Source organism: Archocentrus centrarchus, chromosome 11, assembly GCF_007364275.1.
Source record: "Archocentrus centrarchus isolate MPI-CPG fArcCen1 chromosome 11, fArcCen1, whole genome shotgun sequence".
Classification (NCBI taxonomy): Eukaryota; Metazoa; Chordata; class Actinopteri; order Cichliformes; family Cichlidae; genus Archocentrus; species Archocentrus centrarchus.
The window spans coordinates 19,766,247-19,838,335 of NC_044356.1; the positions used below are offsets into that span (position 1 = coordinate 19,766,247).

The following is a 72,089-nucleotide window of genomic DNA, read 5'->3' on the forward strand; positions in this document are numbered from 1 at the left end:
GAAAGTGCTGATCTACTGGGATTTTCCCACACAGCCGTCTCTGGGGTTTACAGAGAATGGCACAAATGAGATAAAATATCCAGTGAGCGTCAGTTCTCTGGATGAAAACGTCTTGTTGATGCATGAGCTCAGAGGAGCATGGCCAGACTGCTTTGAGCTGATAGGAAGACAACAGTAACTCAAATAACCACCCATTACAACCAAGGTATGTGGAAGAGCATCTCTGAGCACAAAACACGCCAAACCAATAAAGATTGGACAATAGAAGATTGGAAAAATGTGGCCTGGTCTGCTGAGTCTCAGTTTCTGCTGTGACATCTGGATGGTATGCTTATAATCTGCTATAAACAGCATCAAAGCATGGATCCATCCAGCCTTTGATCAGTGGTTCAGGCTGCTGAGGGTGTAATGATGTTTGGGCCCCTTAGTCCCAACTGAGCATTGTTTAAATGCCACAGTCTACCTGAGTATTGTTGCTGACCATTTCCAACCCTTTATGACCACAGTGTACCCATCTTCTGATGGCTGCTTCCAGCAGGATAATACAGCATGTGTCAAAGCTCAGATAGTCTCAAACTGGTTTCTTGAACATGAGCAATGAGGTCACTGTTCTCAAATGGCCTCCACAGTCATCAGATTTCAATCCAATAGAACATCTTTGGGATGTGGTGGAACGGGAGATCCAAATCATGGATGTGCAGCTGACAAATCTGCAGCAACTGTGTGATGCCATCATGTCAACAACATGGACCAAAGTCTCTGAGGAATGTTTCCAGCACCGTGTTGAATCGACACCATGAAGAATGAAGTGATCTCTGGTGAGTGTATTTATGTCTATGTTTAGCTTAATTTGAGCTATACTCAAATGTTTTATTTTGCTCTGTACACTGAACATATTTAGCACAAGTTTTCTTGTCATATTTTACAGTATCTTAAAACATGATTTCAGTTTCTAAGTAGCAAGCAAGAAACATAAATGCATACTGAATGTTAAATATATAGTCATGTAATATGTGCCTATACCAACAGACAGTACATAAAAGCAGCTGTAAACAGAGTAACAAAGTACAGAGCTCATTTTCACAGACTAATAGTTTTATTTCAGATATCACAGTGAAATAAAAATGTGAGGTATTTCAGCATTTAAACAACTGTGTTCATTGAAAAGCTAAACTACAACCGGGTAAGCAATCAGGCAATACAAAACAACACAAGTCATATTTAATAGAACTAAACAATTTTGCCAAAGAAAGTATAAAAAGAAAATGTAAAGTTTACAGATGACATTGATTATAAGTCTACAGATGTAAGTGTAAACAGCAACTGATGAGTCCCATCCTGAATGATAATCACAAATATTTTCATTGGTGACTTATACAGATTCAGAATGCTTTATATGCATATACAAATATGCAACAATGGCAGAACATTTAGACTTTGCCATAAAAAAGTAGACACATCTCCCCACTGGAGAGAGCCAAAAGCTGAAATGTGTAATTAAATCAAATACAAAAGTTTTAACATCAAGTAGCACGAATAGTAGTTTTATTTCATATATATGTAAACCAGCTCATCGTGCCATGAATGCCGCCATAGAACAAAGCTGGGCGTCCTGTGATGTTTGATAAATAAATACTGAATAATTCCTCAGCATTCACAGTTTGGGAGTTTACAAACGGGGGGATGTGTTAAATAAGATGAAAAGAAGCCTCCATCTCTTTCTGACTCATAGCCGAAATAGCGACCTCAGTGCCCCCCCGGTGACATTCAGAATTCCAGGCACGCTGTTCCAATCAGCCCAGCAACAGTCGTGCTGTTGGGCAAACTGTATGCCTCGCCACACTTGGAAACTCGACTGGATTCTCAAGTTCCCCTTTGACCCTCTGGAGTACACGGTTTACAACATTGGCCTACTCCCCAGTTTTTGTTTTTTAAAGAGTATTCACAAAGATAAAGCACATATAGTCTTAAGACGCTCAAAGTGAGGAGAGAAAATCTTTCAAGCCCCCCTTGCTGCTGCCCTGGTTGTCCTCTCGCAGGAGAATCTTGCTGAGACGTTGGACAATCCAGTTTTTAGGTTTAGGAGACTTGGAGGAAGCTGAACCTGATCCTGAAGTGCTGGAAGAGGAGGAGGAGGATCTGGAGGGAAAGAGAGAGGAAGAAAAATTAAGAAGCAGTAACTTAAGATTTTGTTGGTTAGTAGGAAATGTTAAAAGCATGCTGTCTCCCGCCACATAGAACCAACACGTACTGCTCGTACATCTGCTCTTCCCTGAATGCTGACTTAATAGAAACTCAGTCATTCAAATCCTGACATGCCTGACACATCATGACTGCAACACCAACTAAGGTTAGTCAACTAAACTTTTAGCTCTGCAGACATTAGTAGCAGAAAACCAAAATAACTTACCTAGGTGTATGAGCAGGTGTCCTACCCTTGCCAGGAGTCTTGGGGGTATTCATGTTGGATTTGCTGGTTGACTGTGGGGTTTTGTGCTTGCCAGCACTCCCTGGTGTGCTGTGGGTCCTGGCGAATGTAGCTATAAAATCCCTGTTCATCCCCTTGTACCTGGATGTCTTACTGCAAGTATGGCAGGTGGCCATCTGGGATAAGGAGAAAGGAAAGGAACATATTCATTAATAATGCATGCGCTGTGTCTGCACTGCTCTCATACACAATGAGGTTTTGAGGTAAAGACATACATGCATCCCCACAGGAGTGCTTGGAAGGAAATTCCTTGAGACTACTTCTGTATAATTTCAACAACTAATGTAGAGAGGAAGGTGAAGCTTTTTGTCATTCTAGTTATTAGTTTTCATCAAACTCAGCATTTCCAGAGTTTTATGGCTTTCTCTGGGTCACACAACGGTTTGCTGCGGACTCGGGCACGACTAGCTGCAATAAAAAGCATTCACATGCCTCAGGTGACACAGGCCAGCCCAAGAGCCTCACAGATGTCAGGGACACGCACTAACATCTCACAGCTGAGGAAACGTTTACAATGAGGTACAGGAAGCACATTCATGACATGAGATTCACTGAACAGATGAGGCTATTCCCATTGGGCCATGCCAAAGATAATTTTACCTATGAACACAGAGATATGAAAATAGTTGGACTGGTCAAAGCAGGATAGGAAAACAATGTGTTTAGCCTATGAGATGGCAAGGTGGGGCTGTTGCCATGCAGTTTTGCCAATTCAGGGTAAAGTTTATGGTATTCAACAGATCATATGCCCACAGAACTTTGTGCTCAAGCAAAGCAAAACTATACTGATGATTAAACTAGATATATTATGCTTATATTCAGCTCCATATTTTTATTCTCGGACTCAAATAGCGTAAGTTTGCATGACACCCGGATGCCATCAGAGACACTGTTTAGTTCTTTATGGTTTAACTCTATAACATTTTTTACTCACAACTACTGTGATGCTTTAGCCGAGACTACCATTTCTGTAACTCAAATCATATATATTCAAATCAAATTTCTGACACATTGCATTCAAATAAAAAGTAAACTCCATGTAAGGAAAAACAAGCAGACACAGAGTTAAAAGGTGGGACTAAAGGTCAGGAGATCCTTGAAATTTAATACAATGTGCATCCTTAACTCCTGGCTTATCGCTCTGTGTTGCAGTAAAATGGCTCAGTGCATGAAACAACAGTCACAATAAATCAGTCAATCATCAGTGATTATTCAAATAAGTTAATGAACCACAATGTGACCGAGTCAAACTGACAAACAGATAAACAAAATAACTACCTGCTATGGTAAGTCACAATCACTCCATCTACAGTATTTAGCAGAATCTTTTTCTCAACTGCATCCCATTACAAGACAAAAAAATCTGATCATCCCAGCATCAGCTGCTCTAATTATGAGATATGCGTCTTTTTTTTTCTCCTGCTGTATTAACAAGCTTCAACTAACTCCAGCACAGAAAAATAAAGTTACACTTTTTTTTTCTCTGAAGGAAAACTTTAACTTTAATTAATGTTAAAAAAAAAACTCAACATTCCTCCAAAACCCAAGTTAAAAAAAAAATAAAATCCCAGCAGTCTCAGAAACTATCCAGAATTGCCACAAGGTTAGAAGTGGTTTGAACAAAGCACCACTGCAGAGGTCAGCAAGTCTGAGGCAAGCCTGTTGAGTCCTGAATGCTGATGAGATGGGAAAAACTCACCGACACAAACGTAGCCATTTCAGATTCTGACAGGTGTCTACTGCTGAGTGCTGGAGAGTTGGGTTTCAGTGAACCAGCGCTATTGACTTCCGAGTTCCTTTTCGTTTTTACCGAAGCCTTAGAGAAGTGTTTACTACAGGAGCCTGCATGTCCTGCTTTATAGAGACCAAGCCAAGCAACTGACCCACCCATCTGTGCAGAGGGGTGTGGCTCAAAAGAGGACTGACCAATGCTCTGTCAAGGAGATGGACTAAATAAACCAATACTCTCTTTAGAGAATATATCACAGTATTACTTCTACATGCAAAATATTTTGATAAAGTTTATCTGTTGATAAAAGGACCTAACTCAGGGTAGTTCAATTAACTGCATGTCAGTAAATACTCTTGAATTACTGATGACTTTTATGCTCTTTATTACAACATTTACTCTTACTCTAGATGTGGAACATTTCCAATGTTCAAAGGATCAAATACTCAGAACTTCGTGCTCAAGCAAAGAAAACTGTACCGATCATTCAATTGGATGTATTATGGTCACATTCAGCTCCATATTTTTATTCTTAGACTTAAAAGAAGCAGCTTTGCATGAACATACATAATAATCCTTGTTTATGTTTAAATAAGTGTTTGGTGCAGCCCCTCATTTCATCTGTCTGAAACATACCATTTATATTTATGTATTTATATTTCTTCTGATTGGCTGCCTCTTGCAAACAGAAAGTTTCAGCAGCAGGGATGCAACTCCTGTGCTCACAGAGAGCCAAAATGAGAGTCATCTGTCTGAACATGAGCGTTTAGAACAGTCTGAAGGCTCACAGGGATCACTCAGCTGTATGCTGACCCTATTATTTAAATGTTAGGCCATGTTTAATATGAGCATTCACCACTGTGACAGTACGTGTATGACAGAAAATAAGGAAAGGCAGAATTGGTGACCTTTCAAGAGAGAGAACATCCAGCACTAAAAATAGTTTCATCAAACTCAGTATCCTAAACTTGAAATAACTGATGCTCTTCTTATATTAGCAAAGTAGGCGCACAAAGTCTGCAGCAGCCACACGCAAAGAAATGCATTAAAATTAAAAAGGTTTGGGTGCATAAGGATGTTATACTGGAACTATTTTCTGGTCATATAGAGATATTTCAGACAAATGGATAAAGTGATGATGAACAATGTGACACTGAACATCAGTTAAGAATTTAAACAGTTAAAATATTTGCATGTCACAAAACCACTAATAACTTCATTTGGTTGGATTTCCACTAAAACAATACTTTCATGCAGTTCATAAACACTCCTTGCATGCAATTGCATCATTAGATGACAAAAAAAAAAAAAAATGATTTGAGCAAGAACAGACAGCAAGATGATTTCCATACTTTGAAAATCCAGTGAGAGCCAGCGATGCGCTTAAAAAGAAAATAAAAAGTGGTAAGCTTTGAGAAATTCTTGGCATTGATGTGCAGTAATGTGCTCGTATTGTGGTTGTGGGATGTGGAACCATCAAAGTTACATGCAGAGATTGAATGAAGCACATGCATCAATCCAATTTTAATCTGACTTCTCCCATCCACTTACATACAGTTACTTACACAGAGCGTTGCGATGACCAGTGTTTACTAGAGTTCATATTGTGCAGCAGCTTTATTGCAATTTTATTTAATCTTCCCATCACCACTTCCTGTTTTTCCCTGCTATGATCAAACAATTTATTCCCATAGATCATTAAATTTTAATCTAACCAAATCTTAACAGGATGCTGGCAGGGCATCATTAAACAAAAACTATTTGTTCTTCTGTTATAAACGGTATAGTCTTAACTGTAAGTGATAAGAGCTGTGGACACTTGACAACCTAGATTTTAGTATTTCAAATTCAGAAGACTGTCAAATGATTACCAAGGGGAGGGCAGGGGGCTTAGGAAAAAGGTGCACATGGTTAATGGTGGGCTGGATCAAACAGACAGACAGCTGGCTGCAGATGGATGTTTGCAGCCAGAATGACCTCATGCTGTTTATCCTCTTGTCCTTGCTATCATCAGGTAGCCTGAATGAAACACTGATATGGCAGGCCATAAGAAAAGAAATCTTTACTTAATAAAAAAGTGTTTGCATCTAAGTGCACAGTGGAGATGCTAATCAGCAGCTGGAAAGTGTTGAGGAAATGACCCTGCCCATTTCAAAACAACAAGGACAATAAGGCTGTTTAATAGTGATAAGAAATCATAATAACTTAAAATGCAGTCCCTCCAGTCACGTGCACTCAGTTAATTTACGGTAATCCTTCAATATGCAGCGTATGCACTTGGAGAGGCAACATGTGAGTCTGTGGCAGAGAGAGATCCGATTTCCTCATCTTGGGATTCTGGCAGCAGACAAACCAGCGCAGTGGCCGATCAAGCATAAGGCTAATGCGGATAAACAAGCACCTATATGCACCTCAAGGGATATTAAGGACAACTGTTTTGTTTTGTTTTTTTTTTTTTGCACAAAGTTGAATTCCTGTTCAGTTTCATGCCATGATTGTAGTACTTGCCAGCAGCATATAATTGCCTCTAAACTGAGCAGTCTAACAGCAGCTCTTTCTGCATATTGAAAATATCAAATGAGCTTCCAGCTTTCTTTCTCATACCATATATGTGCTTGTGTTTTCATTTAAACATGAAATACAGACTGCCACAGTAACAGATACACTTAACCTTGATCCCCTACACATTTATCACATCTGTTTAGCTCTGTCAGTCACGCACAGTGCATGGGCTGTCAGCACCTGCTGTTCATCCTTTAAATCATGAAAAAAAGACTGTGCATTTGTTTTAAATCATTTCAGATTGACAGCAGCACTAAATTTCCTTTCTATCATTATTACAAAGACTGAATAAAGCTCTGAATTTAGTGAAGAGTCATGCATTAATGCACAACTTCAGACAAAAGAACTCCAGGACTCCAAGTTATGCAAAGATATAATGGTATGAGCTTTAAATGAGTAAAGCTGAAATTTCTCAGTGAGAGGATTGTAGCTGAATCTCTGCCAAGTCGAATGTTGTGTGTAACCCAACACTGTGACAAATGAGAGCAGAGAGTTTAACACTCTTGGAGTCATAAACAAAAAACAGAACAAAATATTCTAACAGACCTTTCATTTTTGTTTCCAGAGCATCCGAACCTTTCTTCCAACATGCGACAAACATTCCTGCACTTTCCGACTGCTCGTTTTCATCAAGAAGCAGTCAAAATTGTTTGTGAAATAGCAAAATGACACACATACACACAGAGACCCACATAAATCAATTCTGCAGATGGACCTTTCCTGCTAATAATAGCCTCTGCTCCATAAATACCTCCCTTCCCATCTTTCTCTATGCTGCCAAAAGTCAGCTTGGGTTGATTAATTTGACCTTAGCAGTGCAATACTGCCCAAGAGGAGGAAGATGAGTAGAGTAACACAATGAGGGACAGAATTAGGTGCCTGTTAAGACTCCTAAAGTAGAAAATCAGTCCTGTAACTGTTTCTGAGTGCCAAATGTTGACTGTGTGATGAGATGTTCCTGGTTCTGTGAACGTCGAAGTATGAATATCCACATACGCTGCGTGTGAAAGTCATTCAAGACCACATCAATACAACACAATAAAGCTGAAAGCAGAAGAGCAGTTGGGGATCAATATGTGGCAAGCAGTATAAACTTTCCTCTCACCACAGCCTCGCACTGTGATTGGATGCCACTTAGTCACACTGTCTGGAGGCAGGCAGGCTGGTAAATACACAGAGACACCTGATCTGTATGCAGAACTGCTGCACACTGCCATTAAAAAAAATAAATATATAAAAAAAAAATATATATTATATATATATATATATATATATATATATATATATATATATATTCCTCTCTTTCTCTCTCTGTTGTCAGTGATAAAGGTCACAATTTATCCTGCATCACACTAGCGACTCAGCCTCAGAGCCAAAAACAGCAAAGGCTGGAGGACAGCTATAAAGATGTTAACTGATGACTTACCAACAGTCCTCAACAAATTGGAATTTCCAGTCAGCCAGATTAGATAAACAAATAAAAACATTGTGTTTCAAACTCATCTTAATTCTTAATAAGAAATCTCATGAGTTTTTAATGAACATCTGTAGCCTATGCTAATCTGATTGCCAATACTTCACAGTCATAAGTGTTTGAAAGCTATTTTAGATGTGGAAATAAAAAAATAAATAAATAAATATTTAGTGTTGTGCAAAAGTCTTGTATGTTTCGAATGTGTTGAATGTGGTTTAGAGCAATAGTTCTCCAGGCTTTTTGAAGGTCTTTCAAAGTTTTTCTTTGGCCATCAAAGCCGAATCATACGAATCATTCAAGCATAAAAAGATACCTAAATTCAAGGGATGAACCAGTGTTGTGCCTACATATAAAACACAGCAATGAATCAAGCTGCATGTTTTGTCACTAACAGCCTGTCAGAAAAAACACAATTTATTTCCATTTCTTTAGTTGAATCTATGAAAAATACCAAAGATAGCACAGTTTGACAGGCATAAAATACTATTTTTTAACTGAAAAAGTGATTTCCAAAGAGCTATTTGCCAAAAACTTGGCATGTCTTGGTCTGGTGTGCAGTGTGTTCTTAAAGAATTTGAGGAAACTAGAAAAGTGGAGGACAAAAGAAGTGGCAGGCCTAAAAACTATCTACAGCAGAGTAACAGTATCAACAAGTCATGTCCTTAAAATAGGAAAGAAATCCAGCAAAGACCTGACACAGGACCTGAGAGATCTGGCCCTTCAGTTGATCCAGCTACTCTTCACTGAAGCCTCATCACAAATAGTCTCAGTGGAAGGGTGGCTGTCAAGAAGCCATTATTAAAGAAGGGAAACGGGGAGAAAAGGCTGAGGTAGGCCAAATTACACAAGAACTGGACTGAAAATAAGTGGCAACAGGTCTGATGGAGTGATGAATCCAAATTTGAAATTTTTTATTCAAAATCATCATCATCATGTATGAAGGAGGTCCGTAGAGAGGTACAAGCGTGAGTGGCTGCAGCCATCTGTAAAACACAGTGGAGGCTCTGTCATGTTTTGGGCTACATTTCAGTCAGTGGTGTTGGGGATCTTATCAAAATTGATGGAATTATGAACACAGAAAAGTACCATCAGATTTTGATCCACCATACAATACCATCTGGAAGATTCAAAGATTCAAAATCTTTATTGTCATATGCACAGTGAAGAAACATTGTTTCCCTGTACAATGAAATTTGTACTTTGCTGCCCATACTGGATGTCTAAATACCAAAAATAGATAAAATTAAGCATGCAATAAAAATAAATATAACTCTCAAAGAATAACAAGTTATGTACATTGCGCATATATCCTATGTTGCAACAGTCCATGGTAAAAATGGTCTGAACATACATGTGCAGCTGTATGCAGACAAATAAACAGTGACAGTCAAGTGCAGTAATGTCTACGAGGGAGTTATCAGCGCAGCTGTTTGGGAGTCTAATGGCCGTGGGAAAGAAAGAGTTCTTTAGTCTGGTAGTCTGGAAAGCATGTGACTGGCAACAGCTTTATTTTTCAGCATCATAATGATACCAAACACACTGCCAATGCCAAAAATATACCTGGATAGAAAAAAAACCCACAGTCATGGACTAGCCTACCCAGAGCCTGGACTTCAACATTATTGAAGCAGTGCGGGATCATCTTGACAGAGAACAGAAGAAAAGGCAGCCAACATCCAAAGAAGAGCTTTGAATGTCCTTCAGGAAGCCTGGAGAACTATTCCTCAAGGCTACTTAAACAAAACGACAAGAAAGCTGCCAAAGAGAGTTCAGGCTGTGCTGTACTATAAAGGTGACAATACCAAATACTGACTTGCAAGGTTATTAGAACTGTACAAACTCTGTTTTTGCCTTAAATATGGTATTTCCATTTATGTTTGCATATGTTTTAATAAATCACTGCATCTATTTCCAATTTTCACCAGCAAAATATAAAGAAATGAGAGGTGGATCAAGACTTTTGCACAGTACTCTATAATAAAATCTGATTGAAATACTTCTCAAAGTCCCTCAGACATTGTCTGTTGAAGTTCATGCAAACCAGACACTACAGATTTATTAAAAGCATGCAGTTATTTTCAGAATACAACGGTGACATCTCTCTTCCTAACAGCCTACAGCAGTTTGTATTTTTAATATTACAAAAAAGGCTAAATAAAATGTTTCCACAGAGTAAAATTTACACAGTATCTGATTGAAGATATAACTGAGCAAGTCCAGCTGTTCTGAGCATAGGTGGGGTTTTGAAGCTGAGGAATAAACAAACGAGCCCAGAGACAGATCTGGATTTAGAACTCTTCCCTGATTATTATAGAGGTGACGAATGGCACGTACGTGGCTTTTCAGAAGATGTGCAGCGAATGCCATTAATGCACACACGTGCTGACAGATTCGATTTCAGAAGCCATATACTTCAAATGCTGGTGAGTGAGGATGAAAAAGCTGGACAGTGTTGGCTTCCTAACAATCTTACAGTTAAAGCTTCAAATGGAATTCCCAAGTTCCACACCAGACTTTTAATAGTGGTGTCAGGACAAAATTAGGTGAGGCTGAGAGGGTAATTGAGAGATGACATGATGTAATGGTACTGCTTTAGGTTCTCTATAAGGGTTTTGGCACATGATGACAGCGGGGAGAAGAAACTGTGGATGCATAAAAGCAGTAATAAAAATTTATACTGTGCATATTTTTTTTGTTTGTTTGTTTTGCAAGGATGTCAGTTTGCCATAACTGCTGCATGTACACGTTTCAAATGGTTTACTTAAATCCCCATAGACGTGGCACAAGAGTGAGCATTTCCACCTGCCAATGAGACTCCTCTATTTGTAAAACTCACTTTCATCTCTGCCCCCCCCCCCGCCCTCCCTCAGTGGAACTTTTTCTGCTCCCTGACAGCAAACAGGCAAAACACCAGCTAGACATCGCTGCCTCCTGTTTCTTATCATCTCCTCAAGTGGCACATTTTTCAGTAAAGAGAAGAGATGGCCAAGAAAGGAAGGAGACATGGAGAAAGACGAGGATAATGAGAGGTCAGATTGTGGTCAGGTACATGCGCTGAGGTAAAACTTAAGAGAGAAGTAACAAGGGAGACCAGAGTGTATAAGGAAAAAAAAAACCCCAAAAAACAGTGGAACAGGGGGTAAGAGGACGAGAGGCAGTCAGTGAGGTCCAGATAAAGTGGTGACTTAAACCACAGATTTCACTCACGTCAAAAAGAAATGGCTCTTCTGGGAAAAATGAAGACATTTAGAAAGCATAGAATGACAGAGAAAATACACATTCAGTAAATGTGCCTGTGCACCTGTCTTCGTAAAAGGACCAATAGGAAGATTTAAGTCCTAGGTATACACTAACCACCCAAAACAACATAAAAGCACAGAATACATTTTCCTTGTGACAAGCAACTCTGCTGGGAAGTATAAAACTAAACTCAAGGAGGAAGGAGAGAAGAATGCAGGAGGAGAATAGGCTATTCTTCGCTCCATTTAGGGTCTCTGCCTCCTTTGTGGGGCTGCATCCAACCTATTCCCAGATCCACTGCTGGATAACCTGCCCAGCATGCATAAACAAAGTGATTTATAATAGCACTAAGACACAACTTCACAGAGCTGAGGAAAGCCTATCATGCACTGACATCCAGCACAAGGGCAGCACATACACACACACATCCTAAAAGGCAATAGCAATATGGTGTGAAATAAAGAGGATTTAAACCCTGGAGTATAAACACTGCAAACCGCTTGTGTGCATATAAATTTGGATTTACTGGTCCAGTGTTCCTCCTCAAATTTTGCACACTTACATTTTAGCTAGAACAGGGACATTTACTGTAAAAAAAAAAAAAAAAAAAAAAAGGGAAATTTACTGTAAAAAAATGCAATCTTATAAAGCATGTGGATGGAAAATGGCACCTATGATAGCAGTGTGCAGCATGTATACAGCATGCATGTACAGGAGTATGCACACAAAGCGTTACACTGATAATTACTGCAAAGACTTACAATGAAATATGACCCGGAGCAACTACTTAAGAGGAATCCAAATTTGAGATTATAAAACTATCATAAAAATACTGACTTGCCAAAGTGTCTCACAAAAAACCCCCCAAAACATCCACACAAAGCTCTCCTAATTGTTTTGACACTTCCAAGAACAAATGAGAGCACAAGCGAAATGAGTCTCTGGAGCTGCAAATACTCATACCCTGTTTTAAATAAACACCTGTCTCCAGCTCCAAAAAAAAAAAAAAATACACACAAAAGTAAATTTACACATCAGTGTGTTGTATAATGCCTCCTTTTCTTCCTCTGTGTGTCCTGTGGCTGACCGTAAGAAGAGCCTGATATACTGTGTACACAGTCATAACACTGACATAAAACAATAAAATGATGAAGCAATAACAGGTGCCAAATTGATTGCTCACTGTGACACATCGTCTCATTCTGGTGGCGTTCAAAGACCTGTCGATAGTATTTTTTATGCATTTGAGAAATAATGAAATAATCATTGTCCTATTATGACTAAGCTGTTGTCTTTCAAAAGGACACCAGTCTTTTTATCCAAGCTCGTGCTGAGCCCCCTCTTCCTGTCAGAATTGCTGTGCTCTTTTCATCAGCATGGAGTCAGGGTGACAAACAAATGGAAGCTTTTCACATTCCCCCTTCTATCTTCACCATTCTATCAATCTGTATTTTAAGCAAGCTGAGCACAAGTGTATGATGACCCGTATATATAGCTTGACTTGCGGTCTCTTGAACCTCCAGTACACGGGCAGGATAGTGACCATGAAAACAAAGGTTAAAAATACCTTAGAGGACATTCTTGGAGGGTGTATTGGTTTACTAGGAAGTCATGTGACGGGCAAACATCGACACTGATGATTGTTGGCAAATGAGTGAATGGAGATGTGCATAATCACGACTCAATGTCTTTAAGAGTGGCCTTCAGTGAACAACACACAACATAGTTATGTTTGGCTATGGGTTTAACAGGAGAGCCACACACGCTTAAGGACAGAATGTCGAGGACTGGGTGCACTACAGGTGTTAGAGGTGTGATGCACACACTTAATTAGGCTTTTATTAGGCTTGCTAAGTTAGACCCCTTTTCACTTCTGAACTGCCTGAAGTCTTTGTGGGAAAGATTCGACAAGGTGCTGAAAACATTTTGGTCCACGCTGACATGATAGCATCTCACAGTTGCTGCAGATCTGTCAGCTGCACATCCATGATGTGAACCTCCCATTTCACCACATCCCAAAGGTGCTTTATTGGACTGAGATCTGGTGACTGTGGAGGCCATTTGAGTTGAGTGAACTCACTGTCATGTTCAAGAAACCAGTGTGAGATGATTTGAGCTTTGTGGCATGGTGGCAGAAGATGGGCACACTGTGGACACAGGGGGTCAGTAACAATACTCAGGTAGGCTGTGGGGTTTAAATGATACTCTGTTGGTATTAAAAGGCCCATAGTGTGCCAAGAAAATATCCCCCACACCATCATACCACAACCAGCCTTAACTATTGATACAAGTCAGGATGGATCAATGCTGTCATGTTGTTCACACCAAATTCTGGTCCTACCATCTGAAAATCACAGCAGAAATTGTGATTCTTAAGATCTGGCAATTTTTCTAGCATTCTATTGTCTAATTTTGGTGAAACTGTGTGAATTGCAGCCTCAGTTTCCTGTTCTTATCTGACAGAAGTGGCAGTGGGCTATAGCCCATCTGCTTCGAGGTGTAACATGTTGTGCATTCAGAGATGCTCTTCTTGGTTGTAATGAGTGGTTATTTGGGTTATGGTTTTCTTCCTATCAGCTCAAGACTGTCTGGCCATTCTCCGCTGACATCAACAAAGTATTTTTTACTAAGAGAACTGCTGCTCACTGGATATTTTCTCTTCTTTGGACCATTCTCTGCAAATCATGGAGATGGTTGTGGTGCTATTATTGTGTTATTTTAGCACTCTTATTGTAATCTCTCTAAACGGTTTATCAGTATAAAACATTCAGGGGGAATTTAGCCATTTTTGCAATATGACAAGATATCAGCTTCCTGTACTCCTTGCATTAGAGGGTTATGAGAATGTTGCTGTAGTCAACATTAACAACTACTCTGAACATGAACGCTGGGCTGCATGTGATTAATCAGTACAGGAGTCTCTGTCATGTTGACCCAAGCGAAACCTAAAACACTGTTCTTAGCCACATTGCTTCTGAAACCACTGAAAACCACAACATACATCCACAAAAATGTTAATATTTAATTAAAAATACTGTATTATACTGTAAAATTTACAGTAGCTTACTGTAAAAACAAAAATTCTTCCTCAAAGACTAAAGGTACAGGTTGAAGTAGTTGAACATTGTGCTTACATTCTTTCTTCATTTATTTAACAAGTACTTTTTCTTGAGAACTGCAATATAATTAATTTTATTATTTATTATTTATTACTGGACTTCCAGATTTTGACACCAGTACAAAGAATTATTAATAGATTTAGAGAAAAAACAAGTATGGAACTCCGAGGTGCAGTGCGTGTAGCTTGTTCATCATGCTATCATGTTGAGTTTGACCCAGGGTCTGATAACTCCCCTCATCAGACCCTGGAGCTCACCTTCACAACAGTCCATGAAAGTAGAAGTGCTGCATATGAAAATATATTACAAGGTCCCAACTCTTTTTGCAGTCCATCATTTGACTCCTTTCAGCTCATCTACCTGCCTTTCTCTCTCTTACCCCTTTTAATATTTCCAATTTCCTTCTGCAGTTATTCCTCTCACTATCTTTTTTTAAATTCATGCTCCCTCTCTCATTCTCTGTCTACCTTAGTCCTCAGAGTCAACAGATACAAAGTGGAGAGTAGCTTCAAAGTGCTTTGTGTGGTGAATACCTGCATAGCAAATGAAGCAGACCAGATTTTAATGATGTAGCAACATTTCCACTAAAGCTGCTCTTCATTAGGCTGATGTCAACTCACTAGAGGGGCTCTTCAATGCTATCATTGATGCTGGGCGAAATGACCCTATAGCTGCATGCTCCATCACTAGCTTCCTCATCTAAATGGGTTTATCAGTAGAGTGGGTGGGTGCTGGCCAAAATCAGTTTTTACATGTTATTCTTGCTCAGTGCCATCCACTGAGAGGACAGACAAAGGGGACCACTGTAACAATTTGGGGAAGGCTGTGGGATGAACAAAGTGAGTGTTGACAAAGCACTCTATAGCAACATTAGCTCTTACAGTTAAGCCTAATGGGAGCACTGTAAGGCTGGGGCAGTAAGTGGAGCACCATAATGATACCAGACACTTTCTGTGGAATGAATACTAATGACTTCATTGATCTAAATGGCAAAAACGGCTTGAAAAAATACATTAAGTGATAATGCAGGACTAGTTAAGTTGAATGATAAACTGATCTTTTTTTTGGGGTGGGTGGCGGGTCCACTAGTGTGAAGTTGGGCTGCACTATGGTGCGGTGGTTAGCACTGTCACAGCAAGAAGGTCCTGGGTTTGAATCCAGAAGTAGAGTTTGCAGGAACTCTGTGGCTTCCTCCCACAGTTCACATACATGCATGTTGGTGATTCTAAACTGGCTGTGACAGACTGGTGACCTGTCCAGGGTGTATCCAGTTGAGATAAGCTCTAGTCCCCTCTCTGCAACCCTGAATTGGATAAGTGATCTGAAGTCAACAACAGCTACAGGTGACTCAGAGGTTTGAGCAATCGGAAGGTCGAGTGTGAGTGTGTGTGCTAACGTTAGACAAGGTGCTTACATACAGAAAAAAGCCCTTGCGTGAATGTGTGTGTGATTAAGTGAATGAGGCTTGTAGTAAAAAGTGCTCTGAGCGCTCAGTTAGATTAGAAAAGCACTACATAAGTACCGGTTAATTTACCATTTATAGAATAATTGGTCAAGTCCATACTAAAGTTCAAATGATAACTGAGAGGGTAAAATCATTAGAATATTGTGGGTTGTCAGAAGCACCAGTGTTAGTAGCAATTTTCATTAAAAAAATGACATAATGCACAAATAAGTCAAATTGCAGCAGATATAACAAAATAACTACTGACCTTTAGTTTAACACCACTATAGCTGAGGACACCGTTCAGCCTCACAGCTGAGCTTATTTAGTTAACTGAAAACTCAACATAGTGAAGCATTTACCACATAACAGGAACAAACTCCCAGACATAACCAGGGGTGTGCTCTGCGCTTTCTGCGCAACGCGCTCGTTATTGACCATGGACCTCACGACAACGTGGGTCGTATCGAGACGTTTCCGAAAACGTATATATGAAGGTGGCTGGATTGGCGCATTATTGGAATTGTTAGAATTGTTCATTATTAGGCCCGAGCCTCACGAAGTGATCGGCGAGGAGCCTATTGTATTCGCTCGCGCGAGAAACGAAAAAGGGTCAATGACGAGCGCAACGAGCTTTTTAAGTTTTTGTCTCTCGCCGCAATTTTGTTTGTGCATTCTTTCGCACAATCTTTGGCCGATCAGCCTCAAAATTTAATAACTTGTTTACTGAACCGGCCTGAACCCACAATTAGGGAATCAAGTTTCTAGGTGCAATAGCGCCCCCTACAGAAGCAAACAAAAATTTGTATGGAGGTCCAGAATTTTAGTTTCACTGAAATGCATGAAAATTTGTGTCAACATTCTTGACGTCATCCTGATCGAAAAAGCCAATTACACCCATACTCTATTTTCTAACACGTTTCCATGGCGGAGCCCGAAATGCCCCATTTTATTCTAATGGGAAAAAACGAAAAATCCCCCATACTAAAGTTTCTGCTTAGTTTGCCCGAAATACATGAAATTTGGTACACAGATTGCAGATGTCAGCCTGATCAAAAAAGTCAATCACACCTATGTCATATTTTGGACGCTGTTCCCATGACGATGCCAAAACTGCCCCTTTTTATCCCTATGGGAAAAAATGAGAAATTTCTTCGATAGAAAAATGACCATATCTTTTTCAAAACTGCATAGAAATGCCTGAAATTTGGTACACACATTCTTCACATTACCCTGAACAAAAAACCTACAGGTGAAAAAGATGTAATATGTAAGACGTTGCCATGGCAAAGTCCGGAAAATGGCATCTTTTTCCTTGAGTTACACAATTCATCCATTTCAAAATTTCACATGTAGCGTGCCAAAAAAACGGCTAAAACTGGCACGGCCGGAAAAGCACGGTCCAAATCGGCACCAGCACTTGGGCGGCGGCCGGCGAGGGCCTATTATCGCTGCTTGCAGCTTTAATTCTTATTATTCTTTCTGAGTAAACGATCGCTAATTTGACCCCCTGAACATATACGAAAAGTCACCAATTTTTCCATGCAAGCCAGGTCTGGTGAAACATTTTGTTTTTTATTGGCGCCATTAAAAACCTCAAAAAAGTGGCGAAACAGCGCCCCCTAGAATTTTCAAATTTTGCATTCCTATGGGAGGGGCAAAAAAAAAGTTGGTCGTAGAACGACGAAATTCGCGTCACAAAAAAACCATATGAAGACCGACAAAAAATTACATTATGGAGTTGCCGCCTGACAAACAGGAAGTCGGCCATCTTGGACTGAACTTTGACCTTTGCCGATTCAGCATTTTTGCACACCTCGTACTTGAATTAACTTGTCCTAGGGCATTAAACTGACTGGCACCAAAATCGCTCAGGAACATCTTCACAAGTTGGGCATCAAAAGATGTGCGAGGTTTTATAGAATATTCAACGGTGTTGCCATGGCAACCGCGTGAATTTGGTCTTCGTTTTTGTCTCTCGCCGCAATATTGCTTCGCCATTCGTTCGCACAATCTTTGGCCGATCAGCCTCAAAATTTAATAACTTGTTTACTGAACCGGCCTGAACCAACAATTAGGGAATCAAGTTTATAGGTGCAATAGCGCCCCCTACAGAAGAAAACGAAAATTTGTATGGAGGTCCAGAATTTTACTTTGTCTGAAACGCATGAAAATTTGTGTCAACATTCATGATATCATCCTGATCAAAAAAGCCAATCACACCCATACTCTATTTTCTACCACGTTGCCATGGCGAAGCCAGAAATGCCCCATTTTATCCCTATGGGAAAAAGTGAAATTTCTCCAATACTAAAATTTCAGCTTACTTTGCCCAAAATACATGAAATTTGGCTCACCGATTCACGATGTCAGCCTGATCAAAAAAGTCAGTCACACCTATGTCATATTTTGGACGCTGTTGCCATGACGATGACAAAACTGTCCCATTTTATCCCTATGGGAAAAAATGTGCAATTTCTGCGATGGAAAAATGACCCTTGCTTTCTCAAAAATGCATACAAATGCCTGAAATTTGGTACACGCATTCTTCACATCTCCCTGGACAAAAAACCTACCGGTGAAATAGATGTAATATGTAAGACGTTGCCATGGCAAAGTCCGGAAAATGGCATCTTTTTCCTTGAGTTAGCCAATTCATCCATTTCAAAATTTCACATGTAGCAGCCAAAAAAACCGCTAAAACTGGCACGGCTGGAAAAGCACGGTTCCAATCGGCACCAGCGCTTGGGCGGCGAGGGCCTATTGTCGCCGCTTGCGGCTTTAATTTAACATTGTATTTATTCAAACGTGTTGGGGAGATTGAGCTGCTTTGATGAAGTCTGGGAAAAACTTTAATATGCCTGTGTGTTAATGTCAGTTTGGCAAAATGCAGTGATTGTGGGCTCAGATACTCTACGGTCAAAAAGCGGTGATTTCCCTGATAAAATCAGGGGCATGCAAATGAGATCAAATTAAAAATAGTCCGGTAAATGAGTGTTCGGCGGATCACTGTTTTGGTGAAGGTGTCACTGGAAAACCGCTTTTAATGCTGTATTATTCGTCTTAAATATTTATATTCTCCTATCCACGGGTTTCTGGAAGAGCGTACGTGGCTGCCATGACAGACTGCTACTTCCACTGTTCGATTTTATACTTCTGGTTACCCAAAGTTAGAGCCAGAGGTAATGACAAAATTCGGTTACTTTGTGCTGTAACAGGCGGCTTTATTAGTTGGAACATGAGCTCGGATTCAACTTGTGCTGTTAGTTGTCACTACATCAGTCTGTACATTTTTTCAAATTATTTTATTCTGTAAATTTGTTTTTGTTTTGTTTTTTTTGTTTTTGTTTTTTTCCCCCAAATTATACTACCCAGTTGCACATCCTATTACTGTATTTTTTCCTTATGTTTTAAGTTTTCCTTTAATGTACAGCCTCTTATTTTTTTACGTTATTTTATTTATAGTGTGACACTACAGTATACAGCCTACATAAAGCTTAAACAATGCCTGCCTTCATGTAAACACGTAGCAGTTAGCAAGATGACAGCTGCGTGTCTCCCCGATCACAGCCTTCAGCCAGGGCAGTGTTTGTTTCAGTGATATACCTTCCACAGAATAGCTGCAGCATCACTGCATGATTTCCCTAATCGCGATACAGGAACAGCTGACTGTCTCCACCACTCCTCTTTCCCTTTGCATGACCCATGCTAAGCGCTTAGCTTGGCCGATGCGCTGGCTCGGCTCTACAGCTGCTTTAAGGAAAACAATGTTGCCTTGTTTGTTAAGCATTACTTTATTGATTTTATTGCTTTGAAGGTAATCTGGTGCTCTTATAATTACGCGATTTTCCCCGCCATCAACACCTTCGGAAAAAACAAGGTAACTGATGTGGATGTAGCTGACTTCAGGCCATAATTTCATGTCATTTACACAAGTGATGGGTGAGGCACTGTTACCTCGCTGCTTTTTAAAACATCCTTACAATGTCTCCACCTCCGATGTGGTACCATTTAGGCCAGGTAAAAAACTGCAGTGTTAAAATGTTAAACTGAACGGCAAGTGTGTAAGCCTGCAACCGTGAACAACAGCGCAAACGGAAGTAAACAACCGGTTTCCGCTATGAATTATGGGTAGTGGCGCGAAGTCAGGAATACTGTGGATAAAACCCATTGTAAGGAGAGGAAGGGGGAGAGAGTGGGGGCCGATTGTTAGAACGTGCACGTTCACACATGTAGGCGTACGTGGACGTACATGCACACGCATTGCTTTTTTCACACCTACATGCCATAATCATAAATCATAGATCACGCACGGACCCACACACGAGGACCCACATGCACGCGCTACTGTTTTCCCACCTCGGTGTGAAAGTCATAAATCATGTTTGAGGATAATGACCGTAATACTATGGCGATGGTACCTTGAAAAAGTAATCTGATTACTCCTTTAAAAAGGTAGCTTAGTTTACTGATTCCTTAATTTTAGAAATAAGTAAACTAAGTTAGATTACAAGTAACTTTATTAGTTACTTTCAACAGTTGCTGGTGTTGTGCCAAAAAGTGATCGTCTCCCATAAAGTGATTCCAATGTTGCTATGGGCTTTTATGTATGTCTTTGCTTATATTGGTAAATGAAGTGCAGTCAACATGATTTATGAAGGGCTTATATATAAATTGAAGACATACCTTGTTTTGCTAGAATCTTTAGGAGTCTGTGTTACATTATAATCTATCCAGTCCTTTTGGCCACTTAAAATGTCTGTGTAGAACTGTGAGGTTTGTTGCAATTTCTGCAGCCTTCTAAGCCAGATTTCTGTTTTAAAGACATTTTTAATGTCAATGACAGTGTTTACCTTGATTTAAAAAACTTGGATATAGAAGTCACTTTGCCAAAAACTGATTGCAGCTTCTACCTTGTGATAGAAATGCTGTTTCTCACTCACAATGACCTGATATATGTCAAACATATCTTGCATGAATGATGTTTCACTGATTACAGGTCAACAAGTAATTTACAGTGTGATGGAAAATTTTACTATAACTTCTATGTTGTTCAGCTATGGAGTGTGTGACCATAGAGTGACCGGTAGGTTGTAAAAACCAGATGCCTTATCTGTAACCTACACACACCCTTCCTCTCTCAGGACCCTCTGTGTTAATGGAGTCACATTCTTTAGTTTTATTGTCCTTTTGGTTAGTCTCTCTTTATGCAGGAACATGTAACTGGGTGAGGATCTCCTCTTCTTTATGGTTGGGTTAAGGAGGGGGAGAACAAGGGCGCGTAAAAGGGTATAAGTACATTGTGTTTCTGTGTAAGATTCAGAACTCACTTACATACTTCTCAGTGTGTGGGTGACTTCTCCTCGTACAAGTAATAAACCAGGTAAAGGAATCTTGTCTCTCATTTGATAAATAAATTTTCCATAACAACAATTTTGGCGATTGTCGGCAGGATCCAGTGAGCTTTTTCACGAAGGAACTGAGTGACGAGTCTTTGATCAAGCTGAAGGGGGGAAAAAAACGCTTCAGTCCTCCTGCATTTGCAAATTATAGACGAACTCGACTCTCCACTCCTTCGTTGGACAGCTGCCTCGATTCAACGACCCTGCCTTAGAGGCACGGCCGTAACACATCGCGTGAGAAAGATTCCACATAATTAAAATGGAGAAAAAGAACACATTCGAGGAGGCCTAATCACTTTAGGTTAAATAACAGAATTTGTTTTTAACCTCTTTTACACGCAGCCAGCCTGCGTGCCACCTGCTCGCTGACAGGTGTTACCCTTTTAGGCAGTCCCCCAATGTCTATTCAACCCCGACAGTGACAGATACAATTTTAATTTACCTTTTTTGTCAAATTTATCTTTTACCCCAATTTCTGTTTCCTTACACGTAGCAAGAAGAAAACCTGTGAGAGACATCTCACTAGGAAAAAATGGGATCCCAGGGAGGTAAGAATGTCAATCCTCCTTCCTACAGTGCCATATGCAAATGATATTCGGATCCATATTTCTTCTTTATAATTGGAATGTGTAATGTGGGTTAAAGAGTATGCACAGGAAAAAAGTGAAAATGTGTAAAATGGTTGAATATGAAAGATAAATTAAACGTTTGAGTGTTTGGAAAAATGGAGATGGGAATGTAGGAGTAAAAAATAAATAGTTAAAGAACTCGGCGGAGAGCGAGTTCTCAGCGGAGTTTTAAGTGGCAGAACAGCTGATGCCCTAATTAATGGAGTGGCGGTTTTGGGCCCACCTCCATATGTTATTTGTGATACCTCCATCTCTCTATGCCTTTTTGCACCCACCACCTCCACCTCTTCATTGCTTGTCTGCGGGTTGTGCTGCAGCAGCGGCTGAGACAGCTCCACCTCAGAAGAGACTTCAACATTGCTCTCCCTGTAGGAGGACAGACCAGATAGGCCGCTGCAAGCAGAGGCCTGAAGTGTGACAGCCATCACACTGAACTGAGCAGGAGGAGGAGGTGGAACCGGCACCAGAGGAACCAGAGGGGGAACCGGCACCAGACGGGGGAACCAGAGGGGGAACCGGCACCAGAGGGGGAACCGGCACCAGAGGGGGAACCAGAGGGGGAACCGGCACCAGACAGGGAACCAGAGGGGGAACCGGCACCAGAGGGGGAACCGGCACCAGAGGAACCAGAGGGGGAACCGGCACCAGAAGAAGAGGAACCAGAGGGGGAACCGGCACCAGACGGGGAACCAGAGGGGGAACCGGCACCAGAAGAAGAGGAACCAGAGGGGGAACCGGCACCAGACGGGGAACCAGAGGGGGAACCGGCACCAGACGGGGAACCAGACGGGGAACCAGAGGGGGAACCGGAACCAGAGGGGGAACCGGCACCAGACGGGGAACCAGAGGGGGAACCGGAACCAGAGGGGGAACCGGCACCAGAGGAACCAGAGGGAACCGGCACCAGACGGGGAACCAGAGGGGGAACCGGCACCAGAGGGGGAACCAGAGGGGGAACCGGCACCAGAAGAAGAGGAACCAGAGGGGGAACCGGCACCAGACGGGGAACCACAGGGGGAACCGGCACCAGACGGGGAACCAGAGGGAGAACCGGCACCAGAGGGGGAACCGGCACCAGACGGGGAACCAGAGGGGGAACCGGCACCAGACGGGGAACCAGAGGGGAAACCGGAACCAGAGGGGGAACCAGAGGGGGAACCGGCACCAGAGGGGGAACCAGAGGGGGAACCGGCACCAGAAGAAGAGGAACCAGAGGGGGAACCGGCACCAGACAGGGAACCAGAGGGGGAACCGGCACCAGACAGGGAACCAGAGGGGGAACCGGCACCAGACGGGGAACCAGAGGGGGAACCGGCACCAGAAGAAGAGGAACCAGAGGGGAACCGGCACCAGACTGGGAACCAGAGGGGGAACCGGCACCAGACGGGGAACCAGACGGGGAACCAGAGGGGGAACCGGAACCAGAGGGGAACCGGCACCAGACGGGGAACCAGAGGGGGAACCGGAACCAGAGGGGGAACCGGCACCAGAGGAACCAGAGGGAACCGGCACCAGACGGGGAACCAGAGGGGGAACCGGCACCAGAGGGGGAACCAGAGGGGGAACCGGCACCAGAAGAAGAGGAACCAGACAAGGAACCGGCACCAGACGGGGAACCACAGGGGGAACCGGCACCAGACGGGGAACCAGAGGGAGAACCGGCACCAGAGGGGGAACCGGCACCAGACGGGGAACCAGAGGGGGAACCGGCACCAGACGGGGAACCAGAGGGGAAACCGGAACCAGAGGGGGAACCAGAGGGGGAACCGGCACCAGAGGGGGAACCAGAGGGGGAACCGGCACCAGAAGAAGAGGAACCAGAGGGGGAACCGGCACCAGACAGGGAACCAGAGGGGGAACCGGCACCAGACACGGAACCAGAGGGGGAACCGGCACCAGAGGGGGAACCAGAGGGGGAACCGGCACCAGAGGGGGAACCGGCACCAGACGGGGAACCAGAGGGGAAACCGGAACCAGAGGGGGAACCGGCACCAGACGGGGAACCAGAGGGGGAACCGGCACCAGACAGGGAACCAGAGGGGGAACCGGCACCAGAAGAAGAGGAACCAGAGGGGGAACCGGCACCAGACAAGGAACCAGAGGGGGAACCGGCACCAGACAAGGAACCGGCACCAGAGGGGGAACCGGCACCAGACAGGGAACCAGAGGGGGAACCGGCACCAGACGGGGAACCAGAGGGGGAACCAGAGGGGAAACCGGAACCAGAGGGGGAACCGGCACCAGAAGGGGAACCAGAGGGGGAACCGGCACCAGACAGGGAACCAGAGGGGGAACCGGCACCAGAAGAAGAGGAACCAGAGGGGGAACCGGCACCAGACGGGGAACCAGAGGGGGAACCGGCACCAGACAAGGAACCAGAGGGGGAACCGGCACCAGAGGGGGAACCGGCACCAGACAGGGAACCAGAGGGGGAACCGGCACCAGACGTGGAACCAGAGGGGGAACCGGCACCAGACAAGGAACCAGAGGGGGAACCGGCACCAGAGGGGGAACCGGCACCAGACAGGGAACCAGAGGGGGAACCGGCACCAGACGGGGAACCAGAGGGGGAACCAGAGGGAGAACCGGCACCAGAGGGGGAACCGGCACCAGACGGGGAACCAGAGGGGGAACCGGCACCAGAGGGGGAACCAGAGGGGGAACCGGCACCAGACGGGGAACCGGCACCAGACAGGGAACCAGAGGGGGAACCGGCACCAGAGGAACCAGAGGGGGAACCGGCACCAGAGGGGGAACCGGCACCAGAGGAACCACAGGGGGAACCGGCACCAGAAGAAGAGGAACCAGAGGGGGAACCGGCACCAGACGGGGAACCAGAGGGGGAACCGGCACAAGACGGGGAACCAGACGGGGAACCAGAGGGGGAACCGGCACCAGACAAGGAACCAGAGGGGGAACCGGCACCAGACGGGGAACCAGAGGGGGAACCGGAACCAGAGGGGGAACCGGCACCAGACGGGAACCAGAGGGGGAACCAGAGGGAGAACCGGCACCAGAGGGGGAACCGGCACCAGAGGGGGAACCGGCACCAGAGGGGGAACCAGAGGGGGAACCGGCACCAGACGGGGAACCAGACGGGGAACCGGCACCAGACAGGGAACCAGAGGGGGAACCGGCACCAGAAGAAGAACCGGCACCAGAGGAACCAGAGGGGGAACCGGCACCAGAGGGGGAACCGGCACCAGACGCAGAACCAGAGGGGGAACCGGAACCAGAGGGGGAACCGGAACCAGAGGGGGAACCGGCACCAGAGGAACCAGAGGGGGAACCGGCACCAGAGGAACCCAAGGGGGAACCGGCACCAGACGGGGAACCAGAGGGGGAACCGGCACCAGAAGAAGAGGAACCAGAGGGGGAACCGGCACCAGAAGAAGAGGAACCAGAAGGGGAACCAGAGGGGGAACCGGCACCAGACGGGGAACCAGAGGGGGAACCGGCACCAGACGGGGAACCAGAGGGGGAACCGGAACCAGAGGGGGAACCAGAGGGGGAACCGGCACCAGAGGGGGAACCAGAGGGGGAACCGGCACTATTATTAGAAAGCATTGCATCAATTTTCATTGTTATGCAGATGATACTCAGCTTTACCTATCAATGAAGCCAGATGACGCACATCAATTAATTAAACTGCAAGAATGTCTTAAAGACATTAAGGCCTGGATGACCTCTAATTTCCTGCTTCTAAATGCAGATAAAACTGAAATTCTTGTACTTGGCCCCACAAATCTTAGAAACATGGTGTCTAACCAGATACTTATTCTGGATGGCATTACTTTGGCCTCCAGTAACACTGTGAGAAATCTTGGAGTCATTTTTGACCAGGATATGTCCTTCAATGCACATATTAAACAAATATGTAGGACCGCTTTTTTGCATTTGCGCAATATTTCTAAAATTAGAAACATCCTTTCTCAGTGATGCTGAAAAGCTAATCCATGCATTTATTACTTCTAGGGTGGACTATTGTAATTCGTTATTATCAGGCTGTCCTAAACGCTCCCTGAAAAGCCTTGAGCTGATCCAAAATGCTGCAGCTAGAGTACTGACAGGGACTAGAAAGAGAGAGCATATTTCTCCCATATTGGCTTCTCTTCATTGGCTTCCTGTTAAATCTAGAATAGAATTTAAAATCCTTCTCCTCACCTACAAGGTCTTGAATAATCAGGCCCATCTTATCTCAAAGACCTTATAGTCCTATATCACTCCAATAGAGCACTTCGCTCTCAGACTGCTGGCTTACTTGTGGTTGCTAGGATACTTAAGAGTAGAATGGGAGGCAGAGCCTTCAGCTTTCAGGCCCCTCTTCTGTGGAACCAGCTTCCAGCTTGGATTCGGGAGACAGACACCCTCTCTATTTTTAAGATTAGGCTTAAAACTTTCCTTTTTGATCAAGCTTATAGTTAGGGCTGGATCAGGTGACCCTGAACCACCCCTTAGTTATGCTGCTATAGGCCTAGTCTGCTGGGGGGGTTCCCATAATGCACTGTTTCTTCTCATTCACCTTATTTACTTTGTTTATACTCCACTCTGCATTTAATCATTAATTGTTATTAATCTCTGGCTCTCTTCCACAGCATGTCTTTTCTCTCCCCTCAGCCCAACCGGTCGCGGCAGATGACTGCCCCTCCCTGAACCTGGTTCTGCTGGAGGTTTCTTCCTGTTAAAAGGGAGTTTTTCTTTCCCCACCATTGCCAAGTGCTTGCTCATAGGGGGTCGTTTTGACTGTTGGGTTTTCTCTGTATTATTATAGGGTCTTTACCCACAATACAAAGCGCCTTGAGGCGACTGTTTGTTGTGATTTGGCGCTATATAAATAAAATTGAATTGAATTGAATTGAAACACATCTTCTCAGACACACCAGGGGGCTGCAAACAGGACTCGAGTGCAAAACCACGATTAGACGATTCATCTGCTGGCTCTGGATCATCTCCCATCTGCTCATGTGATTGTTCACCATCACACCTATCAATTTCCATTAAATCAGCCTCATCAAAATCCTCCTCATCCATGCTGTCATGCTCATCCTCTTCATTGTCATCAGGAAGTGTAGGATCATACTGTAGATGTAAGGAATATTGTCAATTTTGTGTGATAACTTTGGCTGCGTTTTCAATAACACTTGACAAAAAGTCTTTCCCCAATTGCTTGGTCCACTAACAACCATAGAACACGGATGCTGTAAGCCACTATCAAAGCACAAATCTAGTTTAATATCCATACGGTAATGTGGTGTAACCACTGAACATGTTTTATTGTACGCCACTTGCACTCTTTTCACATTAGTATCGTTCTTCACATGAAACCTCTTTATCGCGTGTAATGGTCTCAGAGATGCACACGTGCTGCTCTGCCATCAGCGTAATGACACTGTACCATAGCGACATCGTCAGAGATGAAACAAAACTGACTTACTGCAAAATAAACATGATCTGTGTGGAAAGTGTAGGGTCTGTGATTAACTCACAAGTTGGCATGTTGGACCTCATGCTGAAGCAACCCCAGAGGGAGTTCAATAGAAGTTTGTTGCAACTCCTGATTTTGCAGGGTCTAATCTTATCCCGTCTTATCCCATAATACTGCTGAATGTACATCTGTTTCACATTCTTGGGTTAGTCTGAAGCCTCCTGGTTACACTTCATTAATTTTTTAGGCCCGAGCCTCACGAAGTGATCGGCGAGGAGCCTATTGTATTCGCTCGCGCGAAAAACGAAAAAGGGTCAAAGTCGAGCACGAAGCGCTCGACTTTGACAACGGACCCTCAAACAGGGTAGGTCAGGTCGAACGCTTCTCGAAAACGTACATATGGGGGTGAATGGAGCAGCCCATAATTGAAATCGTTAGCATCATGAGCTAGCTTGCGCGATGAAATTGGGTCAATGACGAGCGCAACGTCATTGACCATGGACCTCACGACAACGTGGGTCGTGTCGAGACGTTTCCGAAAACGTATATATGAAGGTGGCTGGATTGGCACATTATTGGAATTGTTCATTATTATTCTTATTATTCTTTTTGAGTAAACGATCGCTAATTTGACCCCCTGAACATATACGAAAAGTCACCAATTTTTGCATGCAAGCCAGGTCTGGTGAAACATTTTGTTTTTTATTGGCGCCATTAAAAACCTCAAAAAAGTGGCGAAACAGCGCCCCCTAGAATTTTTAAATTTTGCATTCCTATGGGAGGGGCAAAAAAAAAGTTGTGCGCAGAACCACCAAATTCACGTCAGAAAAAGATCATATGAAGACCGACAAAAAATTACATTATGGAGTTGCCGCCTGACAAACAGGAAGTCGGCCATCTTGGACTGAACTTTGACCTTTGCCGATTCAGCATTTTTGCACACCTCGTACTTGAATTAACTTGTCCTAGGGCATTAAACCGACTGCCACCAAAATCGCTCAGGAACATCTTCACAAGTTGGGCATCAAAAGATGTGCGAGGTTTTATAGAATATTCAACGGTGTTGCCATGGCAACCGCGTGAATTTGGTCTTCGTTTTTGTCTCTCGCCGCAATATTGTTTCGCCATTCGTTCGCACAATCTTTGGCCGATCAGCCTCAAAATTTAATAACTTGTTTACTGAACCGGCCTGAACCAACAATTAGGGAATCAAGTTTATAGGTGCAATAGCGCCCCCTACAGAAGAAAACGAAAATTTGTATGGAGGTCCAGAATTTTCGTTTGTCTGAAACGCATGAAAATTTGTGTCAACACTCATGACATCATCCTGATCAAAAAAGCCATACACCCATACTCTATTTTCTACCACGTTGCCATGGCGAAGCCAGAAATGCCCCATTTAATCCCTATGGGAAAAAGTGAAATTTCTCCAATACTAAAATTTCAGCTTACTTTGCCCAAAATACATGAAATTTGGCTCACCCACTCACGATGTCAGCCTGATCAAAAAAGTCAATCACACCTATGTCATATTTTGGACGCTGTTCCCATGACGATGCCAAAACTGCCCTATTTTATCCCTATGGGAAAAAATGTGCAATTTCTGCGATGGAAAAATGACCCTTGCTTTCTCAAAAATGCATACAAATGCCTGAAATTTGGTACACGCATTGTCCACATCTCCCTGAACATAAAACCTCCAGGTGAAAATGATGTAATATGTAAGGCGTTGCCATGGCAAAGTCCGGAAAATGGCATCTTTTTACTTGAGTTAGCCAATTCATCCATTTCTAAATTTCACATGTAGCAGCCAAAAAAACGGCTAAAACTGGCACGGCCGGAAAAGCTGGGTTCAAATCGGCACCAGCGCTTGGGCGGCGGCCGGCGAGGGCCTATTATCGCTGCTTGCAGCTTTAATGTTATCTTTGTTTTTATTCTTTGTCTTTCTTTCATACTCTTCGGGCCCTGTATGTATTATGTAAAGCACCTTGTGTTGCCTTGGTGCTTGCCTTTCCCTATACTCCTGAACTATATGCTGCAGTGCAGTACAATACATAAGCAGGTCTGTAGGTTTGTAGTGTATTTGTCTTCTCACCAGTACAGAAGGGGACTTCTGGAAGCGGTGCAGCAGATTTCTCTGCACCAGGCTGAGTCGTTTGCCTCTGGCCCTCCTGAGCAGGATACTCTGCACCCGTGCTGATGGACGCTGCTTTGGCCACAGCCGCACGTGGTGATTGTCAGGCTGCAGCCACTGACAACAGTACGGACACACCGAAGTGTTCAGCGACACACTGGAGTATTTTTCTTTCGGAGGTGCTGAGAAGAAACAAGAGACACTGATTTTCTAAAATGTGTCTTTTGAACAAAATAACACTCAAGCAACCAAAAATGGCTGAGATGTACAGTTCTGTGCAAATGTTTTGAGCTACCCCCTCATTTATGTATATGTTGCTTCCAGGGAGCCAGACTTTCTGGTCATTTTTAAAGTGGTCTTTGGCAGAAACAGGCTTTCTGAAGGTCTTTCAAAGTTCTTCTTTGGACGTTGGCTGCCTTTTTACTCATTTTCAGTCCAGTCCTTGTACCTAACCATTTTCAAAGGAATGGTTGTGACAATGACCCATGAATCAATAAGGGATTTAATAAAAAAAACGCACCTCACTCAAAGGATCAATCAGTGTTGTGTCAAAATATAACAGACAACTTGGAAAATTCCACTAGCTGAAAACCTGGCGTATCTTGGCATGGTGTATGGTGTGCCCTTAAAAAATTTGAGGAAACTGGAAAAAGTCCTTTAAAAAAAACAAACAAACAAACAAAAAAAAACTACATACATCAGCGGAACCATATCCTTAAGAAATAGGGAAAAAACTTCCAGAATCCTTCTTGCTTGGCAAAAGCTTCATTTTTCAGCAATGACAACAATCGCAAACACACTGCCAATGCAGTAAAAACATACCTGGATAGAAAAACACACATTGGAACACTATCAGTCATGGCTTGGCCTCCCCAGAGCCTGGACTTCAACATTACTGAAGCGGTGTAGGATCATCTAGACAGAGAATGGAACACAAGGCAGCCAATGTCCAAAGAAGACCTTTGAATGTCCTTCAAGAAGCCTGGAGAACTATTCTTGAAACCTACTTAAAAAAAAGAAAGCTGCCTCAGAGTGTTAAGGCTGTGTTGAAGAATAAAGGTGCTCATACCAAATATTGACTTTCAAGTTCATTAAATTTTACAAATGCTATTTTTTCTTTATGTACTATATTTCCATATATATTTGCATGCTTCAATACATTGCTGCACTTTCCTAACATTTTCCGGTATTTTCTCCAAATATAAAAAAATATCTTTGCACAGTACTGAACGTCAGGGTGAGACCAGCCTCTTAGCTTAGCAGTTTAAGCAAAGTGGGAATGAGATATATGCTTCTAACAGAAAGTTAAAAGTTTAATGTTGGGATCATCCTTTAACAGATCATATTTCATATTTCCACAGAAAAACATTTCAATACAGCTTTTAGAAAATTCACTTTATTCTATCAACATTTAGACTTAGCAGGTATTCTTAAAATCAGCCTCCAAACAAACACCATGCCACTTCCTTTGGGATGAGTCCTTGTGCTATTTGAGCAGCCTTACTAAATAGTGCCACCCCCTTTTTATGTGGATTTGGCTGGCATGAGTCTGAGAGAGTGTGTGTGTGTGTCTGTCTACGTGTGGGTGTTTGATCCCACCGGGCAGTCTGCTACAGACAGCTGGCTGACTCGGAGTATTTGGCGGAGGATTTAGTGAGTTTTATCAGCCTTGGCAAGCCAGTGACAAGGTCCTACTCACTACTGCATTCTGTGTGTGGTTATTACACTCGGGAGCACAACTGATGAAAACATGCAAAACTGAAATAGGAAGAAGAAATTTGAAAGAAAAGGAAGTTTGTGCAAAGATTCAAATCTCTGTGAACTTACCTTTAGCTTTCAGAGGCCCCTGCCTGGAAAAAAGAAAGAAAAGGCGACTTTGAAACTTCAGTTATAACTGGGTTTATGTCAAAATGTAACAAAATTATCAGGAAGCATGTATTTGTAATTCAACATGTATATTCATGTATCCTGAAATGCTCTTCTCAATTTATATCACAACAATTTATGTAACACCGGGCCAGTGTAATAAGTTAAGAGAGAGTGCGATGGAGAATATTAAAATAAGTAATTTTGTTGTTTACATATTTGCATAAAATACATTTGTGCAAACACAGAAATTATAAGATGGAAACAATTTTTTGGGGAAAAAAAAAACAAACAAAAAAGGGACTATGTATTCCCATTATGTGGAGTGGAAAACATGCAACCGGAAAAGCAGGTCTCTCCCAAACAATACGTGGCAGCTTTTCAAACCATCTCAGTGGCTTCACTGCACATGGGGCTGCCCCCACTTCTTGAATACTTGCAATGAGATACTTTAACTGAGCCACAACTAAGCCCCACTAAAATTAGCTCAGGGCTTAAATCAATAAAGGAACATTTATTGTCCAGCTGCACGTGTGTCAGGGACAGACAGAAATAGGTCTGACTGTTTATGGAAGAGGCAGAGGGCATGTGAGGTCGGCTTTAATCTGGAGTTGACCTACGGGACTCTGCCGCGGCGTCTGGCGGCAGAGGTTTGTTTATACTCTCCGCCGGCATTCTCGACCACGCCATATGTGAAACGGTGCATCCTACTGATGGATGATGCAGCTGAACACACTGTGGGGTTAGCAACGTATCTCCCATCAGTCAGTACACAGTCTGAATCACTGTCCCTAGACCCCACCCCCCAAATTTAATAATCAGTGAGTGGATTAAACTGTCAGATTATATAGACGACTTGTCAGAAGATACTGGAAATGAAGACAGTATGAGGCCAGTGTGGTAGATTGTGACTGTCACTAAGTGATAATGACTCATGGACCTTGAACAATCCCAGAAATGCAGCTAGTTGTTCGGAAAGCCATTTAATCATTTTCAGCTGATATAACAACAATTCTCTTCAGGAAGTTAGCTGATTTACATTTCCCAAGGTAGTTCACACCACCGCTACACACTTTACATTTTGATTACACAAAACAATTACTTTTCTTTGGCATGAGATGAAAGCAAACCCTCCAACAAGCAGCCTGCTAAAAACAACTCAATGACTCAAGTGTGGAGAAGAGGAATTTTTAGGGAATTTTGTGTTCTCCTTTACCACTGCTCCCTAGATGAGCCAGCTCTCTGAAACATTGCACCGCAAAGACCACTTCCAGTGCATAAATCTTAGTAACACACTTGTCATGCATCTCCTTTTAAGTGCATGCTTGGCTGCGGTGATAAACGCTGGAGATATGGGCTCCACACATGAACTGCTGACAGCTGGGAGATGCTATCAATGGAGAGCTGGAAGATGCAGCAGGACAGCGAGGGGGAATTATGTGTTGGCTACAATGTAATAATGTGATTATAGATGGAAGTGCTGTCTGAGGCATGAAATGAAAAGCATTATAAATATGTTAATGCTACCATCAGGGAAAATAATAGGGCTGCTGGCATATCCTGAAAACACCTTTGCTGAAGATTGTGACTCATTCAGATATTTAGATACAAAGGCCTAGCACAGGTATCAGTTCAGTCAGTCCCTGACTCTAGAAAGTGCACCCCTCAACAGCACAGATTCACAGGGTTTCATTCATCAGCTGGTCCTGACAAAGAAAGAGGCCAGCAGGTGCTTCTCAGTCTGAGGATCATTTGCTCCTGCTGAGAGGAGATGTAATAAGAGTGATACAGCATGAGAGGAAATGAGAGTAAGTGTTGGGTAAGGGGAGGACTGAAAAAGAATAAAAAAAAGAAACCACAGTGACAAATTTAACAGGGCAGTGATGCTGTGCTTAGAGATGTTGCCTTACAATATCTCTGAGCACAGGGTTCAGATCTCCTGGTCGACTGAATATGCACTTCATGCCACAATCTAAAGACATGCCTGCTAGGATAATTGGTGCTTCTAAAATTGGCTGTGGGTGTGAGGTTGATAAAGTGGACTGAATAAATGTGGCTTTTTGTCTTAAGCACTTCGAGTGGTCATTAAGAACAGAAAAATGCTATATAAATGCTTTTCCATTACCAAAATGAAAGGTGATGACAATCAGATCATATAGGAGATGGATGAAAAACAGTGTTGAATACAATCCAAGCAAATGTGGGTGCTCCTTTAGAATAAAAATAACCATTTGCTTTTTTGATAAATCAACTGAAAGACAACTGATATTTCTTTTCACACCTAAAGTAAAAGGCACCAAAATCCCTGTTTCAAGCCACCAAATACAGGGGTTTGATTTTTCTCATCTCTTTGCAACTGTGGCATGGTGGCTGAACACAGTGTGAGCTGACATCAGTTGACAACACTTTGCTTATACCCTTCAACACATCCAATTGAAAATCTAATAAAAGGTGTTCTATTAAAGCTGCTCCATCCTGCCCTCAGTTGCTGCATATCTGGAAGCTGCTTTGCAACTCACGTCCACCTCAACCTCTCCTTTCATGCTATATCTAACTTTATCAATATCACATCTGTTGTCACTGATGCCTCCTCTGCTTTGTACATCCTTATGCATTCCACATATGTACATGGAAAGGCGGGGAGGTCCCACAACAGAGCTATGCCACCAAATAAACTACTGCAGATGGAAATGTCAATCTGCTTTTGACTACGGTGGCCCAGATTTAGATGTATTACTCAGACTAAGCAGGTGATTTCTTTTGGGAATATGGTATCTCATACCCAGAATGAAGAAAACAATCCGAAGTTATTAAAGAACAATCATGCCTTGCAGCCCCCTTGCTTTCAGTATATATTTCCCCACACTAATTACTCAGAGTTCCACTAATTCACTATATTGGCAAAAGTAGTTGCTCATCTGCCTTCACATCTATATGAACTTGAGTGACATCCCATTCTTAATCCTTAGGATTTAATATTATAGCCCAGCCTCTGCAGCTTCAACTATTCTGGGAAGGCATTCCACAAGGTTTAGGAGTGTGTTTATGGGAATTTTTGACCATTCTTCCGGAAGCGCATTTGTGAGGTCAGACTGAGAAGGCCTGGCTCACAGTCTCCGCTCTAATTCATCCCAAAGGTGTTCTGTCAGGTTGAGGTCAGGACTCTGTGCAGGCCAGTCAAGTTCTTCCACACCAAACTCGCTGATTCATATCTTTATGGTCTTTGCTTTGTGCACTGGTGTGCGGTCATGTTGAAACAGGCAGGGGCCATCCCCAAACTGTTCCCACAAAGTTGGAAGCATGAAATTGCCCAAAATGTCTTGTTATGCTGAAGCATTATGAGTTCATTTCACTGGAACTAAGGGGCTGAGCCCAACTCCTGAAAAACAACCCCACACCATGATCCCCCTCCACCAAACTTTACACTTGGCACAATGCAGTCAGACAAGTACCTGACAGTGGAAACTCCTGGCAACCGCCAAACCCAAAGAACACATCTCCACTGATCTAGAGTTCAATGGCGGCCACCACCACATCCAACGCTTTGCATAGCGCTTGGTGATGTAAGGCTTGGGTGCAGCTGCTCAGCCATGGAAACCCATTCCATGAAGCTCTCTATGCACTGTTGTTGAGCTAACCTGATGGCCACATGAAGTCTGGAGGTCTACAGTGATTGACTTTGCAGAAAGTTGGTGACCTCTGCACACTCACACCTCAGCATCCACTGACCCCGCTCTGTGATTTTGACCACTTTGTGGCAGAATTGCTGTCATTCTCTATCACTTCCACGTTGTTATAATATCACTAACAGTTGCCTGGGGAATATTTAGTAGTGAAGACATTTCACGACTGGACGTGTTGCATAGGTGGCATCCTATCACAGTCCCACGCTGGAATTCACTGAGCTCTTGAGAGCGATCCATTCTTACACATATGTTTGTAGAAGCAGTTTGCATGCCTAGGTGCTTGGTTTATACACCTGTGGCCATGGAAGTGATTGGAACACATGAATTCAATGGTTTCGATGTGTGAGTGAATACTTTTGGCAATATAGTGTATTTGGACAGGGCAATCAGTTTTACTCCTACACTGAAAACAATGTCAGGCCTGTGTGAAGATTTAAAAAAAAAAAAGGAAACAAACTAATAAGGGTATTAAAAAAAAACAAAAAAAAACAAGTTATGTGGCAGTGACAGAGTTTGTCCAGCATGCATGCATATTTGTTTTGGTAATCAGAACCCTCAGTGAGGCTCTAGTTACCAGACACGCAATTATGATTACGAACTTACTGGAAAAAGCTTAACTGATTCAACAACATGAGCCACAATAAGTACACCAAGTACTTGTACATCAAATACAACAATAACTGTAACCCCAATGCAAACATACATGCTAACTCATTCAGTCACTGGTCTGACAGAAGGTGAAGACCGCAGCAGAAGGCAGTAACACCATCTCCTACAAATATGTGGAGTATGAGTGTGTGAGTAATCATGCACCCACGGAACAAACACTCCAGTGACGCATTGGCCTGTAGAAAGTGGAGACTGTGGAAACTCCCAAAAGAACTCAAGGACACAGTTGTAATTCCACAGGACTAAAAACATCAACACACTCTGACCACGTACATCAGCCATTTGAATGCATGCCGACACAAATATTTGCAGTTCCCCTACTGTCACGGGTGCACAGTTTGATCAATTGTGCATTCAAGGCATGTGTCTGAGACATTAATTCGTGGCATGATTTCCTTCCTGTACGCTGCCTCTCATATTATCACTAGGATCACTTAATTAGCTCATATCGCGCTAAGTGTACGTTTTGGCTGTGGCTGGTCACTGTGTCTTTTCTGCCAGGCACTTTGGCATAAGACCAGTGAGGTTTTGGAGTTACAGAGCCAAACATTTAGATTTGTGTCCTGCCTGCTGGACAGCTGGTCAGAGTTAAACATGTTCAATATGTTCTCAAATGGCGCCTGGGTGGCTTAGTGGTGAAGCCACATATGCCGCGTTGCGGTGCGGGTTCGAGTCTCGGCCCGTTGCCAGTTTGCCCGCGTGTCTTCCCCTGTATCTTTCCCCCATTTCCTGTCTCTCTCCACTGCCGAGAAAAGCCGCTGTGGCCAAAAATGCAAAAAAAAAAAGAAAAATATGTTCTCAAATACCACGGTTAATCATAGCCAGGGAATCTGGGGAACAGATCAATGTTATTAAAGTCTGTTCCCCAGTGGGCTCACACACATCCGTAAAATGATCCTGACTGGCGTTTTCACCATTATAACCTCTGTTTTTCTTTCCAATCATGGTTCTGCCCACAAATTTCCTGGCTCAGGTAAAAGTGAAAACAAGCCAAAGGATACTGAGACATGGCTGAAACCCAACTAAAGCAGGAGCCACAGGAGTCCACACATGCATGCACACCTTTACACATTTTAGATGCATTAATGCCCATTTTAACCATAATAAAGGAGTAAATTCTGTACACCTGTTAGTGTGCACTGTACACACACACACACACACACACACACACACACACACACACACACACACACACACACACACACACACACACACACACACACACACAGTCTTTCTCTTTCTTCCTTGCACACAAACACAGACACAGGGACAAAGGATTAAGAGGATTTCTCCACAAATTACTTCCAGCTTTCACCATAATATGGCAATCGCCGCTGTCTGGAAGGGCCATCAGAGGCTCAAATTTTAGAAAAGTAATAAATCAAGAAGTGAACTGTAAATAATGAGGAAAATTATAAAGTGGCAATAATTACTAGTGTGTTTTATAATGATGGAAAATTAAAAGAATTAATTACCGAAACCTAATTAGAAAAAACACCTTGAGAATGCTGGATATGGACTTTGTTTGGTTTGTTTACCAACCATACAAGCATGAGGCCGAGGCTTACATACTGCCTGGCTCTCCTACCTGATGATCAGAGGAACTAACTGCTGCACCACCACTACCACTTTGTTTATCTCCTTGCACTTTGATTTCACTGTTCGTTAGTTGGATGTCTCAATCTCACCAATTAAAATGACTTCACTGAACTGTAATACATTTAAATTGAAATTATCACTCATAATCAGTCACTGCGACATTGCAAACTTGCCCACAAAACTTGCACATGAGCAGCCACGAGCGGGACTCTCAAATGGGCTCACATCCAGCTGCAGTAAATCACTGGTGTAAAAGGACTCCAGCAGGCAGTGCTACCCTCCACTGGAACAACACAACCATTCATGCTCCACAACTCAAACACAATTCATACCTGAGGCACTACTAAAGAAAGCAGCCGCCAGGTCTTATTTATAGACTTTATTATATTTAAAAAAAAAAAAAGAGATAAACTAGACTGGAGCCTACAATACTACTGCTACTACTGATTACTCTTAAGGTGACTGTAACACAGAAAAATGACAAAAGGAATGAAAACACGAGCACATAATCAATTCTTATTTAAATGAACAGAAAACAGCGGCTTAATATTTAAGACCTCAGAGCACCACCTTTGTGCAACCAGACCCAAAATGATTGACAGGACCTCAGTTATAAGGATACAGTTCCGCTACAGTCACAGAATATACATTTGTTTTCCATTAAACGAAAAATGTATGTATAAATATATATGAATATTCAAGATAAAGCTGTAACGCCCAAACAATAAATATATCCTGAGATTATGGCTCCAATTTTTTTGCCCCGAACATCATTAAACGTCACACCAGTCAAACGGCTCCCCCTAGGGTCCACGTGCTGCCATTACAACAATAAAAGACAAAAGAAAAAGTCTCCCATTAAAGTGCGAATAATGTTGGGTTTTAAACAAAGTTTCTTACAGGTAGAAGCGGGATAACTCCGGGCATTTGTCCTTATACAGCAGAGAAGCGTCCAACAGAAAGCTGCTTGATTTTTCGTCAGGATAATTCTCCATTTTTGTTTCAGGCTCTTCTGGTGATGCACGTGAGAAACTGAAACTCTTCTGCGAATACGAATTAAAAACTTCCTTCGGCAATTATTAGCTGGCCTAAGACGTAATACGAGCGCCCTGTACGCTGCTGAAGAAGCTGTCGCAGAACAACTGTAGAAAGGGTATTAATTTGAACCTTGCCCGCATTGAGCTAACTGGTGATCCATTAGCGCCACATTGGGTCGCGAGATTCTGACGTTACTTGCAGTGCATTTTGGGAAACTGAGTAGCTAAGAAGCACAATGAGGCGCGACTTTATGTTTGAGTGATTTGACATCATTCTCTCCGTTGATAATGTAAAAACAATAGACAAAGAAAAAAAATCCAATTAAAAAATAACCGAATATCGCTTGTCACTGGGAATTGATTGCATTTTAAAATTAACGTTTTAAAGACACTGGCTATTTAGTCTGAGGTATCATTAATGACCGTACTAATGGCCCTATTTGGAGTGAAGACTAAGTTACACATCATTCACCACGAAAAAAGAATAAAAAGAAAAAAGAGAGTGATCGCGCAAATGCAGTCATCCTAGTATTGAACAGATACCGTTTGATGTCATCATTCCTTGAAGCTTATTGGACATCAAGACTTACCAATGTTACACGGCCGTGAGATATATTGACATCCTTATTTCTGTGTTCGGAGCTTACCACAGCAATAACAAACCTTGCGAAACCATGCAAAAAACACACATTTACCTATCCTATGCGACATGGACTCGGGCTCTTCACTCTTCTAAAACTCCTGCTGGATCCAGTGAAATGATTGCACCTGGTCTAATAGGGAATTCTGCGGGGAGAAAGAGAGCCACAGTGTGAAATTAGATATTTTGAAGCGGCAGAGGGGAGGAAGAGTCTACTGAGGGCGCACCTCTGGGTACCCTCCTACCACCGATATCAAAAAGAAGTCGGTCAGACATAACGCTCGATGAGCAGAACACAGACCTAAGATGACAAGAGGGAAGTTACGAGGAGGTTTTACTCGATACAAGAGGAGATTTCATTCACCTCCAGCGACAATACAGCCCCAGTCCTTCTCGTCCCAGCTTGTCCAAGGACCCAGACCGGTGCGTTTTACGCATATCCTTCCCAGATATGTCCATCCTGTCTCCGGGTAGGTTTTCACGCCTTCATTTATTACAAATACTGCCATTCAAGTTAAAGGTCTTCTGTTTAGCCTTTTATAATTGATCACGGTCCCACGTGAACCTGAAAGGCGCAATAACCTCTGACGACATCCGAAGTTCAACATCATTTCCCTTGAAGAACTTTAATTTTAATAGTACAGTATAATATGGCGTTTGTTGCATTAGCCCACAGTGCGCCTATTCTCATTTGACAGTTCTGAATTTATGCCTGTTTAAGGTACCGATTATAGTTTAATCTCGCCCATATGGATATTTTAATCTATGCAGTGTTTTTTTTTTTTTTTTATCTTTTTGCTGTTGTGAATTTGGTAGCCCATTTATGCAGAAGTAATTTTTCTTTGCAGGTTCTGGTAATGCGTGCGTGTGCGCGCGTGCATGCGTCCGTTTATGGAGGCGAGTGGGGGCTAGGGGTCTGCCACCAGACGCTGAAAAGACATAAAATCACCGGGCCATAGAGCTTTCAGAAACTGATGGAGTAAGCTAGAATGTGAGGGATAGCTCCTCACTTGGTGCGCAAGTAAATCTTCACTTTATCAGGGTCCGGCAGGCAGGCGCCTCCACACAAGATTGAAACGTTCAAGTCGGTGCCTTCCGCGTAAAGTGTAGTCCACGGATAAAGGGATTCTAACCTCACTGCAGGACTAAATTGACGCGCGAGTCCGAGGGATAGCCAGACTGGGGGGTGGGGGGGACACACACAAAGGCAGGTTGATATGGTGCTTTAAAGTGCCACCACATCCTCATCCCCTCTTTAGTGGCTTGCAGCAGAAATAAAATTGGACCTGGACAGTGATGGGAAGGTAGGCATTCTGCTTTCATTTTCACTGACACTGAGATATGGCAGTAAATTGGCAGAGATGAATATTGTTGCTGTGATGAGCCAAAGGGAAAAAAATAAAAAAAATGCAGCTTGAATGATCAAAGACTTGTGGAATACTTCTCCCCTGACCTACACAGTAACAATTTTCCTGCAGGACACAGGTAACCTGAAGCCTATGGAGAGTGATCACATAATTGCTGGGCAGTACTGTGATGTTAGTAAGTCTCTGAAGGCTGTGTGAAAGTGAGGAAATTTATGTTTACAGGAAAATATTAGAAAACACGTTGTTGGCAGCTTTTAAATACTCAGTCTTAGACGCTGTTAGAATCAGTTTTACCAACAGCTATTTAAAATTGTCTGTGCTCTGCTGACTCACAGAGGATGGGACCTGCAGCCCTGACAGCACTGATGCACTACTCAGTGAGCCATGTAGAACCACACCTGTCTCCGTAATGCAGTGGTGAGGCAGGTCTGGTGCCCAAGGGACTTTTCTTTCACCTATGGAGGACCTCACAGGGGAGCAGAGACCCTGAAGTGTTCTGTCAGCATCTGCAGGGAAAAGCCAAATCGGGGAGCAGCAGCAGCAGCAGCAGCAGCAGCATGAGCCATCGAGCTGGCTATCACTTCTGAAATGCAACACCAACTCCAATAGTGCTGAGATAGCTCAAGAGAAGAGGCACAATGTGCTGTGACTGTGCATCTGTGTGCTTAAATGCATACACGCATTACACATCTTTGTGATGACATCGAGAGTCGACTCCAGTCAGTTTCCCCCCCCCACATACTGATGCAGATTGCTGATATTAATTTGTCTGCGGCTGTTATATGAGGGCATTCCCCTGCAGAACTCTGACTAAACATGTCGCAAGCTGGAACACCGCTGGCTTTAACAGCCCATTCTGTAACAAGGCTAATTATACACTTGAATTAAAAATTAATAGCGTTAAGGTCACTTAGTGAGTCAGTTTGTATGCTGTGTCCTCATAAGTGGCTGCATTTGTTTAAATGTTCTGCGTGCAGTCATCTTGTTAGTGTAGTCTTGGTAATCCTGAGCTTATTTACAACTTTTTAATCAGCAAGTGCTTCTGCCTTTCTTTCTCGGTCTCAGTGCAAACACTGATGCCTGTGCATGTGCAGACAGACCACGTCTTTGAGTTATGGAAGCGCTTCCTTTTTAAATGCATCGTTCAGAGAGTAAGCTCTTCAAACACACCCAGTTTGTGATGCATTTATCGCAATCCACAGTGTAGATGAATAGTGTGCAGAAAAACAGAGTGAAAGAAGAAGATCAAGGTCACGGATTCACTTGCTCAAAGAGAATTTGGTTTGCGTGCAAGTTGGAAGTTGTCTTTGCTTTTCTGGGAATTATCACACGCTCGCACGCACATTACTTCAAGGAGAGCGGCTCATTTGACTTCATTTACAATCAATAGTCTGGTGGCTTTGAAATGCTATTTCATAAAGTTACTTTGTAAGGAAAAAAATTTAATTTTTTGAAGTGATTGCTTCATCCACTGAGATTATTTGTGAAGAGGACTGACTCACTTAACTGTTACTGGAAGCTGCGCTTGTACAGGCCAACAGGCTGCTATTTTCAACAAACCTTCCCATCGCTTATACTACACTTGTAGATGGGAAAACTCAAAAGGAGGTGATCTGGTTATCTGACCTTGTTACATATTCCTCCTTTATCAACTTTTTTTTTTAAACATTGCCTTACAGCATAGTCATTTATTGATGTCCATTTTTAGACAATGAGAGCATGTGTGCTTTCTCTGTGAGTGTGTGCATGCATGTGTGTGTGTGTGTATATATATATATATATATATATATATATATATATATATATATATATATATATATATATATATATATATATATATATATATATATGCACTGGCTGGTGTGTGTGTGTGTTTGTGAGACAAAGCTGCTGGTACAGAATGCTACACCATGCAAATCTGGTTGAGGAGAACAAAGATGTTCTACAAACACTGTTTGTTTGGATAGGGACGATCCCAGCATCCAGAACCCCAGAGAACAGTGGCTCATTCACGCCACATCAAGAGAAGGGACCCAGTGGAGGGATCAGCGATGGTCTCTTTAAAAAGGTTGTGTATCCCTAGAGAATGACAAGGAGAGGAAAAGTGAGGACTAGAAAAGCCTTCCTCCACTATGTGCTGTTCATAATAAAAGGGATTAGTAGCCAGTTTGTGTCCATAAAGTCCTTCATATAGGTGAACACAACTTCCCTGGTAAAATGATTATTACTAAACCTCTTAACACATTACCAAATGGGTAACCTCACGTTTATAGTTTATAAACATCTGACCTTTGAATTTATGTAATGGTTATACAGTGAGCAAACATCAACTATTCAGTGTCTGTGATGTGTTAAAAGCTCTAAGTTGGTTGCAAATATTAAAGGACACCGATCATGATTCATAGCTCAGAATAATCCTTATTTATCTTAGACTTGGTCTTCGTGCAGCCGCTCAGTTCACCTGCCTGAAACGAGCCATTTTAGCTCCTCTTCCTTTAGGCCAACTTTCTTTTGATGGCTGCCCCTTAAAAACAGAAATAGGAGTGGAGCTGCTGCACTCACAGTAAGAATAGCCCTTCTTGCGCCGCCCTTCATTGCTTTATATTTTTTTCCAAGCTGCCAGACTTTCTGGTAATTATTTTAAAGTGGTTTTGAGCGATAGTTCTCCAGGTTTTCTGAAGTATTTCCAAGTTTTTCTTTAGACTTTTTCACTCATTTTCAGTCCTGTTCTTGTACCAGACCATTTTAAGAGGACTGTTTTTTTGTTTGTCAAGCCACTTGACACTGACCTATGAATCATTCAAGCATTTAAAAGGTCACCAAACTCAAGGGATGACCCAGTGTTATATCCACATATCAACTGTCAGCTTAAAAATTATTTTAAATGGCATCTTTAGGCATTTTGTTGCTAGCAGAAAAAACGCAATTTGCTCCCATTTCTTTAGTTGAAAAGTGCCAAAGATGACACAGTTTGACAGGCATAAATTAGTATTTTTGCACTAACAAGGTAATTCTCAAAGAGTTATTAGCTGAAATCTTGACATATCTCAGTATGGTGTGCAGTGTCTCCTTAAAAAAAACTGAGGAAACTGGACAAATGGAGGACAAAAGAAGAAGTGGCAAAAAAACTATCTACAGCAGATGAACACTATCTGAAAGTCATGTCCTTGAGAAATAGGGAAAAAAAAATCCAGTAAAGACCTGAGACAGGACATGAGAGATGCATCTGGACCTTCAGTTGATCCATCTAATGTTCACTGAAGCCTCATCAGAAATGGTCTCAGTGGAAGGGTGGCTCTGTCATGGATTGGGCTACATTTTATCCTGTGGTGTCAAAAATGATGGAATGCAGAAAAGTACCATCAGATTTTGATCCACCATGTAATCCCATCTGGAAAGCATGACAATGATCCCAAATACACTGCCAATGCAGTAAATGCATACCTGAATAGAAAAACACACAATGGAACACTATCAGTCATGGAATGGCCTCCCCAGAGCCTGGATCTCAACATTATTGAAGCAATGTGAGATCATCCTGACAGAGAACAGAACAAAAGGCAGCCACCATCCAAAGAGGAGCTTTGAATGTCCTTCAAGAAGCCTGGAGAACTATTCCTGAAGACTACTGAAAGACATTAGAAGAAAGCTGCCAAACAGAGTTCAGGCTGTGCTGAAGAATAAAGGTAGTCACACCAAATATTGACTGTAAAGCTTGTTAGAACTGTACAAACTCTGTTTCTAATTTATTTACTATATTTCCATGTATGTTTGCACATTTCAATAAATCACTGCACCTTTCCCCTGCTTTCCTAGAAAAATAGAAAGAAATGAGGGTAACTCAAGACTTTGCTTTTTAACAAAAGAAAATAGGGAAAAACAGAATAGGTCCACTTTCTGTGTATATGGTGTGATATCTTATGATCACACATTATGCTTCTCTTATTTAATTTTTATCTTTGGCTTTGCTGTGTGCAGTGCCATATCCTGAATGACTGTTAAGAATTAAGTCCAAGCCAAGATAACCAAAGGGCTGTTCAAGAGTCTACAATCTCACAGTCCTCAAGCATTTTGTTGTACATGTGCACACACATGTGTAGCACAGATTACTTTATAAGGTAATTCTGCCCCTTATAAAGTAATCTGTGCTACACATGTATGTGTACAGATTACCTTATCTGCATAGATAAGGTAATCTGTGCTACACATGTATGTGTACAGATTACTTTATCTATGCAGATAAGGTAATCTGTGCTACACTGTGGACTCAGTGATGATGAGTTTTGCTGATGTAATAATGAACTGGGTAATTGACATTTGTAATCTGACATCTGTATTTTTGTCAGCTAGGCCCTGTTTTTTTTTTTCTTATCATAAGCAAGTTTATACAGCAATTTTATTAATGAGCATAAACCGTAGATGGAGCAGGGGCAAGAAAGGGGCTCCGTCATTATGTAAATTAGGGAATTGAGTATGCAGATTTTCCTCATACCATTTTCTCATGATCTGCCTGCAAGAATTCTGCCTCCATATCACAGAGTGATCAGAAGAGCCAGGCCATTGTTAGTGCTGGCACAATGCGCCATTGTAGAGCCATCTTTTGTGTGATTCGCTCAATAGTGTAGGATCTTTTCCAACAACAAGATTTTGGTGAAGGGATAGACGGCACATGTCCATTAGATTTGGTGTGATCATTGTGCTGTTTATACGGAATAAATTGCACTTATTACTTATAATCAATACTTCAATTACAACTCCAATTAACTGCACACTGTGTCTGGAGGATTTTTGTCTGGCAAAGTCATTTCGGCACTGTCAGAACCCATTGTTGCTGCTATAATGAAAGGCAATTCACGTAAATGATTAAAAGTAGAATCGGGGTGGCTTCTTTCTCGCTACAGCCAAGTTGCCTTGAGCAGTTTCCAGTACTATGTCATTCATTATTAGTCACTGTTTTGGTCATATGTCTTATTAATGCGCTGCAATTTTGATTAGAAAAGGAGCCGGTGCCCAGTGATGCCTCACATGCTCGTAGGCGGTCAGATATTCATGACAACACATTTAAAAAGGATTGTTCTCAAGTGTTAATGGAAGCCATTTCCGTCTTCCATTGAAAAAGAAAAAGATCTGTGCAATTATATCTGACATTGCTACCTCCAAAACTTAGAAACTTCAAAACCTCTAACCTCCAAAATATTCAGTCCCAGTTGTATGGCATTTTACTTTTCTTCTTTTTTTACACACTTTTTTTTTTTTTAAATTCAGAATAGAAAAGGGGTTAAATGAATTGAATTCTGCCCCTGGCTTTCTATTACTTTCTTTGCTTGCTTCGTCCTTCAGCTCCTTTCATGTGTCCTTTGAGTTCATCTCCCTGTAGTTTTGAATCTAGGTTGGACCCATTTTCATATGCGGAACTAGGCAAGAGAAAGATAGTCGTGTAATTGCCAAACCACAGTGCATCAGAAAAGCAGAAGCCCGGTGTAACCGGCGAGGCTGATGTAAGCATCTTTGAAAGGGTTAGGAGACAGGAGATTAAACCTGACAGGAACACACCACATCAGAAATTTAGGATAAATGTCATTGAAAAAGGGTCTGTTGATTCTTTTTTTGTTGTTTTGCCTGTTGATGCAGATACGAGGACATATCTGTGAAACGGTGACATTTTCAGACCTTTGTGTTACACGCAGCTTAGAGTTTGCTCAGGTCTGACCTTTTAATGCCCGTTACAGGGCAGACTCCCAGACAGAAGAGCAGAAAATGATAGAGAATATCAGAAGCTTGGGAGTAGTCTGGGAATTGATTGCGTGCCTTCTGCCTTTTTGATGACAGACCACTTACCCATGAGACCGATAAATGAAATAAAGATTTGGATTGCATGAATACATCTGCCCCCCTCCAAATCACACCCAACAGATTAAATTTCTTTTCACTGTGCCATGCACGGCTAAAGTAATGGTTACGTTTATTTCAAATGGCATGCACCAATTCTACTGCAGGACTTCTATATAAGGACACTGCACACAGATCTTTCTCTGTGGACCCATGGCACTAGTAGTCATTAACCTTCTAGTCAGGCAATTTGGGGCAAAGGAGTGTTTCTCTCTGGAAGTTGAGCAGGGTGGATGTGACATGCAGACAGGAAGGCCAGCATCTTTTTACAAGGTGAAAAAGGCCATTTTTATTGGCCATTTGATGAATTTGGTGTCTGTGGCGGTACATCGTCCTTGTGCCTCTGTTTCTTGCTCTCATTTGCACTCCATTAGTATTTTCCTTCATTCTGTTACTCCCATTCATTTCCCCCCTCAGGTCATCGCTTTATTCTCTGGTCCCACCACTTTCTGCCACCCTTCTCATTTTATCCCATCTGTTCCTCATGTTGTTCACACAGAATTATTGTAACTGACTTTATCTGCTCCCCATCTCTCCTTCCCCTTCCCCCAAATTTTCCTTCCTCTGTGTCTCCTTGTCCACAGTGGATCAGCTGCTGCTGCTGCCCAGAGCTGAAGGTGACTTGCTGGCTGGGCCAATGGCTGCAACACAGGACATGGGTCCTGCCTCTCCTCCCCGCTCGTGTCTTGTGTTGCAGCCAGTGGAGCTGCCTGTCTGGCCCCTATGCAGGTGTTTCTGCACACTGATGATGGAATGAGCTCCTGGAATGGATGGAACTTATCGACCGTGGACCTGCCGGCACATCTCCCCACCTTACAGCTAGCTTGAGCCTAATCACTGTCATTCTGTGAAGTTTTCCAAATCTAAACATGTTCTCTCCCACAGTTTAAATGAAATAAATTACTTCAGCAAAAATGTTACTCATTGAATTTTGCATGACAATGGGATGGCTCACCAAGCTTATAGCTGCAGTTAATTGAGAACAGCTCCCTGGTAACATTTGCACTGTGATATCTGAAGCAAAGCTAGCCCCATCAAGATTATTATTATCTTTTCAAACTATGAACATGAGGCAAGACAAGCAGTTTTTTATTAATCCGTGCCTTGCATCAAATGAAGCAGCACTTCTGGCTTTTCCAGGGAGGAAATGTTATCATGAAAAATAGCTCTTGACAAGGTCAACAGTGGTGCACTTTGATGTGAGGCAGGCAGATGCTGTGGAGGCACTCACAGGGTGTCTGAGCACCTTTTAAATGCCCCCCCCCCCCCCCCCCCCCCCCCCCCCCCACACACACACACACACACACACACATGTAAATGAACAGTATAGCTGAAAATGAGAGAGAGAAGAGAGAGCTTCAGCAGCAAGAGAGGAGAAATGAGGGAAGCAAAAGGAACAGGAAACAGAGATACTGTACAGTGCCTCCTGCTATCAGATATAGCTGCTCACCTTGTGTTGTCGCTCAGACTTGGTCAGTATGTGTGTGTGAGACAGAAAAACATAGAGAGATAGTGGGGTGAAAGGAAGTGCACATCAGGTGTTCTTGTTTTCTGTGTGCGCAACTTTGTAATAATGGAAAGTGTGCAAGAGTGCGTGTGCTGCAGAGTGGAGAAAATGAAGCCATTTTCTGACAGGGGTGTCACTTGATTAGAATGTAAATCTGGGCACGGATTCTTGCTGTTTTCAATCTCCCTCCACCCGGATTGTTTACCAGACGGATTGAAAGAAGGCTGTGTGCTGAATGCTGCGTGAGCTGATATTAGCTGACTCTGTTTACCCTGTGTTCGCGCAGATGTCTCCAAAGAATACAAAATAAATAATATATATATTTTCCAGGACATAGTCCCAGATATTTTTGTGACATACCTTCCTTGACCTGATCATAAAGTAGCCTTAAAGTGAAATAACTTGTGGTGCACATATTTTCATGGCCCTGGCAAGTTTTTTTTTTTTTTCCCAGTTTAAAGTTGCCTCTTATGCTTGGATTCACTGTTTACAGTTGACTAATTGAATGCAAATGAGCTCAGCAGTCTCTGTTTGGTTTGAAGACTAAATTAAAGAAAAGTTTAACATCCTGGAAAATATTCTCTGTAAAATATGAAAGTGGCATTAGAGCAGCTTCTAACAGTGTGTCAGCTTCACTGAGCAACTGGGGAAAACAGCAAACCCGACTTTAATTGTTAGAAAATCCCAGTACTAGCATCACTAACAAAACATAATTTACACTGTATATTTCTGTAATTTCTGTTACAGTGCTGCACTATTTCATGCTTGGGAGAGGCATTTTGCTGTATGCTCCGCTTGTTACCCGCCTTGGGTGACAAATAGTTTGTAAAGATTGCAGAAACAAGTTAAAACATGCTAATTTGTGAGCCTAAAGCCATACTGGAATGTTGATTTTCTCACCTTTGACCAGAGTGGTTGGTTCCACCTGTTTTCAGATGCTGGTTAAGTTATATCTAAAACACAACTTTAACCAAAGCCTAATGCTGAAAGCATAACTGAATGAAAAAAAAAGAACAGATGCATCTAATACACAAAGACGTGAGCAGGGCAGAACAGTTCTAACAGATTGCCAGGTCTTAACAAGGATTTGCTGTGCTACATATTTTTCTACATCAGTATACTTTGTGTCTGCAATCAGCAGTTACATACTGAACGAGAGAGCTGTTCCCCTCCTGCTGTGGTCTAAACTCCCATTCCAACAGCCTACTTGGTATGGTAATGCCACAGCAACAATATCAAGTCAAGGAACGAATTCAGTTCACAGCGGGGGAGATGGAGACGGAGACTGAAAGCGGGATCAGGAGTTGAAGGGTCTTGTCACAGGTGTCTTATCACTTTGTGTTATATTAGATATTTTCATAGTGGTAGGCACCCCTGGCTGAATGTCATGGCACGGGGTTAAGAGACTGACGTTTGTTTGATGATGACATGAAGTGAAATAAAGTCAGGGTTGTGCTCTGAGTAAAAGAAAACAGAATTTGAGCGGGAGGGATAAAAGTAAGAAAAGGAGAGTTTCATCACATCTGCTGTGGCATAGCTCAGCTTATACTAATGGCTGCTCACTTGTTCATATTGTGATAAATATCCCAGATTTAGCACGAGGTGATTGATATTTTGTGGCTTTTAGCACAAAATAAACAGCAAGTTAGCTATGCCTCCCTGTTATATATAAAAGCAGGCAGGAATACTGAATTGTCAGTATAGACCAAGTGTTAAATGATATAGTGCTATGCTCATAATCAATTATAGCATGTTAAATATAGTCAAAGACAAAAGAGTGGACAACAAGGCCTCATAAAGTCAAGCTTGCTCACTGCGATAAAGGATTGCCAATACAGATCAGGCTCATTTACAAGATGGAGTATGTGGCCACAAAATCAATTCCTCAGTCTATTCCAGGGGCTGAAGATCTATACACACACACACAAGGTCATAATGTGTTTTGTGTTTTGGTGCCCATTACAAAGGGTGAGAAAGCCAAAGGAGGAGAGGTGGGGAATATAACAGCAATAAAAGGAGAGAAAACATACTGAAGCAAGGACAGAGTGTGTGGCAGAGAGCTAGTCCTCTATTAATTATATGCCTCGACCATTACTTTGCAAAAGGTGAGGTGGCCTCCTTCAACCCTGGTGATACATCCACACTGTTTTAGTTGTAAGACATAGAGTATACCTTTCACTTGTGGCAGATGTATAGCAACCTTACCAAAGAAAGGGAAAGTTTACGAGACAGTAATGAGACCTGCGATGATGTATGGTTCGGAGATGGTGGCACTGACAAAAAAGACAGGAGGTGGAGCTGGAGGTGGCAGAGCTGAAGAAGTTAAGATTTTTTTTGGGAGTTAGCAGGATTGACAGGAATAGAAATGAGTACAACAGAGAGACAGCTCAGGTTGAGAGGTTTGGAGACAAAGTCAGAGAGGCAAGGCTGAGATGGTTTGGACATGTGCCGAGGAGGGATAGTGGATATACTGGACAAAGGATGTTGAAAATGGAGCTGCCAGGCAGAAGGAAGAGAGGAAGACCAGAGAGAGGATTGATTGATGTAGTGAAGGAGGACATGCAGAAGGTTGGTGTGACAGAAGAGGATGCTAGGGATAGGGTGAGATGGAGGCAGATGACCCGCAGTGGCGACCCCTAAAGGGGCAGCTGATAGAAGAAGAGAAGAAAGAAATACACTGTTTACTGCATTGAGACCTTTGGAAATGATGATGCAGACCCCCAAATTTTCTTTCTGACTGGTTCTTATGAGTCACCAAAATCAAGCAACAACATTAATGGCTAGACCTGCATATCTTAGATGATTTTATCTGTCTTAGCAGTTATTTCTTTTCCATTGCCATGGCTTTCTGTGGTGATGCATAAGCCCCTGGTACCACTCTAACATGCTTTTCAACATCTATGTTTTCCATAGCAATGACCGCCTTGTACTTGTGCAGCTTGTTGTCAGTCCAATCAAAGAAATCACCTGGGTCTTTTTGCGCTGTAAAACTTCTACAAGCAACTGATCCGCTTCCTGTTTACATGGACAACAGCGTGGTCGCTGTGATGCACTTACAGGCATGTTAGCATAGGTAGCAGTTATTCCTGAAATTGTTCAACCAAAAGTGCACGGAGATCAGTTTCATTTTAAAGCAGCATTTTTGCTGTTGAAAATGACATATTAGTGTGGATGCCACCCAAGCTTTTAGAACAATGTACCAACACTCGCAGGAGAGATGACACAGGGGGGAGTCTTTCTGAGAAACTTAGCAGTGATAAGAGGTTCTGAAGAGACACTGTAAAATAGAGAGAAAGTGTGGGAAGAGGAAACAAACTATTAAAGCAGAGAAGTTAGAGTGAGAGATAATGGGAAAGGGACAAAAAGATTGGCAGCTGAGAGCGATAAAGACAGACAAGCAGAAAAGGGAAAGTAAATGAAGGGAAAGTAAGTGGCAAAACAGAGATAGAGAGCGGCAAAGAAGGAAAGGCAGCAGGCTTAGATAAGTAGTGAAAGGGACAAAGTTAGAGAGGCAGACTCTCCAGTCTCAGAGAGAAAGTGGAGAATAGAGTGGCTGGGGATGATTTATTAAAACTGAGTGAGGCAGCACTTCAGAGACTGTTGCCACTTTTCAATTTGGTTCAGACAGGGTGACTGACAGTGACACTTCAGTCAATTGAAACAAAGGCTTTGCCAAGTCTTCAATGAAAAAAGTTCTGAACAATGTGCAATTATCTGGCAGTGGAGGTCTTTGAGGTTGTACACAACCAGAAAACACAAAGACAAAAAAATTATTCTTTATACATCCCGGTGGTGTTTTAGTAGTCTGTGCATAAAAGAGGAGTGAAGGTTCGACCGCCACTGCACGCCTTTTCTATTTTTTTCCCTCCTGTGTTTCTATGTGTTTACCCACTGCAGAGCAAACAGACAGAAATCTCAATGCAAGCAAGGAGACTCTCCCGGTCATTCAGAAGTGCAATAAGCAGCTTGAAAGGAAGAATAAATAGGAAACATTTTGAACCAATGCAGCATCAGCAGTGCACAAAACAACCATTACCACCATTACAACGCAAGCCCTCTGAAAGTGTGTGGCGTTTATCTTTCCCCACAAAATAAAAACATGTAGCATTGTAGCATTTTATTATAAATTATAAACAGTATCACAGTCCGGTCGTGAGAGGTTGAATGCTGGAGTTCGTCAGCTATGGAAGCAGTAAACACACTTTGATGTGAGTTTTAAAAGCAATCCTCAGACTGTGCATTCCACGTTTCAGCTCTAGACATCACACAGGTCCCTGACTTTTAGCCCTGTTCCAAATGGGCTGTTTGAGTGTCTTAACTTTAAATTGAACTGCAGCTGCCTATGTCCAGGAAGAGGTGAGTGACGGAGAGGAGAAGCCAGTGACAGCAGCACAGCACAATCAATTGACCAGCAGCGAGGAGGCACACCAAACTGGTGGAATATCTTCAGTGTTGGAGAGTAAAAATAGGAAGGCAAACTCCTCGTGAGTAAAAAGAGGTGGTTGCCTTGCATTGAATTTTTTTACTTTCGATGTAGTTGCAATGACCCTCTAGTCAGCCAGAGGTGACAACTTTCAATTGCAAGGTTGCCTGTTGGGAGGCAGCCTGTCTCCAAACAGTTGCAGTCCAAATCAGATTAACTGCAATCACTCTGATACAGATTGGCAAAGGTTTCCAAAAATATCACCATCTAATTTATAAATGCAGACAGATTGCCAAGACATTACAATCAATCTGAGTCAGTCTGTGCCAAGGAGTGCAACTCATCTTTTTGCAATAGGGGACTCGACTCAACTGGTTGCTAACTGGTTGCATTCTACTGCATAACTCAAAAGAAGAAGAAGAATGCTTTTACCAATGTCTTTATTTTATTATAAAATCTGGATTTTTAGACTACAGTGTAAAATGTAAGCAACTGCTAGTTTAAATGTTAGCTATTCAATACTTTTTCCTCCCACTATTTTATATTAACAGAAACATAAAATATGTAAATGGCAATAATAATCTTTTTGCAAATTTAGCTGGATAAATAAATAGTAATATATCTGAACTCAGAGTAATGGAGAAGCACATAAATACAAAGGGCTGATTAAAAATCAACTGAGTTCAGTTTGCATTTAAGCATAAAATCAGAACATTAACTCACAACCAGTCATTGTTTACTGGCCTCGAACTGATCTTATAATTTACACTTTCTCACTGCCCCTCTGCATTACAATTTTAATGTCTTTCTATGAGATTATGATCAAGGCAAATTATGTTAGCCACATTAACTACTATGTACTAATTCTAAGCATTTTCCAGTTGTTTTGGGCACAGTGCCATCAAAATAAGCAGAATCCACTGAGTCTTCAGATCCTCAGATGTGGAGTGCATGGGCTGCTCCTGCATCCAGCAGCAGAATATTTAGAGAATTAGTGGAAGAGCTGAAACAACTGCGATTTCAAAATTCAATCATTTCAAAAACTAAAGCAGATAAAAGCACTTGGCCAGATGCCCGTATCAGAACATAAGCCAAATAGGCACTGCCAGTACGTCCGAGGTAGAAGAGTTAGCAAATACTGATTTAACTTTATTTCATCCTCCTCCATCTTCCAGTATGATGGAAATTCTTTACATTTAAAACTGCAGGTCTCATTAACACAATCTTATCAGTTGTATATTCATACTGTGTAACTGTATGTGTATTCCTGCACCAGCGTATGTGCGCTCACACTCGGGGATGCCCTTGAAAGGTTCACTGAGTTGATGAAGCGATTCAGATCACAAATTCCTCTGTAAACCCACTGAACTGTGTCGCAGGAACAGGCAGTCAGACATTTTGCAGTGTCCCTGGATGCTGCCGAAATGTGACTTTGATAATGCAAATATCAACATGCGCTAAGCCTCAGTGGGCTGATGGCTTGTAGTTTGGGGAAATTTGCTTGTGATTTTAATGAAACGCCATATTTCATCGCTGTGTTGACACCTCAGGTGAAATCAATTCAGTGCTCCCATTGGTTATGGGGGGACAGATAAAAACCTGCACAACATTTCAGGGGATGCCTCTTTGCAGCGAAAATAAATAGACCTGAACTTCATTTCCCAGACTCAAGCAATTTATCCAAAGTAAATAAAGGTTTTTCATTTGGGCGCCATATTCACAGCAGCATGCTGTCAACTGACAGGAAGAAACTAAATCAGAGAAAAACATCCTTTCTCATCTTCTGTGATGGATTAGATGACCGCTGTTTCTCTCCGCGCCACCTCCTATGAGTGCAACTGCTCTAACTCAAGGGCTCATGGTGTGCATGGTAGGGGGGAATCTGTGTGCTGTGTGTATGTGTATGAAGATAGACAGGGAAAAGAAAGGCTCTCAGTTAGGTGAAGTGGAAAGAAAAGAGTTGAAATCATATAAAAACAGACACATGGAAAGTTGTCATTCAGAGGCAGGCAAGCAGCATCAGTGAGAAAAGAAGAAATGGAAATGGAAACAACAATGTGTGCATTTGAGAGAAAAATAAAAATAAAAACAAGCAAAATCCAGAGAAACAGAAAAGAAGATTGACATGTGGAGGAAAAATTAGACTGCAAAAAAGTCCAAATGTTCATGAGGTAGCGAATGCGAGAGAGGCAGACAGAAAGAAGCAGGACAGAGGAGGAGAAACAGAGGACAGAGAGAAGGATTCAAGCTTTAAAAGATGAAAAATGAATCTGCAGTTGACAGCAGATAGGGGTCAGCTGTGATAAGTGTCCCCATCTCTATCCTCAGTGGGAGTATAGTCCAGTGCTGAGTTATCAACTGCCAGTCCCCTGTTCAGGTCCTACAGACACAAGGTGACCTTTTCTGATCTGCCTGTTGGTGGCAGGAAGCTGCAGACTGCTGACAGTGACAGGTGTTCACTTTCAGTTCCCAGCTCCCACTGGCACGCTGTCATTATGGTTTATTCATCTGTTCTAAAATCACACAAAACTTTAAAGGGTAAAAAGGTCCCCTGCAGGGCAGACTCAAATTAAGCTTTCTTGCACAAAGACTACATTTGATAATCCTTGCTGGGCTGTAAAAATTGCTGTGTACATTCACGGAGGGAAATCACACCAGTTGAGTCAAGGGAACCTGCAAATATTGACACCCTGTCAGATTCACTCAGAAATAATCCAAGGCCGATAATGAGGGTGTTCCTTAAAGGGACAGGGCTTTAAAAAGGGCCAAGACAAAGCCTAAAGTGATGGATTGCTGCATTTCCCATCTGTCTGGGATAATGTGTTTTCAGCAGAGCCTGCTTTTCTACTGAAAGACATAATGATTGTAATATATCAGTTAAATGTAATTTTAATGCGTTCAGGTTGCAAAAAAAAAAAAGATCTGGAGGGATAAAGTAAGTATCCATTATAATCTACTATTAGGGCACAATTTTCCATACCATTATCAACACATTTAGTTTATCACCTCAGAGTGCATCCAACCACACCAAAAAGACAACAATTTAGAGAAATCATGGTGGAAATAATATATTTGACAGACAGAGGAGCGAGATATTTTCAGGAACTTCTAAAAGCTAAACCTGATAAGAAGCTGCGGTGTGATGGCTGCTCCAACTGGAGCCGAAAGGGAGATATTAAAAACCCTCAGTCATGCACCAGGAGTTGCTCATTTGGCAGCAGGACTTTGGTGCTGCTTCCACTGATGATACACATTATGTGTCGACTGTGGGGTGAGGATGTTTTTATGAGGCCATCGGCCATAAAAGCACCGCTGTGTGGACTGGCTCTGAACAATCTTATTGTCCTGGGGCTTTTGATTAATGTGAAGGGTTGCTGGGGAACAATTCCAGCAGTGTTATCAGGAGCAAACAGAGGGAAACAAGGGGCCCTCAAGCTCAGCAGGGGCCCCATCAGCAGGTCCATATGCTGCCTGGCAGTGATTCCCGCTACTGGACTGATGGTGTCTGATGTGGGTTATGCTTCTGTTTACCTATGTGTGCTTGTGCGCCTGTGCTCACAGCTGGGATGAAGGGGATTGTGTTTCTGTGTTTATCCTGTGATTGAAAATCTCTCTCCCTCTGCACTTAAGTGCTGATTGGTTTGACCTTGGTGTCAAAATCCATTTATTTTACCAACCACAGCTCAAAAAAAGCCCCCCCCCCCAAAAAACCCCCAAATGAAACAAACTTGCTCGTGCTGCATTTCACAACTAACCCAGTGTGTGATCATAAATATTTTGAGGTGAAACAATAGGATAAGTGCAGCGACTTATTTGCCTGATCTGCAGAGTTCCTTTGAAGACGACGCAATAGCAAATACTGTCGTTATTTAAAGTCAAGGCATGAACTTTTATCTTTGGCAGCTGTGCGATAATTCCCTATGATGATAATCTCTCTTGCTACTAATTGCAAATATTATGCCATTTCCCTACAAATGAGGCTGATGCATGAACAGCCCTCTCTTCAGTCTGGATGTTTGCTACCCATATGATATCCCAAAAGAAAGAGACCACCCCCTCCAAATCCCCGTCTCGTCAGAATAAACCACCAACAGCCGTCACGCTTATTCAGGAAGGAGCCAATTAAAGCAATCTGACAGTTGTACTCATTTCTCAACAGATCCTGTTTCAGAGGACCAGGCGTGGCATTCTGCCTGGCACTCAGAACTTTGTGCCCGTTTCTGGCGGAGCAGCTTCGTTTGCATACTCATCTGTTTTCTCTCTCACCCTTTTCTGCCCCTCTCTCACCCTCTCTGTCTGCCTTTCTTACCACACAATCCCCTCGAATTGAGGATGAGAAGTGAAACAAACAAGTTAGATGCTCGCTGGACTGAATGTGATGAGTTGCCTTGGTGACGGAAGGACAGGCCTGAGGAGTTTGGTGCTGGATGAGAGAGGGAGAAAAGCGAAGAGGTGGTTGTGTTTGTATGTGTGTCTTTAAGACACTCCCACTGGGCCCCCCTGGCTGGCGAGGACTGACTGCTGAGTGGGCTGATTGGCACATAGACAACACCCCCCAATCTTCCTCTCTGCTCTCGCTCTCTCTTCTCCTGCTCTTCTCCGCTCTATTCTTTCTCCTCTCTCACTCCCTAATGCTGATGATACGTTCTGCTCCGGGTTTACTCCAGTTGCATAAACAAGTGGATGGTGCTTTGTCCTGCAACCTTGGCCTCATCCAGCATGCACACTACAACAAAAAAAGGGAGGCACAGACACACAGTCAGTCTTGGTTGGCAACCACTTATAAGAATGGCACACTTGTCCTCAGCTTTGTTGCGTGCACCATCAGAATGCAGTTCTTCACACTGACCTTAAGAAGCACAATTCTTGCTTCAGCTTCAGCTCAGTGTTGCACAAAGGTAAAAACCTAATGTTAGAGTTGAACAATAGTAGCCTTTTCCCCCACTGCCTTCAGATCCATATGCGTTTATATACTACAGCACATCTTTTCACAGTAGATGTTTTGACCTGCTATAGCACGAAGAGCTCAGGTGGTAGTAGGAGTGTGACAAAACAACTATTCTACAAAACATGATTGCTTCCTCTTGTAATATTATTATTGATACACTGGCACTAAACACCAATATTTTATTAAAACCTGCTCCAAATGAATTCCCTCCACTAATTTACTTACCAAAGTCACTGTTTTGGTAAGCAGCCCTCATCTCAGTGCTTATCAAATGTATGAGAAATGAATGGAGGTTAAGCTTGCAGTGCTGAAAAAGAAATTCACAGGGGAAAATGTTGGACAGCAGGTGAAAGCTAATCACAGAGCTAAATGACACATTATTAAAATAAAGCCACCTACAAACACTGATCCAACAATGCAGCAATTAAATATGTTCTCCTTCTGATATCAGATATCGTGGCGTATCATAGATAGTGAGCATCACAGAACCTGTGTTGCATGAGCAACATATTGTAATAGAATTGCATTGTGAGCTTCTCTGATTCCCAGCCCTGTGTGGTACTAGTAAAAGTAACAATGTTCTATGTCATGCGCTCATGTTTCCCCTCCTTGCCCATCCAGTTACAATAGCTGCTCCTCCATGAGCCTCATTTTGACCACTGACAGTATAAAAGATAGATGCAGTGACATAGTGAAGAGATCCAGTTTGACTCCAAGTAGTGGAGCTGAAGCCCAGCAGACAATGTTGGGGGTCCACCTGTGTGTGTGTGTGTGTGTGTGTGTGTTGGGACACCTGTCAATCAAGGTACCCATGCTCCTAACCCCAGTTTCCAGGTGGATACTGGAGTTAGGAGAAGGCAATCAGATTTCTCCAATAAAGCAATTAAAGCTTGGAATATCCTTCCAAATAATTTAAAAACTTGTACAGATTTTCTTCTCTCATGCTCAGCCTCGTGAGTCTTAATTTCGGTATGATCTCTTTTTTATATATATAATTCTGTATACGTGTGATTAACATTTTGATATTTGTGCTGTTTTTCATTTGTTTTCATGCATACCTGTGTGGGTATGTACATGGTTTGTGAGTGTGTGCATGTGTGTCTCCACTGACAGACTTTAACTGCATCTCACTGTTTTTTTATTTGCTCAGGGACTGCAGATGGAAATTAGCTAGGAGCTAAATCTGGTACAAAGCATTTTTTCCCTTTTGTTTGATAAATGAATTTTGTACATAGTCCCTGAAAGAAATAAACAACAAACAAACACAATAAATAAATAATCCACCCTACTTATTCTTATAAGGGGGGAAACTACCCAGGCCAAAACTGTTTTTGTACTAAGCTGTAAATATGTTTTTAATGCTGCAAAATTGGGTGTTTTAACATAGGAGGGACTGACTCCCATTTGAAGCTGCCTCAAGCGGCTGCAGTTTTTTTCCACTTATGCACTGGTTTCATTTTTCAGCTCCAGACTGCCCGTTGGCGGAGGTCTCTTTCCTGTTTAAAGGGAGTTTTTCCTTCCCACTATCGCCAAGTGCTTGCTCATTGGCGGTTCGTTTTGACTGTTGGGTTTTCTCTGTAATTACTGTAGCGTCTTTACCTTAAAATATAATGCTCCTTGCAGCTACTTTTTTCATTGTGATTTGGTGCTATATGAATAAAATTGAATTGAAAGGCTCTAAATTGCCTTGAGATGCATGTCATGGTGAATTGAGGGCTATATACATAAAACTGACTTGAACAACAGAACACTGATCACTGATCTTATTTACACCACTGCTTTTGAGCTGAGATTCCAATTCAATGTGTCACAAGACAGCAAACTGTACCTCAAAAAGGCCAAATCGTCTGCAACAGCAAAGAAAAACTGTGATCACAAGATGCAACTAATCAACCTGTTGTTTAACAGAAATGCAACATTGTTTGGGTTAACTGGGATGCATCTTATTGGAACTGTGCAGCATTACTTCCAATACTAAAGCAAAGACTGTCTTGAAGGCCGTTTAATGTCTGTGTGACCACTGATAAAGTTATATGAAATTAATTTTGGCACAATGACCCAAAACAATAATAACTCCTCTATAAATTAGTGAAATGACTGAATCAAATTTCCACTTAAAAAAAGAGAAAAGATTTTGTTAATCAGCTGGGGTCCTCCAAGTTCAGTCATCTTGAATAAGAGTTTTATGTCTTTATTGTTTGAGCTTTCCTGAGTCGTTTAAAGAGGGTGAAGCTCATTTAGAAGTGGGTGCACAATCTCTTCTTAATTAGACTTTTGCAATACTTGAATTGGCATCTGATGGTGGCTTCATTCATGCACACAGCCTTGATGTTGGATAAGAATTTTGAATTCTTACATTCCTAATTAATAATTTCCAAGGATGTCACTTTCTGAACTTCAAGTTTGATGGTTACTTTTTTAGTGGGAAATGTTTGACATAATAAAGAAATTCTTGAAATTTCAGTGACTTTAGACAACCTTTATATACTTTATTGCCATAAATATTCACTCACCATCCAAATCACTGAATTCAGGTGTTTCAATCACTTCCATGGCCACAGGTGTATAAAACCAAGCACCTAGGCATGCAGACTGCTTCTACAAACATTCGTGAAAGAATGGGTCACTCTCAGGAGCTCAGTGAATTCCAGCGTGGTATCGTGATAGGATGCCAACCGTGCAACAAGTCCAATTGTGAAATCTCCTTGCTATTAAATATTCCACAGTCAACTGCTAGTGGCATTATTTCAAAGTGGAAGTGATTGTGAAGGACAGTAACTCAGCCACAAAGTGGTCACCAACTTTCTGCAGCCAATTGCTACGTACCCCCAAACTTTATTTGGCCTTCAGATTAGTTCAAGAACAGAGCTTCATGGAATGGGTTTCCATGGTTTAGCAGCTGCATCCAAGCCTTACATCACCACGTGCAATGCAAAGTTTCAGATGCAGTGGTGTAAAGTATGCTGCCACTGGACTCAAGCAGTGGAGACATGTTCTTTGGAGTGACGAATCACACTTCTCTGTCTGGCAATCTGATGTACTAGTCTTGGTTTGGCAGTTGCCAGGAGAACGGTACTTGTCTGACTGCATTGTGCCAAGTGTAAAGTTTGGTGGAGCGGGGATTGTGGTGTGGGGTTGTTTTTCAGGAGTTGTGCTCAGCCCCGTAGTTCCAGTGAAAGGAATTCTTAATGCTTCAGCATACCAAGAAATTTTAGGCAATTTCATGCTTCCAACTTTGTGGGAACAGTTTGGGGATGGCACCCTCCTGTCCCAACATGGCTGTGCACCAGTGTCACAAAGCAAGGTACATAAATACATGAATGAGTGAGTTTGGTGTGGAAGAACTTGACTGGCCTGCAGAGAGTCCTGACCTCAACCTGACAGAACACATTTGGGATGAATTAGAGCGGAGACTACGAGCCAGGCCTTCTCGTCCAACATCAGTGTCTGACCTCACAAATGTGCTTCTGGAAGAATGGTCAAAAACTCCCACAAACAAACTCCTAAACCTTGTGGAAAGCCTTCCCAGAAGAGCTGAAGCTGTTATAGCTGCAGAGGGTGGGCTGACATCACATTAAACCCTATGGATTAAGAATGGAATGTCAGTCAATTTCATATGCATGTGAAGGCAGACAAGGAAATACTTTTTGCAATATAGTGTATTTCAGCAAAATACTATTGTGAACAGAAAAATATTCTCAAACCCAGGTTGAGAAGTCTTTCTCTCACACTCATCATCTCTGGCAGACAATGGCGAGGGGACTGCCCAGTGACCTACTGCTGACCGCCCAGCACTCTGCAAATGCTCCTTGAGAGGAGAAAAGGGTTGGCTCAACAACAGAGGCTGAACAGAGTGGATTTAAAAAATAATAAATCACTCATATATCATGTCCTTCTGCTCATAAAGTTCAAATGTGTTGTTTTCTTCGTTTCGTTTTTTTTTTTTAATCGCTTCCTCCATGCCTCAGTGTAAACTACTCATGTATACACCTATTACTGAAAGAGATTGCAAACCTGCCAAGTTCTCTGAGGAATAAAATGTAAAATTTTAACCAGGGCCACAAGCATTATGATGCATTTGTGATGGATTTTCTTTCACACACAAATCAATAAGTAAGATCTGTCTGCTTAATGCAATAATAGGCTATTCTCTCACACCATGACCTAGGTCATAAAAGAGGCCTAAAATTCACCATCAGAGTCACTAATTGATAACCATATTCTGTCCTTCTGGCTGAAGGTCACTGTGTCTTTTTCTCTATGGAGAGCTAATAATCTAAGTGAGAGTATGAGCCACAATCCATCTCCATTAAATTAAAGGAGTCTGGTCCCACAATGTGACCTCTATTCACTACGATTTATTGCATGGACAAAGTAAATGAACATTAAGCACAAAGGACATCCAGCTAATGAAATAATCAGCCCGAAAGTTAAGTCAGTTAAGAGGAGAATAGAACAGTAGTTGAATAGAACTGCAGATAAGTAAAGGCCTGGGCATACATTCCTTTGAATCACCTTTGTGAAGGTCTAGTGGTTTATAAGTCTATAGTCTCCATGGTCATTTAACTCAGCATCTCCATGGTCATTTAGCTCAGCATGTATGGCAGCTCTGTTCTTCTAATTTTAGAGGTTACATGACTTGCTCAAATTAACTGGCAGTCATTAGCTGGGAAACAGAATCTGACAAAGTAATGCATCAGTGCTACATGACTATTTCAAGTGAAACAAATTAGAGCACCCAGAGGTATTGCCTACTAAAAAACAGGGGAGGATGTTTCTCTCCTGTATTTAATATTCTACGAGAGTGGCATGACAGGAGGACCAAGTTAGTTTCAGTCTAAATGGGCTTTAGGTTTTGAACCACAAAGCTATTTAAGGGCACCATCCTTTTGTAGTTAATTTGTTAATTGCATTCAAGTGGTAAAAGACATTACTCTGATGTCAAGCGTAATTATATTAGATGTATTCCATGCGGTCACTAGATGGCGCTCTTTACTTGAACTGCTTCATTTGATCCTGCAGCCTATGGCACCAGGTCAAATACTGTTGCCAGTATTTCCATCCCTTAGACTCGTGTACTGCAAGTCTGTCAAATGAGAGAAATCTCAATCGTAAGTTCTGCAGCTGCTGAACTGAGTCCAAATACAGATTATCTTAAAGGACAGCGATAGGCTTAGTCAGCATACAATCAACAAAACAAGGCTCCACAGATCCAAAAACAGGGATTGCTCTGGATTTTCATAAAATCTCTTAAGAAATACATCTCCTTCATTTAATTTCAGTCCAGTTTAGTAGGACAAAGACTTTCATAAATCATACAAAGAGGTTAAGCTATAAGCCTAACAGAAATCCAGATGTAGGTTGATGAAAATCTGAAGCCCCCTCACACTGAAAAAGCATAATAATACTAGATTCTACACTGATTAAATCAGTTGTGCCACTAACTTGAGAATGAAGAGCAAATGGGGCATGTTGCATCTGTGAACTAAATGACAGCTTGAATGGAGGAAAGACCTGTACAACAGCCCTCCTTGTAGCTGTGAAAGCCCCAGATCTCTATCAGGGAAACGGGACCCTTTTCAGTTCCGGATGAGGGCACATCACCCTCACAGAGAGAGGTGTCAATTGGTTTCCAATGGGGAGACGGAAAGGAGGAGGAAAGGAAAAGTAAAGAGACAGAGGAACAAAGGATATTGGCAAGTTCCCAAGCGGTGCAGGTGTCTGCTTAAAAACAGGCTGCACTAGCGCATTGCACACTCTAGGCAAGTGTGGTCCAGCCTGAGCAGGACCCGAACTCTGAGAAAACAAACCAAGCTTATAATAGTGAAAGCACAGACGGAAGGGCTGTTGCTGCATGTGTCTGTGTATTTGCTACACTGACCTTCGTACAGTGGGGTGAATAGATCCTTTCAGGATTCCTACTAACATCAGGACACTTTCTGATTTTTTTTTTTTTGTCAGGTATTACTGCAGATAGACTTTACTGCATACTTGGAGTCTTTGATCGCCATGAAACAAACCTGGAAGCGTGGTATTACATTTAATTAACTCTTAAGGCGCGTCTACTGGGTTAAAAGTTGCAGTTGCTGCTGTGTTGCAACCCCAGTAGCTGTTAATCGTTGTCATGCATTATGTCAGCTATGGCTCCAGGATGTACAAACAGTGACACCCTTTAAATACAAACAGAAGGTCACTCAGCTGTCGTTATCAGCTTATAAATGTGCTACAAACTTGGCAGGCGCTTCCAAGTGGGTGTATCATTTTGTAAAAACGATTGTTTTAAAAAGCTCCGTCAATAAAAGGACGCACGTCATTTAACAGGGACACATGAGTTAGACACTTTGCACTCATTTAAGTCATCCTAAAAAAAAAAGACAACTCAGATAATCCTTTTCAAGTCGAGCCTGTATCTCGGGAAGGTTTTGAGTGTTTTTGCTCAATTTAAAGTTTACACAAACTCACGTCAGAATGTTTTCAGGCTTCATGGTTGGACCCTGACGGTAAAGTTTACTGTCGCCACTCGATACAAAGTTTAAAGTTGCAGAATAAGTCGTTACAAAAAACACGTGCGGCTGCAATTTCCAGCCAGGAGGCGAAATGAATAGCTAACAGGTTAGCATGAAGTATGACGTCAAGTTAACTGGCGATGTTGCTAGCAACGCCGGAAGTAAGAACACTTTTCTTTTTGTATGAGGCAGTTGATATGAGGAAATAGCAAGTGGAAGTAATAATCTACTGTAAACAACCCATGTATCAATGCCAAGCATATGGTAGTGTCTCGCTAACTTGGATTCATAATTATTTGGATGAAGTATTTTTAATTGAATAGGTTAGGTTACTGAAAAATACACATTCACATTAGGTTTCTATGTGGCGTACATTCATTAGCAATGATATCATATGTAAACATGCACTTATTGTACATGTTTATTTATACTTTATTATTGTTAAACTGGCGTCCTTAAGGGCTTTTATTTGAAAGGTTGTGGCGGAATCTCTAAAGTTAGTGTTATTGTGTTGACAGAGGTCAGGAGCCCAGTGTGGAAGAAAGGATGTGGGTATGCTGACATCTGCAAGGCAGAGGTTTGAGTGGGAAACGACTGCAGCCTGGGTGACAGACAACGGCCTCAGCTCTCTCGAAGAACCTCCGAGACATGTAACTTGTTGCGAAGGTAAACTTAACACCAGCTAACCTCGTCTTTCTTCAGAAAAATGCTTTCCCAACTGCCATGTAACGTAAAGTTCAAAGTACAGATTGTCCGTGGACGATGTCGAGAAATTAATTTGCGCTCCTGACTCGTTTAGCAGTAATTAAACGCAACACGGTTAATAACTCTGTTAGCACTAATGCGGACTTTCTTTGAAAGTAGCAGGAGGTTATCATTTAGCCTTCTAATAGCTGCTAATTCCAAAGGAGGCTTTCGAAAAGTTGAGATTATTCTTCCTACACACACACACATACACACACACACACACACACACACACACACACACATACACACACACACACACACACACACACACACTGCTGCGCTATGTGTGTATTTATTGCGACCTTCATCGAGGGGTCACCGGTAGCTTTCGCCCCCTCTTCTTACTGTACGACTCGTTAGGATCCAAACATTGATTTATTTTGACAGATCCGGAGACCTGTTGCTGAACTTGTGTGTTACGACTGCAGCTGTACTCGAGACAGGCGCTCGCTGCTCCAATCTCCATTCTCATTTCCTTTAATCTCTTGGATCCTCTTTCCTCATAAGTGAGAATTAAGATCAAAGTTAGATCATTAGCTAGGCTGTAGGGAGGGAGATGGTGGTGTTAATGGGGTTTACTTGGTATTTACTTTTGCTTTCAGTTGGAGCACCTGTCTGCTCTAATAAAGGAAGAGGAAGCTCTGTTTTTAAAGTGTATTTCAACTGTGTTTAAGTTTGTTTGTGCGTCGGAGACAACTATTAAATTAAGTTTGTCATCATCGATCATTACATCCTGGCTCCTGTCTGTCAGTACCAATATACACAGAGTGCAGCTAAGAGCTGTTTGCGTTGCTCACATTAGTCAGTGATCTTGGTCTTCTTGAAATTAAATAGGGAGAGTTGCTTTGCAAGCATTGCTTGCATAACCTGTTCAACTACTGCCTCTTGGATATTACATGAGTTACAGCTCTTGGTTGACAAGGAAATGAGCCGTGTAATATATGCATTACATAATGTTGATTAAGGGCTGACAGTAGAGAGAAATTGGGACTTTATAACATCAGAATATTAAGTGACTCCATCATCTAGCCTTATTTTATCAGTTATTGACCCATCTTTTCATTGCTCTCGGGGTGGAACATGCAGCAGAGATTGCAGCTCAGGAAACCAATGCTATCCCCTCCCCTCCTTTTTTTTTTTCATGACCAAAAAGCAGGTCAGGATTAAGGCTGCATCTTAGCCCTCTGCCCCCATCCTTCTTGCTCCAAGCAGCTCCCCAGTAAGGCTATCAGATTCAGAGAGAGTGGAAGGTGTGATGGACTGCTAATAAAAGGGGGTTTTGTTTGCAGGCGTCTCCATTTTGAAACCTCAGGAGTTCAGAGTCCTCTGGCCACAGCCCAGACTGGAGTGAAAAGGCTGCGCTGCTGCCTCGAAGGACTCACATTGGCAATTGAGTTTCTTTTTACTCTGCACTGCAGATCCATACACTCCTTGATTTTTCTATTTGCTTTAAAGCGTTTCCTCAAAGGCCATTTTAAGTCAAGCTTTTCTCATAATTAGCTTTTTTTTTAAGTAGAAACTATCCATCATTAGGCTGTGCTGTGAGGAAGGAGAAGCCCTGCTGTGGCGTGTGGGACTGTGTGTGTGTGTGTGTGTGAGTCTCAGTGTGTCTCTGTGTTTGTGTGTGCATCATTATTGCCACTAAGCCTGTCTGACATTAGCTGGCACTACCGCAAATGGCACCCTGCTCTAATATTAATGCAACACAATTATGTGATTACATCCAGATCAGTGTCAACATAGCTAAGTGGTCTGTTTTTTTACCGCAGGTTTCTTTCAGTTTTTGGCACACTAAGCTGATTTGGATGTTGAAATCGCTGTCTTTGTGTACCTACAAACCCAGGCAAATCCTATTTTTAACAGAAGCAAAAAAAAAAAAAAAAAGTATTTCTCTAATTCCAGATTTTCCTCGCAAGTTTTTAGGCAGATGTTTTCTTGCAATAAGCCTTGAGATATATGTCTCAGTGGAAGAGAATAAAAACCTTAAGATCAAAAGACCTGATGATTAAGAAATCGGGTCTTTTAAAGGGTTTCCAAGTTAATGCTGAGCTAAACCCAAATATAAACAAAAGGCATGCTTAGACCTGTCTGTTTGATCACTGTCTTTAAGTACGTGTCTGCTTTGCTGCAAATATGTGCTATATATGTTTATGGTATTCAACAAAAAAAGAAGGAAAATTGCAAATGCTCAAAGACTGAATTACTTGAGAAAACTTTTGGATTTAGGGACCAAAATCTGTTCATACAAGGCACAGATGTGAGAAACATTTCTGGTTAGACTCCGTGTGATTCACTGGGACTTAAACTGCTCCATTTTAATGAATTTTATCAGGCTGACATATCTCTCGTTGGAGTGCATCACAGGCTTAATTTATTCGGCACATCGCTGTACTCCGAGCCATAATTTAGCCTCTTCCATCTTTGCAATTTGTATTTAATGAGCATCTTAATGCGGCCCTGAGCATGCAAGCATATTTATGATGTCGGCGTTGATTACTGCTGGTCTGGTCAATAGGAGTAGCGTCCTCAGGGCACTTGTGCATTTAGAGGCACACACAATCTTTCATGGATGTAAGTGTTTAGATTAAGAACTTGGGTTCTTTCTTGATTAAACCTTATCTAATAGGAAGAGCTTTGTTGAGATGAGCCCTGATGGTCAACCCCATTCAGTGGCGTTTGTGGTTGTCTCCATTTGCAGTACATCTGTGATTCTAACTTTTGTCTATTTCTTTTTTTTCCCTCCAGAGGCTTGTGTCCTGTAAGGACACCCTGAAGCTCAGCCTGTCACCACGTCTCCTTGGTGCTTCCCATCATGAGGGGGCGCTGTTCTCGAAAGCTGGGCATACTGGCCAAGGCTGGCTTCCTGCTATGGGTGCTGTGGCTGGGCTATCTTCTGCTAGAGCGCTCCTCTTTCCCTTTCTCTTCCTCTGCAGATGCCGAGGTTAAGGACCAAAATGTTAGACCAAGACAGCTGGTTGTAGAGGAGAGCGAGAGTGACGAGCAGCTAGCTAGGCCCCTGTACATTAAATCACCACCAGACAACAATGCGCCAGGGGAGTTGGGCCGGGCCACACACCTCAACCTCAGCCCTGAAGAAAAGAAGCAGGAGCAGGACAGTGTGGAGCACTATGCCATCAATATTTATGTCAGCGACAGGATCTCCCTCCATCGGCATATCCAGGACCACAGGATGAAAGAGTGAGTAAAGAAAAAAGAAAAATAACCCATTAGTCAGTTACTGAGTGATGGACTGTGGCAACCAGTGGAGTGGAGTCACTTAAATGGTTTTTCTTTTTAATGATTCCTATTTTCTTTGAGGCTCTAACCAAAACACATGGCCTTGAATATTGCCTGGAGCGTCTTCTATGCTACAGCAGTGACAAATTGCTCAGTAGAAATTAAGTCGAACTCTTTATTGGAATCACTTTTCCACTGACAGAAACAAGGATGAAGTCTTGTGTGATGCATTGCAGGGCTTATTGAAGTTGGTATAAGCAGCTCTTTGTCTGAATGAATTCATTCCATCCTCAGTTGTTGTCAGCAGCTCTACTCCTGTGATGAAACACGCTGTGTGATGCCTTTTCTTTTTACCAGTTTCTGTTTCGGCAATTCGGCCCGTCTCTTCCCTTACTGCCTCACATGCTAATGAAACCCAGATGTTGTATCAGTATCAACTTAGTGAGGACCATTATTTGATTGTGTAAAGGCTGTGTGTTTGTTTTATATACCCTGGAGTATATTAGTAAAGCATTATAGATACTTTTTAGGAGTGGATTTGCAATCACAGTTAAATATAATTGTTTACTGTCATTGAACATGCCAAGCTAAATCTTATTTAAACTAGAGACAGAAAAATGAATCTCATCAGTCACCTAGGCGTAACTGGAGTAAGCCATTTTACCACTGGGACACCCACGCACAAAGATCCTCTCACCAAGTTGAGAAAAGTGCCTCAGAAGCTGAAAGTAACACCCTGTTCCTATTCAAAAGTGACGTCAAACCAAGAGATATTCCTCATTATAATAATAATGATGTTTGTTTTTTTTTATTTGCATTTCACATTTTGGTGGTAAGTCAAGAAGACTTGCTGATAGGGAACTGATGAGTTGTCTCACTGCTAACATAATGATGTGACACAGGATACACTAGTGCTCTGGGCATTTTTTGTATGAACATACACACACACACACACACACACACACACACACACACACACACACACACACACACACACACACACACACACACACACACACACAAAAGTCAAATGAGCTACTTCTCTTACCCTCAGAAGCACTGTGTTCACAGTGCTTCACTTTCATCATCTAAAGCCAATCTGCTAAAAAACCTGGCTGCAATAGGAAACTGGAAAACAGTCATGGACTAGGTGCAGAACTACAACAAACATATACACCACTTTAAAATGAATAAACCTGGGAGGACATGACCCATTTGCTTAGAGTGTTACGAGGCCTAAAGCCAAACAGAAAGACTACCTCATCTGGAGCAGTCTGACAACAAGGACAATTTACCGTTCCCAGATCTCACTGCGTGTAATAATAGCCACTCATGGCCATAATTTAGTCACACAGCATGCTATCTGACAAGCAGCGGAAGTATATCATCTGACATGACAACAAAACAAGTGTGTAAGTGTATAAATATATAATATGTTCATACAAAAAATGCCCAGAGCCCTAGTGTATCCTGTGTCACATCATTATGTAAGCAGTGAGACAACTCATCAGTTCCCTAACAGCAAGTCTTCTTGATTTACCACCAAAATGTGAAATGCAAATAAAACAAACAAAAAAACTGCATTTATGAAGTGAATTGTTCAGTTTTGGTTTTGGGGTTTAAGTCTTCATCAGCTCCTCCTGACACAAAAGGACCATGTTGTCACCAACTTCGGATTCATTTACTGGTGCTAGGCTGCTTACCTTCCACCGACTAGTGTCATTTTCAGGCAGCAAACTCAAATGAGTTAAAAACCTACAGAGCTAAGTGCCCATTTAATTACATATTTATAATGTGAAATCATTAATATGAGTCAACACTGGTAGTAATAGGTGATTCGTGCGGTTTTTAAACACGTCAACAGTAAAACTCGATATGCTGAATTCTATTTAACCAGCTTAAAAGTAGCTGGCTGTCTGGTGTCTGAGTGGCATGTCAAAATGCAATGCACCAGCTTCCCTGGTGCATTGTTGTCTGCCATTGCTAAGGCCTACATCACACATTCTTACAAGAGGTTTGTCTCTATACAAACTACTGCAAGGAATGCTATTATAATGAGGAATATCTCTTGGTTTGACGTCACTTTTGAATAGGAACAGGGTGTTACTTTCAGCTTCTGAGGCACTTTTCTCAACTTGGTGAGAGGATCTTTGTGCGTGGGTGTCCCAGCTTGGCATGTTCAATGGGAGTAAACAATTATATTTTAGCTGTGATTGCAAATCCGCTCCTAAAAAGTATCTATAATGCTTTACAAATACACTCCAGGGCTTCCAGCAATATCATATTTGTTATACTTTCACCATCTTGAGCTTACACACAGTATTTGCCCTCTTTGTTTTTCATATTTCTCCTACCTCTCCGTGTCATATTTTGTTCTCATTCTCTCTCTTCAATTCCCAGTTTTAAATTTTTCAATTTTTCTCCCCTCTCTCTGTTTGGTCCCATTTTTTTCCCCTGTTGTCTCTCCCAGAGCACTGCTGTGGTATGTTGCTCATTGGTGTAATATGCTCCCCGCCCCCATCCATATTTCTGCAGCTCTTTATTGTTTTAATGACTGCCATCTGGATTAAGACCAGACACCTCCTCCTTGCACACTTGTCGCAGAGGCTGCTCTAGCCACATGAAAAATAATTTCATGCTTGTATGAGTTCATTTAGAGTGCTGTTGTGTCTCTGTGAATATACAGTACACTAAAGCTTATGTCAACTCTGTCTCTCCCTCCACCCACACAAACACACTTGCATGCCTCAGATGCCGAAGTAAGAAGTTTGACTACCGACATTTACCTACCACCTCTGTGATCATAGCCTTCTACAACGAGGCCTGGTCCACCCTGCTGAGGACTATCCACAGTGTGCTGGAAACAATACCTGCCATCCTCTTAAAAGAGATCATCCTTGTTGATGACTACAGTGATCGAGGTTTGACACTCTGCACTTAAACCGTCTGTAATTTTTTCTCAGTAGAAGTAAAACCGGCAGAAAATTGTCCTTCAAGCTGGGAAACAAAGACGACTGACAGTCATGGCCTAGTTTAGTAAACCAGATGAACCAAATCTCAGTTGCATGCTGCTTTGATTTTTGTCACACTGACAAAGTACAAAAGGAGCCTGCTATATATAGAAATAAAGATGCTATCTATAGAGTGACGAATAGTGAATACCTTTGAATATATTCCAGAAGCAATTAAAAAAAAAATCCTCTGAAATCAGTCTTGATACATTTCATGTCCTGACAAAGTTTAAATTTAAGAACAAGTCAATATAATTCTTTAGTAAGCATCTGTGTGAGACAGTCAGGAACTTTAGCATGAACATCTTGACCTCGGGAACAGCACAGCAGTAACAAAACAGTCTAAACTCTGCATCTGCCCACTGGCTTTTAGAGTGCTTTCAATCACATCTCACAGTTTTTATCATTGAATGGAATGCCTGCTTTCTGCTGACTTGTGCTAACTCTGAGAATGATACTACTTCGTCTCAGAAACTGGATATAGGAGCAGCTTGATGTCTGTCTGTCTTAATGGAATTAGTATTTGGTAGCAGAAAGTCTAGTCTGTGTGGATCGGAGACATTACACCATAATGATGACCTCAGTGAGCACTGAGTTGCACTGACATCATTTCCTTTCCTTCAACCACTCTGACCAGTTGGAATGTTAGACATGCCACTCCTAAACCAGACAGTCAGCCAATGGAGGACCGACAGCTTTGTCCTGTTTAGCCAGTTAAATAGAATCTAGCATATCAAATTTTAGTGCTGACGTGTTTAAAACTGCATGAATCACCTACTACTATTTTTTTTTTATAACAACATTGACTTGAATGACTGAATTCACGTGATAAATTAATAAAATGGACACTCAGCTCTGCGGGTTTTTAACTAGTTTGAGTTTGGAGCCTGAAAGTGACACCAGGTTAAGCAGCCTAGCACCAACAAAAGAATCCGAAGTTGGTGACAACATAGTTGCTTTGTGTCAGGAGCTGATGAAGACTAAAATCCCCAAAACCAAACCTGAATAATTCACTTCATAAATGCAGAAGTGATTGTGTGTCTGTCAACTTGTTTTAATACTTAGTTTCTTGAAAATCATTTATACAACTTTAAAGAATAACCAGGTTTGTTTGAAAAGGGAATAAAGCGTTAGTGATAAAGATGTTTATTTCCTCGTGTTTGTGTGTGTATTATGATATAGGCTACCTGAAATCCAAGCTAGCCGACTACATCAGTAAGCTGGAACGTGTGCGGCTTATCCGCACCAACAAAAGGGAGGGGCTGGTCCGTGCACGTCTTATTGGCGCCACCTTTGCCACCGGTGATGTGC

General features: G+C 42.2%; 2 protein-coding genes across 2 annotated transcripts in view; one reads left to right on the forward strand and one right to left on the reverse strand.

Annotated features, from left to right (window-relative positions):
- Nucleotides 1–1,130: 1,130 nt before the first annotated feature.
- rmp24 (ribonuclease MRP subunit p24) lies at nucleotides 1,131–38,687 on the reverse strand. The gene is made up of 5 exons (XM_030741418.1): nucleotides 38,367–38,687; nucleotides 31,474–31,496; nucleotides 29,608–29,828; nucleotides 2,411–2,604; nucleotides 1,131–2,139 (listed from the first exon to the last, which is right to left on the reverse strand). Exons 1-5 carry the CDS (start codon nucleotides 38,459–38,461, stop codon nucleotides 1,977–1,979), a joined length of 696 nt encoding a protein of 231 aa, XP_030597278.1. The 5' UTR covers nucleotides 38,462–38,687; the 3' UTR covers nucleotides 1,131–1,976.
- Nucleotides 38,688–64,298: 25,611 nt separating this feature from the next.
- The window catches only part of poc1bl (POC1 centriolar protein homolog B (Chlamydomonas), like), an 18,862-nt gene continuing 11,071 nt past the window's right edge, over nucleotides 64,299–72,089 (forward strand). Inside the window, exons 1-4 of the mRNA XM_030741905.1 lie at nucleotides 64,299–64,449; nucleotides 67,276–67,728; nucleotides 70,519–70,688; nucleotides 71,961–72,089. The exon at nucleotides 71,961–72,089 is cut by the window's right edge and continues 61 nt beyond it. Coding sequence (XP_030597765.1) covers nucleotides 67,343–67,728; nucleotides 70,519–70,688; nucleotides 71,961–72,089 — 685 coding nt within the window. The 5' untranslated portion in view covers nucleotides 64,299–64,449; nucleotides 67,276–67,342. The remainder of the gene's footprint in view (nucleotides 64,450–67,275; nucleotides 67,729–70,518; nucleotides 70,689–71,960) is intronic.

Bases quoted from the DNA above. Each gene is read 5' to 3' on its own strand.
- rmp24 (XM_030741418.1), bottom strand. From the start codon at position 38,461: ATGGAGAATTATCCTGACGAAAAATCAAGCAGCTTTCTGTTGGACGCT. The intron at 29,829-31,473 runs GTAAGTTCACAG...GTTTCTTCTCAG, and splicing joins GGGGCCTCTGAAAGCTAAAG to CACCTCCGAAAGAAAAATAC. The intron at 2,605-29,607 runs GTGAGAAGACAA...TCCTTATCCCAG, and splicing joins AGAAGTCCCCTTCTGTACTG to ATGGCCACCTGCCATACTTG.